The sequence below is a fragment of the Cyprinus carpio genome, chromosome A7 (assembly GCF_018340385.1).
Source record: "Cyprinus carpio isolate SPL01 chromosome A7, ASM1834038v1, whole genome shotgun sequence".
Taxonomy (NCBI): Eukaryota; Metazoa; Chordata; class Actinopteri; order Cypriniformes; family Cyprinidae; genus Cyprinus; species Cyprinus carpio.
The window spans coordinates 41,964,053-42,036,141 of record NC_056578.1 but is presented as its reverse complement, the minus strand read 5'-3'; the positions used below and the strand labels follow the sequence as shown (position 1 = coordinate 42,036,141).

Below are 72,089 nucleotides of genomic sequence, written 5' to 3'. Positions count from 1 at the left end.
AAATATGGTTAAAGTACTGCTGAACGTACTGACAAGCATTTATGCTAAACTAAAATATGCTTTAATGTAATTTCTGTTGAAATGTATGTCATGTATTTAAATATATTTGTAATGACTAATTTTAAAGATGAAGTTGTAATTTGATACATTTAAACTATAATAACTTGTAATATTGAGAAACACACTACCATTAAAATGATAATAAAGTACTTTACATGTGCTTTAGTATATTAGTCAACACCAAGTAAATGTACTTTTTATAAAGCACAATAAATGATTATTAAAACACAATGACTTAAAAAATGTACTTTATAATTAGATTTAAATTGTACATTATTACAAAGTGCACTTTTTTGAAAGGTAAGAAACAGTCATAAAAATGTCTCAAGTACCCTTAAGTGGCCTTTTGTTATTATAACACTTGCAAGTAAAGTTTTTTTTTTACATGTATACTTTTAAGATTTGAAGATTTACACTGCAAGTGCACATTCAATACAATCAAATGCACTTCTTTTTCACAAGGTGATGTTGGTCTTTGCAAGATCATTTGATTCACCATGTACTGTGATGTTCACAGGTTGACTCTTCTCTCCAGACTCAGACTGACACCAGTAAACTCCAGTATCATTTGTCTTAAGGGAGCTGATTCTACACGTAGATCCTGTTTCTGACCCCCAGTCTGAAGATAAAGAGTTTTCCAGCCTCTCACTGTATCTTCTCAGTCTCCATCTGGAGCTCTTTTGGTCCTCACAGCTCAGGGACAGAGAGTCAGAAAGAAAGTGTTGAGATCTGCTGGGATTGATAATCAGAGAAGTTCCAGGCCATCGAGCTGAAAACATCAAACAATTTTAGTCAAACATGCACAATGCAACTAAATACAGAAATGCTGCAAGTACTCACAACACAACCAAATATTGACCCCACGTCAAGTACTCACAACCAAATACAGAAACATGCTTCTAACGCTCACAACATTCCCTGATTCCCTGATCCCCCAACGGTACTGTTACAGTGCGGGATCTGTCACGAGTATGTTCTGTGTTTCTGTTCTCCCTGCCGTGTCCTAGTTTTCCTGAGTTGCCCTGATCAGTTAATTGTGTCATTTGTTCCAGGTGTCTCTATCAGTTATCCTCCTCACCTGTCACCCCCTCAATATCTGCCCTATTTAGTTCTAGTCCATCCTGTTCTCCCTTGTGTGCTGTTAAATGTCATCCCGATGTCCCATTGTTTGTTTTCTCATTGTTTCCTGAATAAAACTGTGCTGTAGTTAAAACAATGTTGTATTTGTTCGGTACACATGTACTGAACCCAAAGACCTGTACCAAAAAATATTCAGTACGAATACTTGTACCGTTACATCCCTACTCACAATGCAACCCAATACGGAAATGTGCTGCAAACACACACAATGAACCCAAATGCAGAAACGTGTAGCATCTGCTTAGGATCATATACGATCATTTGGATTTTATGTCTTAGAAATTCCTTTTAGCCTTTTGACATTTGCATATAAATTACAGAATCTGGCCCCATAGTATACAGCTATGGTCTCAACATTGAACTTCAAATGACTCTCTGGTCTCCCAATATAACTAAAAAATCAATTCTTTGGTCTCCCCATCGAACTTCAAACACATTGCAGGAGGAGCAAATGACCCCTGTGTCAGGCACCAATGGCCTGTCTAGCCCAGTGGTCTGTCTCCACAATTTCAAAACACATCACACACACACACACACACACACACACACACACACATATATATATATATATATATATAATCCAGTTACGATCAGAAGCTGGTGCTGGTTTTGTTCGACTTTACGCAGGTAATGTACATTAAAGCAAGCAGTAAATAGACAAAAACAGCTCTAAGCTGGTCCACGATGAAGAACTCCATGGAAACGAATACTCACGGGTGACCCAGAGCAGCTGAGTGTAGCTGTATTTAGTGTAATAAGCTCCTCTCTCTGCTCGGCATGCATAAACTCCTGTGTGCTTCACAGCAGCAGGACTGAGAGTGTAAGAGCCTCCAGCTCCTTTGCTGCTCTCTGATGAGAGCTCATGATCATCTCTGAACCAGCTGAACGTCCAGCCTCTGGAGGAGCTTCTCACTGCACATTCCAGAGTTACAGAGTCTCCTTCAGTCAGCCAGTTCTGAGAAATCTCCAAAACTGCCAGGGCTCTGTCTGTCAATTAAAAAAAAAAAAAAAAAAAAAACATGCATTTTTCCATAGTGAATAGTTTTGACAACACTGACAATGTTTTGTGACAAAATGGCAGCCTATCAGAGCAGGATTGTGGACCATCGTGATTTGATACCAAAGTTACCCAGCTCACTGCCACAGAAACAGAAACCAACCGGCTGAAAAAATATTGTCTCTCACTACTGGTTTGGATCATAGCTCACACGGTTAACGAATGGATAAGACATAAACATGTTTTCGTGATCTACTGTGCTGTTTTAGCATTATTGTTCTACATAAACATACTGTTGTAGCCATTAAAGAAAGCCTATTCAATTTCATGTTTGTGTTTATATTTTAGATTACTTGTTTAAACATTGGTTTAATTGAATCCACTTAATCATGCAAGTAAGCCATGTGAATAAGTTAGAGATGTCATAAGAGGCGAGGAATGAATGGACCGGCATTAGGTTGGGATATATGGAGTAGATTTTTAACACTTCATTAAGTTTACTGTAGAAAAAGCCTTCCTTTAAAGTGGATTTAATTTTGTATCAACTAATTGTTTGTATTCAATAAACAAGAAGCATTTCAAGAATGTTGAGTGTGGATTGAAGTGCGTACCAAGCAAACCCAAACCATGCTTTGTCGGGGTTTTGCCCTGACACTGTGTTTGTCTTGTTTGTTTCTTGTGTCTATGTTGTCTTGTGTCAGCACATGGCCTAGTTGATTGTTCTTCTCGGCCATGGGCTTCTCTAGCACCTCCTTGTTTCCTCTTTACCACACCCTCTTGTTAGCCTTGTTGGTCTAATTGTGCTCACCTGTTTCTTGTGTGTTTTCCTCCCTATTTATAGTGCCCCTGGCCCTATTGTCTTTGCTGGTTCGTGGTCATTCTCACCCCTTCTGTCACTGTCTTTGTTTCTGTCTGTGGATGTGGCTGAGTATGTGTCTCTGTCTCCCTTAGGACCAGGGGAGTTACATTTCTGATGAGTACTTGCAGCCAATCACAATGCACTGGGTCAGTTGGCCAATCAGAGCATACTGCGCTTGTCAGAAGGAGGGACTTTGTAGAAAACGACGCATTTGAGAGAGGCGGGGCATAGAGGACCTACAATAATGTACAGTATTTGAAAAATAATGTGTTTTTTGAACATTAAAGCATGTCAACATATTCTGTTACATCAAATACACAAAATAATGATCTTTAAAAAAGCATCATATGACCCCCTTTAAAGACATCTTTTAAACGTCTATTTGACATCTGATAGGAAACTTCCTATAGTCATATTGCAGATGAGCAAACACTCTAAAAAATACATCTTATTGAAAAAATAGACGTCTCCGTGATGTACATTTGCTATCAGGGAAGTATACGTCTTGCAGCTGTAAGGAAAAAAAAAAAAGTTTGAATTTCAAGTTTATATAACGCAATTCTGAGTAAAAAAAGTCAGAATTGTGAGATAAGAAGTCACAGTTACCTATATATATATATACACACATTTTATATATATATATATATAATATATATATATATATATATATATATATATACACACATTTTTTTTTTTTTTTTTATTCAGTGCCGAGGTGGACGCGGGCTTCCAAATGGATGTGATGTCTTGTCTTGTTGCATCTCACATGACACAACATTCATAAAATGTGTCACTCAAGAACATTATATATATATTAAGATTCAATGTACTCAAGTGTGCATTCAATATATTACAACAAAATAAAATTCAAAAACACTTTTAAGATACAAAGTACACTACAAGTGCACATTCTACACAATTAAGCACACTTCTTTTTTTCACTTAAAGCTGTAGTAATTTCTGTACCACTTGTGACACCAAATGAAACTGCAAAAACAATGGGTCTCATATGCTAATAACTGCATGGGTTATTCAATTAACTCTTTTCAACCTGGATTCTTAAATACACCTCCCATCTGCCATTAGATAAAAAAAAAAAAAAAAAAATAATAATAATAATAATTTTGTCATTGGTTGCAAGTTCTGTCAGGATGTAAAACCAGACAGTATTGAAATGCCACCTAGTGGTTACTACTGAATTAAAAATATGAATACTGTACATTCAGTGTTACAGACAGTAAAACACTCACCTTCCACTTTGACTGAAACATCTTCACTCTTCTGGGATTTCATTGGTCTGCTCTCTCTTTCTCCCCAACACCAATATATATCCTGATCGGACTCAGAAACACTATTAATAGTGAGAGTCTCTGTGCTCTTGTTTTTCTCGCCTGCAGCAAATATGCTGCTGTATTTAGAATCTCCAGTCACTGTAATGAGACTCTATGGCACATTTCAGAGTGATCGTCTCTCCCATGAACACAAACCTGTCTGGATCTGCTGTGACTGTAGCTCTGGGTAAATCTATGAACAAAAAAAAACATATGTGATTGTCTGACAGAAGAATAAATGTTTGTACTTGAACCCTAATGTTAGTTAAAAGGCATTTGAGGAGTTTAGATGAACCTGATACAGTCAGTGTAACAGCATCACTGATCTCTGATCTGCGCGAGTCTCGTTTCTTCTCTCCTCTACAGGTGTATTTACCAGCATCAGACTCGTCAGATATGAATTTGTACACTCTCTCAGTGCTGATGGGGACGGCAGAATCATCTTTATAGCAACTGTATGTCCAGTCAATGCCTTCTTCTAAGTCACATCTGAGAGAAAAAGCCTATCACTAGGAACAACAGACAACTAAGCACTACATCCACCTCAAAATTCAAACATTATAAAAATACAAATAATAATAATTAATATTATTATAATAATAATAATAATTATTATTATTATTATTTATTTTTTACATTTGTGATGTGCTAAAGCTCCTTTTCAAAATTTGATGTTCCCGGTTAGAAATGACCAGCATCATTTCTTGTAATGCTGTATTATCACTGAATCTTAGATTGTGTTTTTAGTCCACTTGTTTTCTTTCAGTGAGCACAGGTTTTGTGTTTCTTTTTGGAGTTTATTGATAGTAGGCCTCAATGATCTGAGCTCATGCACCTCATTTTTGAGTGAAAAAAGTATTATTTTTGGCAATGTTTACTCAAAAAAAATCAGTAAGGTCTACAATACAAAACCTGCGCTAAATGAAAGAAAACAACTTGATAAAAATATTTAATCTAATATTTGGTAAATATATTTGCATAATCAGAGATTCACAAGCAATTTCTGTGAGCTGGTCATTTTTTTAGGAAGTTGTTATACTTCTGTATAACTGTAGTTTTGATCCAGTGCAATAACATTAACTAACATTTTCAGGAGAAGAAAATACTATTCGGATCAAAATGAAGTTTTGAAATAAAACTATTCTAATCAAGCCTTGAGATGGGAAAATACTCTATGTAAACATTTAACTCAATGCAATTAGACAACATAATCATACACAAGAAAATGAGAGATGCTAATGATAGCATGTATTTAAAGATTTCTGCAGTTATCTGTGCAATGATATCTGGAGAACACTGTTAATATAATTATAGTACTAATAAAACCATGTGTGTAACATGAACACTGTGATTTAAATACAGTGTAAAAATTATATTATCAATAAGTCATGGCAACATGTTTTTTTTCATTCAACTCAAATAATTTTTTTAGAGTTAAACAAAATACAACTCAGTTTTGAAGATTTTAAATCAAAGTGGACTGAAAATTTTACAGTGCATTTTTGCTTTAGATAAACGCATCTGTTAAATAAATATAAATAATAAAAGTAAATAAAATGCTGCTTGAATCCAAACACCCATAATGGACATCAAATTTGCACTCAAAACTGTTATATGAGAAGAGGCAGTTTCTTATGGTTAAAGTGCATAGTAATATTCTGCAATTAATTATGTATGCCAATTAAGTGTACAAGGATATTTTAAAAACTAACTTGAATAATTACCTTGAGGGTATCCAGAGAGAGCGAATGACAGCAGCACTAAAAGAAGAGAAACCCACAGAGGCATTTCAATTCACTTATAGTTATGCATGGAGCTTTATGAACACTTAATGTTTTATTTTTATTTGTACAATTTTTTTAAAGCATTTGTCACTCCACATGATTGTAAACCATAAACTACCCATATGATCTTTAAAAAAAAAAAAAAAAAAGTTTCACCACCATTACTGACAAAATAAATGACTGTATTCCTTCATGTCATGACTGTTTTAATATCCTAAGAGTTCTGTGCGTAATTATACAGCAGGTTATTGATAAAACACACTGTTTGAAGCTGCCATGTTCAGCTGAAAAAGCTGCAAAGAAGCTAATTCCATGATCAGTGAGTTTCTGATAAATACTTTTAATACCTTTACAAAGTCTTGAAAGCATCGATTCTAATGGTTAGAGAGACAGAGTGGAATATATATATAACATATATATATAAACAAATTCTGTATGATTTATGAGCTTGTTTCCCCATAGGGACCTCAATTTGGGTCCCCACGGTGACACAAGCCCCCAAGAGTCAGTGTGCATTCAGGTTTAAGTCCCCACCAGGATAGAAAAACATGTGTACACACACACACACACACACACACACACACACACACACACACACACATACACGCACGCACGCACACACACCTTTAATGCTCTCAGTTTGCCCTCGGGAAAGTAGGACAAAGAAATACATCCTAGATCACGAGAAACTTTGTTTAGAACTGATTAGTATCAACCAGCAGGTGGCGCTCATCCTCTCTAATCGGTTTCATAGATAGCGATGAGGAAAAGATACTATATAACAAAAGCATATACGAAGCACAAAGAGAAGACACACATGTTCCTGACATTACGTTCATTCCTCATGAGTTCTGATGAAGCATCAGTGTTGGCCAGTAACTAGTTACATGAAACGCTCTTACATAATTAAATTACAACATAAATGCAACTGCAATATGTTCCAGTTACTGAGAAAAAAAAAGTGTAATTAAAATTTATGAAAATGTTGAAAATTACAAAGGGGGTTACATCTGAATAATTTTACAAACAAACAGATTTGATTGATTTCTTTCACAAATTACATTGACTGCTTTAAAATATGACACACCGATATTTCCGGAGCTTAGGACATGCTTATTTGATAACTGTTTTATTTCCTATTTGGGTTTGTCTATATGCTTCATTTTATAAAGATTAACAGTTTTTTTTCTCTCTCTCTCTCTCAAAGCATTGTTATATGTTAGTGTTTCCTGTCATAGCTATGCAAAGATTTGATTTCAAAAAGAGTGTCATAACTAATAAACTATATCTTATGATTTTAAATCTGTATTTAACCTCAGAACGATCTCAAAGTAAAACTAGGTACTAAAGTCTGATTTTGTGGTGGCTATGCTTTAAAATTAAATGATTATAATTTTAATTCAAGTGATGAAGGATTTTGAAAGTCTGACAGTATTCAGTGTTGAGCCCTATTGTTAGGTTAACCTGGCATGCTTTAAACGTTTCAAATTGATAAACATTTGAAAGCATTCATTAGAAATTTAGAAAAGCAATAAAAGTAATCAAATATAATCAGTCACATTAATAAAGTAATTGACATAGTTACAGTACTTATAAAAGTAAATTTAACATAGGGTAACTTGTAACCTATTACATTTCCAAAGCAACCTTCCCAACACTGTGTAGCATGACGTGTCATAGCAGCTCATGAGTTCACATGCTCTATTGCTATTTTACCCTTGAAAATCACAATAATTGTATTTTTTTTTTCCAGTGGTGAGTGCACAGAATAATACATTTTGCTATCAACAAAATCACTTACGTTGATGCTTTGGATAAAAGACTTATGCTAAGTTTCAAATGTTAAAATAATATTTATTTTAATAATACTTACAGAGCATTAAAAGAAGTTTACCAAGTTCCATGGTATCCTGTTGCGATTTAAGAATTACACATGTAACAGTTTGCAAAAACAAAGAATGCAGAAATAATCTTGCAGCCTGTTACTGTGCAAACTCACAGGTCTCAGCCTCTCAGACTTTATTTAGAGTGACAAAGAGCGAGAGAGACACAGGAAGTATGATATCACTGGTGTGAATGGCATCATGCGTTTGTTTTATTGAGACACCTATCTCCAGGGCTTGACACTTACTTGTTTGCTCACCAGGTTGGTTGTTGGGAAATTACAGTATGTTTCATATAACTAAAGTTACTGCATACTAAAATTTATTTTAATTAATTTCCAGGTAATTTTTTTGCCTATAAAAGGGCATTTTCCCTAACCATATTAAATGCATGCACCATTTTTCATATCAAATTCTTACATTTTATTGATAATTACACTTAATATAACAAGACACTATATGACTGTTACCAATCAAATGAAATCAGCATTAACAAAACCAACATTTCTACTGCAGAAGAAACAGAAGCAGCAGAAGAGGCATTTAGATGCATTTACACATCAGTTTAATGAAGCTGAAATGTAGCATGAATGCATTTACACTGCAAAATTAAAGTGAAAGTAAATGAGTGAGTCATTAAGGCGTTCATACAAACAATTTGCTCAGATGGAATCATTGACTCAATCAATCAATGATTAATTCACAAACATGAATCATTCAGTAAGGAAACACCGCTGTGTGTTGCTCAGAGATGGGCAACTGTACTGCTGTGATCTTTGTTTGGAACTACTTTCGTTAAACAAATTGAGCAAAAACAGTCAACACTGACAATATTGTACTAAAATGTAAGTCACTTAATAATAACTATTTGAACTCTTGCATGAAATCAGTGTTAAATTCACAGTCGCATGGTTTTCAGGGAGAGCTACATTCTCTTGGTCGTGTCATGTGCTTAGGTTTCTTCTGTTTGCAGTTGTGTTTATTTGTTTCTATTTGTCTCACACACAGGCTACTCTAAATCAAATCACTATTTTATATGAATTATTTAGGTTACTTTAGAGCTGTCGGGTCGGATTTCACAATTTCGGATTTTGAATCATTCCTCATGCCATGTTGCATGCTGGGGCGCTGCCGCCATTCTGGAAGGATCACCCTCTGCTACAAATGCTGAAATGAATATGGATACCTGTTTATCTTTTGTTTTTACCTTGAAGTTAAATATTCACATTCTTTATTGTATCGTTTGCAGGGAAGAGAAGCTATTTTATCGCTTTGCATGATAATTCGATTGCACTTAGGTTTTGTAGAAGTTTGTTTTGTATGCTTTATTAGTAAAATGTGCACAGAATGTGGTCTTTTAATATCACTGTCTCCGTGCATTAAGCGTTTTCTTTATATAAGAAGAAAACGCTTAACGTGCAAATGAATACGTTCCGTTCACATTTTGTGCTCATATGCATATTTGCAACAGTCTATGATTTGCATGCTTTACAATTTTGACTTTAAGCCACATTAAGCATTATTCATCTTGAGCATTGTATAATGTCCCTGTTCAAGTTCTGCTAACTCACAATCCGAGTGAGAGTCATACTTGCAAAGGTGATGTTAATTTTTAAACCAAACAAAATCAAAACTTTCAAAAACACCCAGCAATGTGATTCTTTTATTGAGTGATAGGCAGTGGGTTTAATCAATGATATTATTAATAGATTTTCTATCCAGCATCTTCTCGTCATCTCCACAACCTTCTTCCGTTGGTGTGTTTACACATAGAAAAGGCAAAAAAACATATTACATTTTCCAGTTTTCTCTCGGAACGATGATCTGAGTTGGCATGAATGACATACAATGGTGACATTTTTCACAATCACAACAGAAAGTCAAACTACTGCGCTAAACCCAATAGCAAAAAAGGCAGCGTGATCCTCCCAGTATGGCGGATAAACAAAGAAATAACCCATAACTAAATGACACAAGACTCAAACTCCACATCATCCATAATTCCTACCATTTTGACAATTCAAAAACCAAAAATACACAAAAAGAAAAAAATAAAATTAAATAAAAAAAAACCCTGAATCAACATAGAGTACTTTAAGATCACATCAGCTGTGCATTTGGATTAATTAAATTCAATTCAATTTTATTTCTAAAGCACATTTAAATTCAACCTTTGTTGGCCAAAGTGCTGTACAAAATAAAAAAATAAATAAATACAATAGGGTAAAAGCAAGTAAACACATACATATTATGGAGAATTAAAAGCATTAGAAAAAAGATGAGTTTTTTATTTGAATTTGGCTAACGTGGAGGCAGTTCTGACAAGTAGTGGCAGGCTATTCCACAGCTTAGGACCAGCTACTGTGAAGGCTCTGTCTCCCCTGCGTTGCAGGCGGGACCGTGGTATTTGCAGAAGATGGCCATCTTGGGATCTGAGTGACCTAGCCGGATTGTAAATGGTGAGTAAATCGAAGAGATACTTAGGGGCTAAGTTGTTAAGAGCTTTGTAGACAAATAGCAGAATTTTGAGATCAAGTCGATACCGGACTGGTAGCCAGTGCAATGTACATAAAATTGGTGTGATCTCATCTGAAGACGAGAGATGGAAGAGAGAGGAAACCCAACATACAAAGAGTTACAATAGTCAAGTCGTGTAGAAATAAAAGCGTGAATAGCGGTTTCGAAACCTTTCCTGGTTAGGAGAGGTTTGACTTTGGCTAACCGACGAAGATGATAAAAACTGGTACTAACTATTGTATTAATTTGTTTGTCTAATTTGAGGCTATTATCAAGGTGGAAACCAAGATCCTTGACATCTGAAGTAAAATGTGGAATAAGTGCCCCGAGGTCGAAGGAGTTCTTTTGGTGAATGTTCTTTTGTCCCAAATTGAATGATTCGGGTTTTATCGTCGTTAAGTAACATAAAATTATTAGTGAGCCACACTGTGATTTCTTGCAAACAGGCTTCCAGTCTTTTGAGTGCTGAGTTATCATCATGTTTTATGGGTATGTAAAGTTGTGTATCATCTGCATAGCAGTGGTACCAGGGACGTACTGGGACTGAAATTCAGCCCGGGACTTTAAGACGGAGAGGCCTTTTACGCGAGTGCCCTTGGTGCATGAGCAGGATTTTTTGCAGTTATTTTCATTCTAATAGTGTTTTTATGGTATAAAGACAATCAGATTACGCTGAAGACCTTCAAGAAACTTTAGGATAACACCTGCCTCCTCAGGTTGTATAAGCAAGTCCACTGCACTGAACACAACCAGGTCAGCAAAACCTAATCTCAAACACATAAGTCACACAGTATACTGCGAACCACCAGCATAATGTGTACAGTCAGTCGGAGTGATAAAATAGTTACAAATACTCACACCCACTCATACTCAAAAACTACAATGTCAAATAGAGATTGTGTTGTGTGTGTGTTGTGTGTGTTGTACTCAAACTCCACCCTGCCTCAGCTTCCCCTGTGCTGGACCCTGCCTCTGCTGGACCCTGCCTCTGCTTACTGATTGTACATCTAATAACATATGCATGAGAAGAAACATGAGTAATAAATATGACAAAGAATAATACATTTTCTAATTCAATCTGTGCTTCAGGTCAGGTTATTATCTAGTATGTGGAACTATTGGCATTTTATCCTTTATGTAAATATGTAACCTTGTGCTGTATTTTTCTATTTTGTGTGTGCGTGTTCTTAATAAAGATTGATTGATTGATTGATTGATTGATATGCCTAATATGATTGCCTACCAAGCCCTGCACACTGCCCCTCTACCTGTCTGTTTCCTGCTCTTCGATCCTCCTCCCTCTCTCCTGCTGCCTTCCTATTCCTCTCTTCTCCTCCTCTCTTGATATTTGAGAGTCTCTAGGTTTTGACATAAATGAAGATATAAATGTAATTTAAACAAATGTATCACCAGAGGCTATTTTTATTTTTAATTTGTTTACCAGAGTAATCTTATCATATTATGTCACCTAGCAGACAGCGCCGCGTCAGACACGTTTCTGGTGTGCAAAAGACCGGCAAAGGGACATGGGAAAACGCTACGCAAACACCACGCAGCTTACACTCAACAGAAACCCACGCTCACGGCCCAGCACAGTCCAGCCGCAGCCAGCGTGTCGCCGCCGCTCGCCGGCTAATCGTGCACCTGTCCTATCCATGCTGCTGGGTCCTTCCTGTCATCTGCATCTGTCAGCCTCCTGCCACAGCACCCTTTTCAAAAAAGGTCCGTTAATTTAGGAACATTTAGCTGCCTCTGTGTGTGCCAACATTTTTTTTTCTTTTTCATTCGATTAATTTTTTCGGCCCCACCCATTTCTTTCTCTTCTTTCCTTCGTTCGTTTCGCCATTTTTACCGTCTGTCTCTGTTGCATTCACACAAACTCAAACCCTAACCATTAAACATCCTTTGATCGGCGCCTTTGAGCCAATCGGATGTCAGCAAATACTTTATGAGGATCCAGTCCAAGTTGGGAGGGGCCGCTCGGGTATCCCCCCCTTAAGATTGGAAGTATATGGTTTGTGGCCCAGTCTAAAAACACACACACACAGACAGACACACAGCTGCGTTCCGCTGCAGCTGAGCAGGGCCGGTACGGTAGCGTATCAATAAAATAAATAATAATAATAAAAAATTTGACCACCGGCCGATTCGGCCTGAAATGGACCGGCCGTTCGGGATTGTTCCCGGTATTCCCGATTGCCAATCCGTCCCTGAGTGGTACGATACCCCAAATTTACTAATAATGGATCCCAAAGGTAGCATATACAGCCAAAATAGTAATAGTGCTAAAATTGATCCCTGGGGTACACCACAAGTAAGTTGAGCCATCGAGGATGAAAAAACACCTTGGGTAATGGAAAAACTTCTATTTGACAGGAAGGAATGAAACCATTTTAAAACTGTGCCAGATAAGCCGATCGAACATTCAAGTCGGGATAAAAGAATCCTGTGGTCCACAAAGTCAAAGGCTAAACTCAAGTCTAACAACACTAAAGTTAAGTTCAGAAACAGTGCTTAAGTTTGTAACAATGCCCATCCCTAAACCAGTCATTTTTATTAATTTGCCTATAAACAGCTTTGTCACGTTTCCACCATTATATAACTTAATAGTCATAGTTTGCACTTTGCAGCAAGTCAAAACAACAGTGGCATCATGTTCATTACATTTGTAGAATAAAGAAAAGAAAGAGTCCTGTTGGTGTTTCAACTTTACAGTACTTCACATCTTGACAGTTGCTTCACAACTTCACAGTTGCTTATTTTGTGGAAAAACTTAATTGACCACAGACAATCTGCCCTTATATTTGCCTTTATTTCTATTATTACATTGCATTTACAGTTTCTCTATATTTTGATTGTACTTGTAGCCTACATATGTACATTTGAACTAGTGAAATGGGACACTGAACACTGAATGATGGAGTAATTGTTGGCATGCCTTGTCTATAATCAGACATTATTCTTGTGAATCAGTACAAAAGTGCAGTTCTATGTAGAAATAAAGACAACGGTGGAGACAGAGACAGGGCCATTTACAAACGCTAAGAAATGAAGCCATAAAAAGGTGAACAGAATCAGAATTTTCACTCCAAACATTCAGCTTCAGCCTCTTTCAGAGTTAACAAACAATAATTGAACAGACACATATAAATGCAAAGTGCATATTAACAATGCCATGTTTGACACAAAACAAAATTAAAATTAATAATAATAATAATCCATACTCCTGCCAGAAAGCAGGAACAGGATAAAGCAGGGGCACTTGAGCAGTGTGTGCAGCCCTCTTATAAGACAAAATACACATACAAAAACAAAAAAAAAAATTCCAAATTATTACGAAAAGCAGATGTTAATGCAGAGATAATAACTATTATAGTGTATCAAGCAAGGATAGAAAACTACTACTGATAAGTAAAATTGAATTCCAATTTGAGGGGGAAAATGAATAAACAAATAATAATAATAATAATAAAAACATAAAAAGCTACATTGCTTATATCAGTTTTAATACCACCTGAATCATCATCAGTTTTTATATATATATAAAAAAAAAAAAACATTTAAATGTTTCGCTATTTCTTGATATAATAAATATCAGTTTTTGCTGAAGGAATAAAAAAGCATATTGGTTCTTCTACCCTAAAAAAAATAAAAAGTAAATAAATTTAGCACAGCAAAACAGATAGAGACACATTTCTAAGTTCAGTGCATGTGTTTGCCTGCTTACAAAGAGAAGAAACATCAACAGACGCTGGTTTACATGTGGAAAACATTATACAAAAATAATAACCCGATCTCATGAAAGTGCGTATAAATAGTATGCCAAATAAAAGCGACAACTCGTGCATATGCTATGCAATGGGTAGGTTTAGGGTTGTGGGGTAGATCATATGTACTCGAAACCTGCGTATCATATGCACAGCAACAAATTTCGTATCATATGCATGCAAAAACCGCATATTATATGCACGCCAAAGTCCATTTTTGCGTATCAATACCATGAGTTTTTGTTTTTATTTGGCGTACTATTTATATGCATTTTCATGAGACTGGGCTCTAAATAAAGTCCCACCACACACTAGAGGGCAGCATTTGCTTCAGGGTATCTGTCACGCCAACATTTATTCAAATAGCCTACAAATTAAATGTCTGCCTCCACAAATAAAATCGCTATTGTTTTATGCTAGTGTACAGTATATGTGAATCGTGAATATTCTAAATCAGTGAGTTCTCTATTAGTTAGTAAATTCACTACATGTGTGTCTGTACAGAATACAAAGATCGAGTCCTAAAGCACCATCAGAGTAACATGCTCGGGATACTCATAATAAATGCACGTTTTTACGTCTCTAGAGTAAGTTTAGACAGCGCTAGCACATGCACACTCGTTCGTTACCAAAGGACTACATGTAGGCAAATTATTATGCGCATATGTTTTGAATCAGTTAAGCAATGAGCACATCTTCAATTATTAGCCTACACGTTTTCATGCATGCATTGCCTCCTTAAAAATATGTCTTTTGTAGCGCGTCTCCGCTCTGGTTTCCAGTAAGTGGAGTGTGAACGCAGACTATTAGAGAAACCACTTTAGCAGCTGGGAGCGTGGTATATGTCTAATGTTCTCTAGGTTTTAACACTTAACTACAGACTATAAGCATCTACACATTTCCCTCGCATTTATAACATTATTCAATGCGATGTTTCTATAAATGGGTGAATAATAATGCTTGGGGAAGCAGCATGCAGTAATCGGGGTCTCCTCCGGTGTGAATGAGGCAGCAAGTAATCATTTTTACAATCAATACTGCAGCTCAAATACCTCTACACTGCTATTAAATGGACAAGATGTTCAAAAGCAGAGAGAATGACATAACAGATTAAACAATATGTTCAAATTCAATGCATCTGGCTACTTGGCCTCTTGACATACAGGCAAAATGTAAAGAAAATATACAAATATTTATAATATCTTATACATAGTCAGTGTTTTCTTTAAAAGAAGCATTCCAGTGTGGCATCCTGGATCCATAAAAACCCTTAAGATATCATTAGCCATATATATATTACACAGTTTCTACATGAACTGAAGCTAAACCAAACCAAAGAGCCGTATTGTTTCTGGAAGTGTTTAAAACAACATGCAACATCTAAAATACATCATCAACCAGCATTTGTCTTTGCCAGTTTTTAAAACTAGGGAAGTAACGGTTCACAGATTCTCAGTTTTAGGGCCAATTTAATTTTGTGTACCATTTGGATGAAAAAAAAAAAAAAAAGTATATTTGCTATATTATAAAGCTGTCTTGGTGTTTTATTGGTTATAATATGAGAAAAAATATTGTGTAAAAAATGTTAAACAAACAAACAAACAAACAAACAAACAAACAAACAAACAAATAAATAAATAAATAAATAAATAAATAAATAAATACCCATTAATACGGTGATTGCAGAATACTTCTATTTACTACCACCACAAGAAAATTAGTTTTCTTTTCATGTTCTTAACATGTGTTTTTAGCATACAGATGTAATAGAAAGAATAAAGGTCATGGAAAGTGAAAAATAAATAAATAAATAAATTGGACACCGTATCCATCATATCATGGAATAATTGCTCCAGACCAGCGATTATTCATCAGTGCAGCACATTCACAGCGTGAACAAACGGCCTACAGAGACTGAGAAATGAGCAAACGCTGCCTGCTGTAATCACAGAAATCCTCACGCTCCCTACAGAGTGATTAAAACAACCAAAAAATAATCAGAGATCATTCTGATCGCAGAGCTCCATCCGCTTCGCCCTTTGGCTTTGACCACTTGAGCAAACTGAACATGCACGCTGTTTGGAAATATATTTAAAAATCTGTAAAAAGGTTTTAACACTGTGTTGATGAATCCCATCCAGTTCAAATGATTCTTTACAATAGTTTGTACTCAGTTATCGACCGATTTCTGTTTGGTGCACTGTTACAGCCCTAGTTTAACATCATCTCCTCATATGATCAATTGCAGTTCAATGAGTGGAGCAATAATAATAATAATAATAATAATAATAATAATAATTAAAACTCTGTACCTTGTTTTCTAGCAAAACAAAAAATAAATAAATAAATAAATTCTTAGTATTTTTTTTTTTGTTTTTGAGCACAAATATCTAAACATCAAAATACAAAGAGAAAACAAGATCAAAGGGGGGGGGTTTTTCCTCCTTTTTCTTTTCTAGAAAAACAAGATTATTTAAATATCATTTATATTATATTTAAGCATTATTTAATATGATTATTTTTATAATTATATTATTTATATATTTAAACCTGGGTTATTATAGCTAACTAAAACTAAACCTGAAACGAAAACTAAAACTATGAAATATTTTCATTACTTGGCATAAAATAAACCAACTTTAACTTTATAAAACATAAAAGTTTTATTTGGGTTAGTTGGCAATGCAAAATTTCATATTTTAATATATATATATATATGTGTGTGTGTGGTGTGTGTGTGTGTGTGTGTGTGTGTGGTGGTGTGTGTGTGTTGTGTGTGTGTGTGTGTGTGTGTGTGTGTGTGTGTGGTGTGTGTGCAAAAGACAAAACCTCACAATAAAATTACTCTAACTTTAACAAAACTGAAAATGGAAAAAAAAAAAAAGAAAAACTCCACAAAAAAAAAACTAAGTATATATAAAAATATATATATATATATATATATATGTATATATATATATGTGTGTGGTCGTATATATATATATATATATAATATATATATATATATATATATATATTATATACTATATATAATAGATATATATATTATATATATATATAAAAAGGATTTCAAAATATAAATAAAAAGTATAATAGTATCTTAGCAATACTAAAATAACACTGGCACAAGCTCAATTTTAATTTTTTTATTTATCTGTCTAAGGATGTTCAGATATTTGCACTGGAAAACAAGACAAAATACCAAGTAAGAAAATCTTTTTTTTTTTTTTTTTTTTTTTTTTATAATTTTTTAAAATTATTATTATTTATTTATTTTTGGACTATATCTTGAATTAATTGCTGCCAGATAGGTTTCATTTTAAGAAAAATATAAGTTTTTGTCTAATGATGTTCATGTTTTAAACTATACAAAAAATAATAATAATAATGTATGTCAAGATATCTCTGAAACAAAAAAAAAAGAGTTTTGCTTCTCAAGTAGACAGTTTTCTTCTTTAAGGACATTTAGATATTTTATTGGAAAACAACTATTAATACAAATATTAATATTAAAACTTTTTTAAGTGTGTAAAACCCCATGAACACACACACAGGGCGATAGATGAAGTGTGAAGGAGGCTGGGAACTCTGTCATAAGAAAAGAAATGCCTACAGATGTGAGGTCAAGTCAGCAGGTACGCGGCTTTAGCTTCATGCCGGTGTCTGTAAATGAGACGTCAGATAGAGACGGGGCAGACGATGACCTTGTCCTCCAACAGGACGCTGACCACCAGGAAGACCATGTAGAGCAGGAACATGATGAAGCCCAGCAGTTTGCTCATCTTCCACTTACAGGCGGCGATGGAGATGATGACGAAGAGGAGCATGAGGAAGAGCAGCACGATGGCGCAGAACAGACCGTTGCTACTCACCTGAACCGGCCTCATACTGTTTATAATGGAGTACAGCAGCCATGGGAGCGGTAACCTGGGAAACAAAGAAACGCTTGTTTAGGGCTCTGAACATTATAAATGTACGAAACTAAAGCTCTGATACAAAACCGAGTGAACTGTGTGATGCTTGATGCATCATAATTAAACAGAAATAATATACTGTCAAAAAATATTCTTGGATGCAAAATGTCATGTTTTCAGAAAATTGTATGTTCTTTGTAATTAAATGAAAATGTATTAGATTTTAAATTGATACTAAATGCAGTTAGTTTAACCTTAGAGTGTCTTTGTATGATATTTCATAATTGCTTCTATTGCCTTTGAAATATGGTTAAAGTGCTGCTGAATGTACTGACAAGCATTTATGATCAACTAAAATATACTTGAATGTAATTTCTGTTGAACTTGAATGCCATTTATTTAAATATGTTTGTAATTAATGTTGGCAACAAATTTCTGATTTGTAATGATGCAATGATGTAAAGCTGCAACTTGGTAAGTCATAATATATTAAAATATATTAACTTTAAAATTTAGAATTGAATAACGCTACAGTTAAAATGATAATCAAGTACTTTATGTGTGCTTTACTATGCTAGTCAACACGTCAAAATAAGTGTACTTACAAAAGATGATTAAAACAATGATTTCAAATGTTTTTCAGTTTTAATGTGACATTACAAAATGTTTATCAAATCCATATTTTTTATATCAAAAATACAGTAAACACTAAAAATCTATTCAAAATTAAAAAATGCTGTTTTCTATGTGAATATACTTTAAAATATTTTATTTCTGTGATGCGCAGCTGTATTTTCAGCATCATTCCTCCAGTTTTCAGTGTCACATGATCTTCTGAAATCATTCTAATGTGCTGATTTGCTGCTCAAGAAACATTTCTGATTATTATCAATGTTGAAAACAATTGTGCTGCCCAATATTTTTGTGGAAACTGTGATAGATTTAATTTTTTCAGGATTCACAGATGAATATAAATTTCAAAAGAGCAGCATTTATTTAAAAGAGTAATCTTTTGCAACTTTGTAAACCTCTTTACTGGCACTTTTGATCAATTTAAAGCGTCCCTGCCAAATAAAAGTATTAATTTCTTTAAAAAAAAGCATACCCCACAGTGATGTCGAAAATGTTGGAGCCCACGGAGCTGGACACTGCCATGTCTCCCAGACCCCTTCGGGCCACAATGACACTGGTGATCAGATCAGGGATGGAGGTTCCCGCCGCTAGAATCGTCAGCCCCATGATCTCCTCAGTGATTCCTATAGTCTCTCCAACCTGCAGAGATATTGACACTAAACAATCAGACTGAAAAATATGACTGAGCTCAACATCAATAACACACTGCCAGTGGAAGATTATTTCACAGCTGTGTCGAGAATTGAAAAGACTTCATGACATCAAACAAATAAACAAACAAACTGAACTTTAGAGTGTTTTTGAACCACTTAAGTAGGACTTAAGTACATCTTTATATGCAATTTCATAATTACGTCTGTTGTCTTTGAAATATGATACTGCTGAATGTACTGACAGGCATTTATGATAAACTAAGATATAGTTTAATGTCATATCTACTGAAACTTGTTATGTATTAAAAATGCTATTAAATGCTATGAGACATTTGCAATCAGTTGCAAGAAGTTGCAAATTATTGCATTTAAAATATAGTAACTTTAAATCTAATACTGAATAACACTAGAGTTAAAAGGCTAATCAAGTACTTTACATGTGCCTTAGTATGTTAGTCAACACATCAAAATAAGTGTACTTCTTTAAAACATGACAAAAGATTATTAAAACATGATTAAACGTACTTTTAATTTGACATTATTACAACGGTCACTATTTAAAAGTGTGCTTAAGTGTGAAAGTGTGAAAGTGATGATAGTGTCTCTCTTTAAGTCACTTCAGCAGACTTTTATTTCAATAATAATATATTATCTGCTAGTAGCTTTTTTTTTTTAATATAAGCTATTTATTATTTATTTATTTATTTGTGCACATTCAATACCATTAAGCACACTTTTCACAAATGTTTGACAAAAAAAAAAAAAAAAAAAAAAAAAAAAATGACATTAACATATCTCCAACAAATGGATAGCCGAGTCCAGATGTTCTGAATAAAGATATAAAAGCCCTGATGTTGTCCTGTCTGGTCTTACCTGATGAGCCCACCACACCATCAGGTAGGAGAATCCTGCGATCCAGCAAATCGATCCCAGGAACGTAATGGGAAAAAACTTTTTGAAACTCTAAAGAAAAACGCACAAGAATCGTCTCAGGGTTACATGTGTTTCCCAGCTCACATCTGCATCAAACTCTCGTCATACAGAAACTCACGGCCTTCCGGACGTCCGGCAGCGTGATCCACAGAGGGAGGACTATGGGCAGGATGAAGAGATACGTGAAGCGCTTGCGTTTGGACTCGGGCCACGACAGGCTCAGAGGCTGATCTTCCTCATCATCCTCTTCACCCTGATCAGAGAGAATGTGTGAGATGTCAACATTCCCAATTATCTCCAACACACACAAACCGCTCCGACACATTTGAGTCCCTGTTTCTCCAATTAAAGCTTGTGTAAATCCTGCGGGATGGAGGAGCTTTTGTCAGAACATGCCATATTTAAATGCTACTGTAAACCAGAGAAAATTAAAAATAAATAAATAAAATGTTTTAGTAAAATTTTTGTTTTTTTACATATATGTAAATATTTCAAATTTTTTTAATTCATTTATATTTTAATTTAGTACTTCAAATTAAAATTAAAATTATAAATGTTTAGTATATAAACTGAAAATGTAATGTTGGCCTTTTTAATAATTTTTTTATTTCATAAAACGTTTTTTTTTTATTTAGTACGGGTCAAATTTAACTGAAAATGAGAAAACAATTCATGTTCAGTAAAACAACCCAGGTTTAAATATAAAAAAAAAAAAAAACCCAAAATAAAAAAAACAAAACAATAAAAATATAAAACAACAAAAACAACAAAAAATACAACTGAAATAAAAAAGGTTTAAATTATATAAAAGTTGCCCAAGCAATAAAATTTAAAAAATATTTAATGTATTAATAAAAACTGTATTAGTATATGATACTAAAATAACACCACTAAATAAAAACTGTATTAGTATATGATACTAAAATAACACCAATATAAACCCAAGTGCCGCTCAGAGGTCTTTCTCCAATGTCTTTCTCCATTGTGTGTTTTTTTTTTTTTTTTGTGTTACAGTGAATGGAGATCCTCAGAGATGTGCTGTCAGACGCCTCAGCATCACCGCTGTGATGCAGCCGCTCAGACGGAGCAAAAGCAAACGCCAAAGCTTACTGTGAAACTCCTTCTGTCTCCACTGTTCTCGTTCTCCCTCTCTCGCCATTTCTCTCTCAAAAACAGCTGCGCTGAGTGTGTGGAGAGTACAGTAAGTGTGGTTAACAATCAATGTAAGAGCAGGCAATCAGAATGGGGGTGTTTCCCTTTAAGAGCGGTGGAGTGGTTACTGTGGTGATGAGTGATGCATTTAGGAGTCGATTCCTAACGGAGGAGAGCTTGTGATGATGCATGATCAGTCTGAAATCAAATGCAATGCTAACAGCAATCATCAACTAACTGACGTCAAACAGAACCATACTAATATCTGTGATTTTGCTGAATAGGATGCAGTGCTGTTCCTTGAGCTCTGTTCATGTCAAACAAACCTCACTGTAACCTTAAAGGGGCAGTTCACCCAGAAATAAAAATTCTCACCCTCAAGTCATTACAAACTTGTGTAGCCGACTATAGTACAGTTACTAGATTGTTGTTTTTGTGTGTTGTTCCTCTAGGGGGCCAACCAGATTTTCTATGTTAAAGTATAAAATGGATGTAGGCAGTAGAGTAAGACATACCTGTTTGGTTAAGTGGAAGCATGCCTTACCTTACCGCAAATGGAGTTCAGTTTATTCTGTGCTGTGTAACTTTCCACTTATTTTGTAAATAGTTTATCTAGTGGTGAAAATATGGGTTGTTGTTTTATGCTAATACTAGTTTGATTGTTTGTTTTGTAGGAGAACTCTTTTTGTTTCTGCCTTTCCGTTTTCTTCCTTACTCTGAATGCCTCAGCAATGGACTAAGAAATAACTTCATAATAAAATAACTCTGTGCTCATCGTGGGACAAATCAACATCAAAGAATTGCAACGCACTCTATGTTTTGAGGAAACTGGGATTGCTGATTATTTATACTTCTCTTGCTATCGGACTATTGGATTTTGTCATCTTCTGTCATCATTGAGGACATCAGTATTTGGATTCAGTGCATGTCAGCTTAGAGACGAGTATTCATTCAAGCAGGTTTTTTTTGTTTGTTTTGTCCTTTATTTTGATAAATGATAAATGCGACAGGTTGTTTTTACAGTCAAAAATACTTCATTGACTGTTTTTCATGCACATGCTGTAATGATCTGTGGATTGCCTTTATTTTATTTAAACACTTTGTAATGCACTACTGTGTTTTGTGTCATTTTCAGTTGAGGGACCCTCCCTCAAACTATTTTGTGATTTTGCCCTTTTGAAAAAATTCACTGGGATGGTTACAATTGTATGAGATTTTTCTTCTGCTGAACACAAAAGAAGACATTTTGAAGAATGTTGGTATCCAAACAGTTGATGGTAGCCATCGACTTCCATGGTATTAAAAATAAATAAATAAATAAAAATAGCCTAATATGGAAGTCAGTGGCTACCATTACCTGTTTGTTTTTCAGCATTCTTCAGAATATCTTATTTTATATTCAGCAGAAGAAAGAAATCATGACACTTAGAAACTTATTAAATTTGGTATGGATTTATGTTCAAAAGGTTAATTTTCCCCCCTTTTAAGACCTTTTGACTGCTTAACTAGATTATTAATCACATTGGCATATGACTACACCACCAGAAGCAGGCCAATAACTGTTTACATTTGTGAAAAAAAAAAAGAAAAAACGAGGATCGCTTAATTGTACTGAATGTGCACTTATAGTTTACTCCAAAGTTTATTTTTAATAAAATGTACTTGCAGATAATTAGTGAAATTATTAGTGAAATAAAAGGCCACTTTAAGTGACATAAAGAGAGACACTTTCATGACTGTTTCTTAACTCACTTAAGTATACTTTTAAAAGGTGACCTTTGTTAAAAAGTTGAAATCATTGTTTTAATAGTCACCTTTGTCGAGTTGTACATTATTTTGATGCGTTGACTAACATACAAAAGCACATGAAAAGTACTTGATTATCACTTTAACTGTACTAAATTGCAAATTCATTGGAAACATACTTAAATACATAACATACATGTTTCAATAGAAATTACATTAAAGTATATTTTAGTTGATCATAAATGCTTGTCAGTACATTGAGCAGTTCATTTTAACCATATTTCAAAGACAATAGAACTGTGAAATTACATATAAATATGTATTTAAGTCCTACTTAAGTGTGTCAAAAACACCATAAGGCTCAGATAACTGCATTTAACATTAATTTAAACTATAGTATATTTTCATTTAATTGCGATTAACATAATTGTCTACAAACATTACATTCAGTTCACTCTTTTAAAGTCTATTATTTCTGTCATAAGTACTGGAAAGAAATATAATTAATAAATTTTAATTAATTAAAGTTTTCTGTAAAAGGTACAATTCTGTTTGTTTCTGGATGTAGAGACGAGGAAGAGTCTGAATAAAAAGTAATTCTGAAATGTTCTTGGTTATATTTCAGAGTTTCCTCTTCTGCTTTGACACCAATGTGTCCTTTCTTCAAGTAAAAATAGCTGCTTGTTCAGAATATTTAGAGATTTTTTTGTCACCTTCAACTGCAGTGTGTGTGTGTGTTTGGGGGGGGGGGGGTGTGGGTGTGAATGAGGGTGTTGTGAGGTGTGTGAGGGGTGTTGTGTGTGTGTGTGTGTGTGGTGTGAAACACTGGTGCTGTGTGTGTGTGTGTGTGAGTGTGTGTGGTGGGATGGCGTCCCGCAGGAGCAGTGTAATTATCAGGACGGCACACTGGTGAAACACTGGTGCGGGTGTGAACGAAGCGCTGCAGCCTCCTGACAGACACACACAGGAAAATGAACAACCAAAATAATTTCAACAGGGAGATGACAGAAGAGTCGAGGCGATCATCAGTGACACTGACAAACATAAAACACAGCAGATGATTGTAAAAAAAGCAGACGAAGGAAGGTTACTTTGGTTCCACTTTTAAACATACAACATGTGCTTTTGCATGATTCTTTAATGTGTGATGATATCATTGTAAGCACACGCACTTTTAACCTTTAACCTGCCAGGCAATACAGATGAAAATGAGCCTACACGGACTGAAGTGCTCATGTCAATTTATTAATGTTAATATATTTTATTTGTGAACTTATGTTCAGCTTTTCTTTTTAATAGTTAACTTTGAACTATTTTTGAATTTTTCAAACCATCAGTCATCAAATTTCACAAAGCTGATTACTCACTAAAAACTCCCACATATCACGTTTTCATGCCTTTTTAAGTCTTATTTTGACATAACAAAGTAGTTATATCTAAGTGTGAGTTGTTTACTTACTTTTTTAAATTTGAGTTTTTTTAATTGGAATTGAATTGAATTGGAAATGAGTCTTTCCAGGTAACGGCATCATATTGTTCATTCAGACTGATTCGCAAATGCGGATCTCGGCAGGATTTATCGCATGAACCAATCACATCAATAACCAGTCATATCCAATCATATCGCGATGGAGGCATTGCCTCCTCTCACGTGACTTTCCCCCATTTATTCTCAATTACCCCCCAGTAAAGTCACGGCACACTTTGGGGTCTCTGTTAACAGTCAGTGGGCTCAGGGGAGGCAAGCCTCCGCTGTAACTTTACCTGCGGGTGTCACTGTTGGAATGTATTTCTTTAGAAAACTATTGATTTATACACTGTTTAATGTTATACTTTGTAATATGGGCATTGATTTATTTTTGTACTACAATTTATTTGTATTTTTTCCTCATCCAATATTTTAAGGAAAAAAAAAAATTAAGATATTTTTTTTTTCTGACCTATGCACTGTTAAAAAAAGACCAATAAGCCAATAAAATACATATATACTAATATTTTTTGCAGTGTAAAGCAAAACTGATGTAAAAGTAGTTAATGCATTACCTTCCAAAATGTAACCTAATTAGTTAACCTTTAAAGGGGTCATATGATGCGATTTCAAATTTTGCTTTCTCTTTGGAGTGTTACAAGCTGTTGGTGAATAAAGAAGATCTGTGAAGTTGCAAAGACTAAAGTCTCAAATCCAACGAGATATTCTTTATAAAAGTTGAGACCCGTCCACGCCCCCCTGAAACGACTCGTTCTAACACGCCCCACATCTCTACGTCACTATATGGGAAGATTTACATAACGCCAACCAGATGTTCACGCAAAGAAAGAAGGCGTACCTTTTATTCTCTATGAAGTATTGATGTTGCTGCCGTGGCCATGTCGTATAGACGCTGTGTGTTTTACTGTGAAAGCGAAACTACTTTGTTTGGCCTTCCAAAAGAGGACGATATCATTCGATCCATGCTGGTCGCTGAGGAAATACATCAACTTTGCACTGTGGATCGCTGAATGGGCTTTCACCGTGGACGAAGCGGAGTCCAGCCCAGGGTCGTCACATGTGGATGCCGCAAGCACAAGGTACGCTCCTTTGTAGAATCTGCCTGCCGCACCGTTCTCAAGCCGCCCGCCTCCGCTCACTCAAGCCAGCCTCTGCTCACTCAAGACCGCGGCTCACTCTAGACAACACGCGTGTGACGCTGTTTCATTGAGAAAGCAAAACTACTTTGTTTTTGCCTTCCAAAAGAAGACACGACTAGAAATCATGTTTATATCACGTTTATAATGGGTTTTATGTTTTTGTCTCGTCGCTCCGGCCAGACAGGGCATCACAATATGTTAAGAGGCGTAACATTTCCGTCACACGCTTGAGACATTCGGCCAATCACAACATGCTGGATAGCTGGCCAATCACAGCACACCTCGCTTTTCAGACCGATAAGCCTTGTAAAAATCGATGCGTTTCAGAAGGCGGGGCATAGAGGAGAAACAATAATGTACAGTATGTGGAAAATAATGTTTTTTTAACCTTAAACCACATAAACACATTTCTTTACACTAAACACAGACAATAATGTTCTTTTTAGCAGCATCATATGATCCCTTTGAAAGGAGTAACAATAACATAACATCATATTTAAAACACACTGTTCAGTGCATCACCATCAGACCTCCAACTAGAGTCTATGAATGTGTAAATAAATACTGTGTGAATACATGCTTAACCATTGAGGACTTTTAACCTGGCCACATGTTAAACCTCTCCATCTGCTTATGGAAAGAAAAAGCAGTTTTGTTGATCTACAGCACATGTGAGCACAGTTCATGAGCAGGTTGTCACAGTGACATTGAGAGGGTCTCTCTAGGTCCGCATGCATGCTGGGACTGTCTGTTCTGCTGGCATGTTGCCGTGCCAACAGGGGGCAGAGGATGAGAGCGCTTCATCTTCTGAACGCTGGACAGTGTGTGTGTGTGTGTGTGTGTGTGTGTGTGTGTGAGGAGAGAGAGGAGCAGACGCAGATCAGCGGGAGGAAGACGGACAGTCAAACGTGTTTTCCACTGAGTCATCATAAGCGTGAGGTTTCTGCAGTTCTGCTGTGACTTAGCCTTCACTTCTGTTTCCAAAGTCAGCAGAACTTTCTGTCCAGTTTTAGTTTTGAAATCGCTGTACAGTAAAGTAGCAAGTGTGAATCTGTCTTATTTTATTATATTAATATATTACTATAGCTTTTGTTATTATTTTTAATTAGTTAGCATATATATGGTTTTGATTTTAGTTTTCATTTCAATTTTGGTAAAACGTTGGTAAAGTTTTTTTGTTTTATTTTATTATTATTTTAAGTTTATATATATATATATATATATATATATATATATATATATATATATATATATATATATATATATATATATATATTATTATATATATATATATATATATATATATATATATATAGTTTTAATTTTAATTCTGGTAAAACTTCCCTTTCAGTCGGTCTCTTCCTGAAGTTTAATCGAACCTCAGACGAGGAGGTGAGGTGCATTTGGTCGTGGCACTCTGGACGGCATTCAGTATAGGGACCCCTAGTTTTGGAACTCTGACACAATGTCGAAGTGTCCATCTGGGAACATCTCAGTTATGTATGGTAATGCTCGTCCCTGATGGAGGGAATGGAGACGTTATGTGCATTATGCCACAACTCTGTGGATTGAGACGTTTCTCGACTCCTCAGAACAAAATGAGTAGGCGAATGCTACGCTGGCCTATTAATACCCAGATGTCCGGGGCGTGGCCAGCTATGCAAATTTCACTCGCCTATTTCATTTCACAACACACCGTTACACAATGTCTCCGTTACCTCCATCAGGGAATGATGGTTATCATACGTAACTGAGACGTTTTAGTTATTTTAGCAAGTCAAGCTTAAATAAAAGAAAAGGCAACTATCTTAAAACAAGTTTAAGTTTTTGTTTGTAAGTTTAGGTTTTTAATGATTTTATTTCAGTTAACGTTTCTTTAAAAAAAAAAATATATATATATATATGGTTTTAGTTTTAGTTAAAGGAGTCTTATGATGCGATTTCAAGTTTTCCTTTCTTTTTGGAGTGTTACAAGCTGTTCATGCGATCATAAGATCCCTAAAGTTGCAAAGACTAAAGTCTCAACCCCCAAAATAGATATTCATTATAAAAGTTAAGACTCATCCACACCCTCCTAAAATGCCTCGTTTAAACCTGCCTCCACATGTCTTCGTCACTGTGTGGGAAGATTTGCATAACACTAAAAACTAAAGAAAGAAGGAGTAACTTTGATTCTCTCTGTAGTATTGTTGCTGCATGTCGTGGAGATGCTGTGTGTTTCACTATGAAAGCGAAACTAATTTGTTTTACTGGTTTATCTCATCGTGCCGGGAGACAGCATCACAATATATTAAGGGGCATAACATTTCCGTCACATGCTTGAGGCATTCGGCTAATCACAAAGCACTGGATAGCTGGCCAATAACACCACACCCAGAACTACAAAACTATTAAAAATCTAAAAATCTAAGAAATTCAGAAAATAGAGGAACAAAAAAGAAACAAAGAATTACAAAAATAATAAAATAATTTTAACTTTAAACACAAAACCACATCAACCCATTTCATTACACCAAATACACAAAATTATGTTCTTTTCAGCAATGTCATATGACCCCTTTAACAATAATACCACTGTCAATAAATATTGGTTTGTTTTAGCTTATTCCTTATTAAAACATGTTTTCAAACATCCTACAATGTTTACTTGTAAAAAAAAATCTCAGACTTTGTCAAATATGTTAGTTAAATAAAAATTAAAAAAACATATATATACGGTTGTATTCCATGTCAGAACTGTACATCATTTCCCTCTACACTTAAATGCAAATACCAAAAATATACACAAATAGTGTATTATATCAAATCTTGTATAACATGCAGTACTAAGAATGTCTCTCTAACATAGACAATGTAAAACTCTTACAAATATAAAACTCTTACACAGACTATGTCTCTTTTGGGTTTAAATGAGGATTTTGATATCTCATATTTGTTGTTAATTTTCCCCCTTTCTTGCTTGAGCCTAATATTTATAAACTGCATGTTTTGCCTGATGTGTTATTGTACTCATTATGATTGTTTGATTTAGATGAAATTGAACTGGAGTTTTTGAATAGACTGTTTTATTATAAACACCTGATAATACTCATTGGTTCGTATATAATTCTTGAGAAGCAGTTAAATGACTGGTTGGTAGCTGAAATGTTTATTATATTGTTTTATCACCTAATTCAATTCAATGATTATTATTTATTATTATTATTATTATTATTATTGGTTAACAATAATAACCTGGGTGAACGTTTTTTTTTATTTAAGTGACTCACTGTGTCTCCGTCCTGTCCAGCGGTGCCATTCATTGGTGGAGTCACGTCCACCTCGACATTCGAGCTGTTTGGCAGATTCTTTTCTATAACATAAACAGAAAAGAAGTATGTGAAATGTGTTTGTGTCGAGTAGAAGTAACTGAGAGGCCAGGAAGGAGTTAGGAAGGCTCAGTACAACAGGGTAATTTTCCAGTTGCTCGAATTTATTAGAGACATGCCGCCAATCAGTGATGATTTCAGAGTGATATTTCAAAAAGAAACAAAAAAAAAAAACAAAGAAAGTAACAAAAATACAACAAAACAAGCACTGACACTACAAAACACAAAGGAAAATGCTGTCAACAGCCAAACCTACAACTCAACCACTTGTAGGGGTACGTCTTTCAGTTCATACACATCTCACAGCAGACATGTACTTCAAATCAAACAGTTTCTGCCTTCTGCCCCCTCCCCTTACAACCACAAACAAACTGACTAAATAGGCTATTTTCCCGCCAGACGATAATGGCATGAACCAATCATAGGGAGCACATATCTCAATGTACACCTCACCGAACACATTGCCTCAAACCAAAAATACAAAAATAAAAATCACATTAATACAAAGAAAAAAATACCCCTTATATTCCGCATAATTACACTGAAACTGACTTATTCATATAACGGATATGTTACCACATCTCCTAGCACCCCTCCCATTTAGAAAATGGAATGATCTTAATTACAGGATGACTCCGGTTACGCGCGCTACCGGAGCACTCCATGTTCAAACTGGAACTTACAGGTAAGACTGGTCTACACATCTTCAACAACTATACTTATAAATATATTAATAAATTATACTATACAATAAAGTACTGTGAAACACGTGGTCTCATTATTATTGCCTCTACCACTTACAGGCAATACTTACAATATGCTAGCTACTAGGTGACGTTCACACAGCTCTTGATAATCATAGTCCATGGGACATCAACCCGACACATTTTATCAATGAACACTTTAAACACATTGCTTCCTTCCCCATAGCCACAACACAGTCAGATATTAAGTGGGCGCCCGATCGTCATCACAGTTTGTCTTTACTAAATCCCCCCTCCTCAAGATAGCCACTCTTCAAGAGTGGCGTGACAAAAAGTCCGCAATGACATTCTGTTTACCTGATCTATATTGCACTTTGAATTTAAAAGGTTGGAGGGAAAGATACCATCGTGTAATCCTTGCATTACTGTCCCTCATTTTGTTAAGCCATTGCAGAGCTCTATGATCAGTCTCCAACACAAAGTCTTTTCCAATAAGATAATATTTTAGAGTGTCCAAAGCCCACTTTATAGCTAGGGCCTCCTTCTCAATTGTAGAGTAGTTAGCCTTTCTGGGGAACAGTTTTCTGCTGATATACTGTACCGGGTGGCGATCTGGTCCTTCACCTTGCAACAGCACAGCACCTAGTCCAATCTCAGACGCATCAGTCTGCACTACGAAAGGGAGGTCAAAATCCGGGCTTTGCAAGACAGGAGATTTACACAAGCAGAACTTCAAGTCTTGAAAAGCTTGCTCACACTCTGGTGTCCACTTCACTCTTATGGGACTACTTTTCCGAGTTAGATCAGTTAGTACTGCAGCTCTGCTGGCAAAATTGGGAACAAATCTTCTGTACCAGCCGCTCAAGCTAAGAACGATCTCACACTTTTCTTTGTCGTTGGAGGTACACATGACAAGATAGCTTGTACTTATCTACTTGTGGTCTGATGGATCCCCCTCCCAACACATAGCCAAGGTAGGTCACTTCTGGCTTAGCAATCTGGCACTTTTTTGCATTGACGACTAGACCAGCCCGCTTGACTCGATCAAACACTTCAGCCAGGTGCCCCAAATGTTCCTCCCATGTAGCGCTGAAGATAACAATGTCGTCAATATAAGCTGCAGCAAAATTGTCCATCCCTCTGAGTACTTGATCTACCAGGCGTTGAAATGTAGCTGCTGCCCCGTGCAAGCCAAACGGCATAAACCAGAAATGATATAGCCCTGAAGGAACACGAAAAGCAGTCAATTCTTTAGCAGATTCCGTCAGTGGCACTTGCCAGTATCCTTTGCATAAGTCAAGCGTTGTTAAGTACTTTGCTTTGCCTAGGCGCTCAATCAGCTCGTCGACTCTTGGCATTGGATATGGATCAAAAGCAGAAACTGCATTAAGCTTTGAAAAATCCACACAAAATCTGAGTGTACCATCTTTCTTGGAACCAAAACAACCGGACTGCACCATTCGCTCCTGGATGGTTCAATGATCCCCAAGTCCACCATCACTTTCACTTCGTTTCTCAAGGCAGGTACCAGACGAGAGGGCACTCTACAATGTGTTTGTCTGATGGGCTCAGTTTTAAGAAGGCTAATGTTATGCTGCAGAAGCTTTGTTTTACCTGGCTTGTCGCTGAACAAACCCTCTGGTACCCGCTTTTGGAATTCTATCTGCTGCTTGGTTGTTAAATGATCAACTGCTGGGAAAGTAGGCACTTCTTTATCCACCGGAAAGTACTGCTCCTCTACTTCCTCCTCTTCGTCCACTTTTCTTGCCCACAACTGTTCAGACCATGAGCCTTTCTCTCATGCCAGGGTCGTAGGAGGTTAATATGAAATACCTGATATTTCTTTCGACGATCAGGTAGAAGGATTTCATAATTGGTAGAGCTCAATTTCCGTACCACTTCATATGGCCCTTGCCATTTGGCCAATAAGCTGCTGTCTGATGTGGGAAGCAGAAGCAAGACTTTTTGCCCTGGTGAAAGAGTTCTACTCCTGCTTGATTGGTCATACCACTGCTTTTGCTGTTGCTGGGCATTTGTCATATTACTCCTCACCATTTCCACATAGAATCCATCTTCTCCCGCATCTTAATGACATAAGATAAGATGTTTATGTGCTCGCTTCCATTATCTGCTTCCCAAGCCTCCTTTAAGACATCTAGCGGCCCACGAACCTGACGACCGTACAGTAACTCAAAGGGTGAATATCCCGTGGAAACCTGTGGGACTTCCCTGTAGGCAAACATCAGATAAGGCAGCCAGTGGTCCCAGTCAGCACCTGTTTCAGACACAAATTTGCGCAGCATTGATTTTAATGTCTGATTGAATCTTTCAACCATTCCGTCAGTCTGAGGATGGTAAGGTGTGGTCTGAATGGGATGTATGCGCAACATTGAATAGACTTGCTTGATTTGTTTGGACATAAAGTTTGTTCCCTGGTCTGTAATTATTTCCTTGGGTATACCAACCCGTGAAAAAAGTTGAATCAGGGCATTAACAATTTGTCTTGTCTTTATGTTTTTGAGAGGAAATGCCTCTGGGTATCTAGTTGCGTAATCTGCGACCACTAGAATATACCGATTCCCTGTACTAGATCTTTGCAATGGACCAACAATGTCCATAGCCATTCGAGAGAACGGGACATCAATGATAGGAAGACTGACTAGAGGTGCTCTATCACCCTTCTTAGCTGGGCTCACCAGTTGACACTCCGGACATGACCTACAAAAATCCATTACATCCATGTAGAGCCTAGGCCAATAAAATCTACTGGCAATTCTGGCTAGCGTTTTCTGCTGCCCCAGGTGTCCTGCCCACGGCACTGAATGCCCCAACTGCAACACCTTGAGTCTTATCGGTTCTGGAACCACTAATCTCTCTCCCTCAGCACCCCGAACATACAGCCTGTCATCCCGAATTACAAAATGATCTTTCTGTACCATTAATGAAGAGGTCATATTCTCTGCCTTTTCAAACAAAGATTTCAGTGTTTTGTCTTGTCTCTGCAGCTGAACTATATCATGTGAAATATGTTCAATTTCATCAGTACTAGGTTTAGGCAACTTTTCAACCATTTTTGTGCCCTCCACTTTTCTCTGCCGTCTATCACATCTAGACTTCCTTACTTTAGGGTGCACGTCAAAAGGTAAATTTTTCAATGACTGCTTACAGGTCCCATCATACTTAGCCTGAGCTCTCGTCACCACCCTAGCCTCTGCTAATACCCTATCAGTCTGCAAAAGATCTACAAGCACTGGAACATCTCTACCCAATATCACTGGATATGGTGCCTGCTCTACTACACCAACTGACAAATTGTAAGCCTGATTGTCTATTTCAATTACCAAGTCTGTCTTGGGGTATTCTCTCTCATCACCGTGAATACACCGAACCCTCAATTTGCTTTGACTTGATATATCCAATTCACTCAAACATTCAGTCCTTACTAGAGTTTGACTCGAACCCGAATCAACCAGAGCTTTGTAGAATTTATTCCCTATCTTCACCTCAATGACTGTGTCTTTGTTCAACTCTACCTCACTGAACTCTAACAATGGTCTTGGTACATAACAAAGGCGAGTATTGGAAACTTTCTGTACTGGGCAGTCTACTTTCTTATGTCCAGGCTGACCACATGTATGACACACAATTATAGCTTTACCCTTGTACCGATTAACTACTCCCTGATGTTTATTAGTGTCTGTACCCAAATTAACGTGAGGGACATAAGAACTTAGGTTAGAATTAGTCAGACCACTACTCAAACCATCCCCAGACTTACCAGTTGGGCTGATACTGTAGTTCCGCCATCGTCTGGGTTGATTCAAAGATCGTCTTGCTGCCATAAAGGCCTCTGCCATCTCTGCTGCCTGCCTAGATGAAGTAGGGTTGTTCTGCTTCACCCATGTTCTCGTATCTAGACTAAGTAACTTAAGGAACTGCTCTAACACAATCTGGTCACCGATCTCTTCTTTCGTTCGATGTTTAAGGAGTCATCCATTTCTCATACAAGTCTTTTAAACCTTACTTGCAGCTCTCTTGGAGTCTCATCCTCCTGGGCACTGTACGATCTGAAGCGTTGTCTGTACGTCTCATTGTTAATTTCAAATTGTCAAGAATAGCTTGTTTAACATTCATCATAGTTTATAGCATCATCAGAATCCATGGCCACATAGGCTGCTCTCGCCTTACCAGTTAACAGCGGAAGAAGATGCAATGCCCAATGCTTGCTTTGGCCATCTGCATGCTTGAGCAATGCGTTCAAATGTTGTTAAATAATGTTCTATGTCTTCATCATTAGTCCATGGCAGCATTCTTGGGGACTGAAAACATGGCTGAGTGAATCCCGTTGCTTGCGTTGCTACCTCATGTGCTGGCGCTGATGTCAGATCATCAACCTGGTTTATATGTGGGGGCTGTCGGCTGACACAGGCAGATGAAGGGGAAGCCATAGCTGCTGGTAAAGAGGTGGCGACCGTCACCCTTCCATAGACAGTCGATCCTGCTCTTGTTGACGCAATTCGGCTTGCAGCTGAATAAACTGATGCTGGAGAGTCCGCCATTTATGCTCCTGGCGCTGCACCTCTTTCTCCATTCGATCTTCTCTTTGCTGCTGCCTTTGCAGGAACGTTTGCAGCATCCCAGCAACTGAATCAGACATCCCCTCTAAAGACACTTCTTCAGCCTCAGACTGATCCGGTGGTTCACCCTCCTCCACAGCTCTTGCCTTATCCTGCTTCTTAGGTGGCATTCTCTTTTAACAACAGTCTCTGCAGCCATACAACTTAAACAGTCTTAATGCAGAAAACACAGCTGTTGCCTCCAAGTTTGATGCACCCCTGTGTACTGGCCTCCCAATGGCTTGGAAACACCGCTGCCACCATATGTCGAGTAGAAGTAACTGAGAGGCCAGGAAGGAGTTAGGAAGGCTCAGTACAACAGGGTAATTTTCCAGTTGCTCGAATTTATTAGAGACATGCCGCCAATCAGTGATGATTTCAGAGTGATATTTCAAAAAGAAAAAAAAAAAAAAAAAGAAAGTAACAAAAATACAACAAAACAAGCACTGAAACTACTACAAAACACAAAGGAAAATGCTGTCAACAGCCAAACCTACAACTCAACCACTTGTAGGGGTACGTCTTTCAGTTCATACACATCTCACAGCAGACATGTACTTCAAATCAAACAGTTTCTGCCTTCTGCCCCCTCCCCTTACAACCACAAACAAACTGACTAAATAGGCTATTTTCCCGCCAGACGATAATGGCATGAACCAATCATAGGGGAGCACATATCTCAATGTACACCTCACCGAACACATTGCCTCAAACCAAAAATACAAAAAGAAAAATCACATTAATACAAATAAAAAAATACCTCATATATACCGCATAACTACACTGAAACTGACTTATTCATATAACGGATATGTTACCCACATCTCCTAGCACCCCTCCCATTTAGAAAACGGAATGATCTTAATTACAGGATGGCTCCGGTTACGCGCACTACCGGACACACTCCATGTTCAAACTGGAACTTACAGGTAAGACTGATCTACACATCTTCAAAAACTATACTTATAAATATATTAATAAATTATACTATACAATAAAGTACTGTGAAACACGTGGTCTCATTATTATTGCCTCTACCACTTACAGGCAATACTTACAATATGCTAGCTACTAGGTGACGTTCACACAGCTCTTGATAATCATAGTCCCATGGGACACCCCAACCCGACACATTTTATCAATGAACACTTTAAACACATTGCCTCCTTCCCCTAGCCACAACACAGTCAGATATTAAGTGGGCGCTTTGGTGATGACGTCCTCCCGATCGTCATCACAGTTTGTCTTTACTAAATGGCCAAATTAATCAAATTAACCACCTATATCCAAAAGTCCCCACATAAATCACTCTAAGGCTGGTCTAGTGTAGTCTTTAGCAACTGGTTTTTCAGCGCCTCGCACTATGAGCGCCACGTTTGTAAAAAGAAGAAAGTTAATTTACCAGGCCTGGAAATTACAATTTTGAACTTCCCAGATATGTCCATGTTTTTTTTTGTCCTATGCTTTACATAGTACTGTATTTACATACTTTTCTCTAAAACATGTCTAAAAAACATGCTATTATCATGGTAGGGTTGTTAGTGAAGAAATATTGGCAAAAAAATGATGAAAGTGCAGTAGATGGATTTGAAAGGGTTAAAGATGTTCTTTGGTCACATCAAAGAAGCTGCTCTCAACCGCCCTGCTTTTGATGATAATATGCTAATATGGAACTGATAACAAAATCCCAACTTAAAATAAAACCAAATGTGTATACAACAAAAAAAACAATAACATGATATTTATACACCCCCATATTTCTATAAAAAGCACAAGAGTTTTAAAAATAAAAAAGCATCTTTTTGTACATTTATCAGATTTTAAAAAGCTGGTTTTGTTCACTACAGTGCTGGATTTAACACACAATGGTAAGTTTAACAGAGCTAGACACAAATTCAGTATATAGGTTACTGTGTGAAGTTACATTGTATAACTATTTTATACCACCACTTACCAGCAACTCCATTTGAGTCCTCCACCTGGCATTTCTTTTTGGCAATTTTGTGAAGGATGGACGCCTTCTCGCGGAATTTTCCTATAAAATATATAAAAAATAGTTCAGTAAGAAAGTGAGTGATTTTGAGTAACCAATTTTCCCAGCTACTGTAAGTAAGCATGTTTCATTTTACTTAAAAAAAAGAAAGAAACCTGTAAATCATTTCTAAGAAATATTCAAAAAAGTGAAGCACCTGTTAACCTACTCTTGACACAAATACAGTAAGTGTGCTTAATTTTACTTGAAGTGTACTGAAAATCTAAAAAAAAAAAAAAACAAGAACAATAACAACAACAAAAAAGGCCACTTAAGGGACTTAAAGAGAGGCACATTCTTGACAATGTTTCTTAACACAAAAATTATTTTTTTTTTATTCATTTTTTTTTTTCTTTAAAGAAGTACACTTATTTGGATGTGTTAACTAACATATTAAGCACATTTAAAGCACTTATAATTTTTAAAATCAATATCATTTATATATTTTAAATGTACTAGATTACTAAATCACTACAAATGTGCAATTACAAATATATTTAAGTGTATGAGTTTAATAGTGTAATAAAAAAGTACAAGTTTAATAGAAATTACATTATACTTTAATTACATTTGGCAGTACTTTAATCATATTTCAAAGACAACAGAAGTAATTATGAAATTACATATAAAGACGTACTTAAGTCGTACTTAAGTGCATAAAAAATTACTCTAAAGTTCAGCTAAATTGCATTTGATATAGATTTAAAGTACAGTAAATTTTTATTTAATTGCAAATAACATGCAGTTAAGCTTCTAAAAACATTGCATTTAGTTCACACTTAAGTAATTTCATATTATGTATTAAAGCATATATTCTTTTCTTAAAAAATACTCTTTTTTGCTACAGTGTACTTCTTTTTCACAAGGGTTATCACTATGCAGCATCCACAGATACCAGTTAGTTTAGATGTATATTGCTAGTTTAACCTTAGTTTGTAAGTAATAACACAATGAATTTATTTAATAAATACAGATATTTTTAATGAAAACTTGCATTTTTGATATATATATATATATACAGGTCCTTCTCAAAAAATTAGCATATTGTGATAAAAGTTCATTATTTTCCATAATGTAATGATAAAAATAAACTTTCATATATTTTAGATTCATTGCACCACCAACTGAAATATTTCAGGTCTTTTATTGTTTTAATACTGATGATTTTGGCATACAGCTCATGAAAACCCAAATTCCTATCTCAAAAAATTAGCATATCATGTAAAAGGTTCTCTAAACAAGCTATTAACCTAATCATCTGAATCAACTAATTAACTCTAAACACCTGCAAAAGATTCCTGAGGCTTTTAAAAAACTCCCAGCCTGGTTCATTACTCAAAACCGCAATCATGGGTAAGACTGCCGGACCTGACTGCTGTCCAGAAGGCCATCATTGACACCCTCAAGCCGAGAGGGAGTAAGACACAGAAAGAAATTTTCTGAACGAATAGGCTGTTCCCAGAGTGCTGTATTAAGGGCACCTCAGTGTGAAGTCTGTGGGAAGGAAAAAGTGTGGCAAAAAACGCTGCACAACGAGAAGAGGTGGACCGGAACCCTGAGGAAGATTGTGGAGAAGGACCGATTCCAGACCTTGGGGAGGGGACCTGGGAAGCAGTGGACTGAGTCTGGAGTAGAAACATCCAGAGCCAACCGTGCACAGGCGTGTGCTTTTGAACCAGAAACAGCGGCAGAAGCGCCTGACCTGGGCTACAGAGAAGCAGCACTGGACTGTTGCTCCGTGGTCCAAAGTACTTTTTTTTTTTCGGATGAAAGCAAATTGTTGCATGTCATTCGGAAATCAAGGTGCCAGAGTCTGGAGGAAAGACTGGGGAGAAGGAAATGCCACACAAATGCCTGAAGTCCCAGTCAAGTACCCCACAGTCAAGTGATGTTCTGGGGTGCCATGTCAGCTGCTGGTGTTGGTCCACTGTGTTTTAATCAAGGGGCAGGAGGGTCAATGCAGCTAGCTATCAGGAGATTTTGGAGCACTTCATGCTTGCCATCTGCTGAAAAGCTTTATGGAGATGAAGATGTTCGTTTTTTTTTCAATTTTTCACTTTTTTTTTTTTTTTTTTTTTTTTTTTTTCCAAGCACGACTGGCACCTGCTCACAGGGTGCCCAAACCACTGGTAAATGGTTTACTGACCATGGTATTACTGTGCTCAATTGGGCCTGCCAACTCTCCTGGACCTGAACCCATATGAGAAAATCTTTGGGATATTGTGAAGAAAAAGTTGAGAGACGCCAAGACCCAACACTCTGAACTGAGTTTAAAGAGGCCGCTATCGAGCATCCTGGGCCTCCAACACACCTCAGCAGTGCCACAGGGCTGATTGCCCCTCCATGCCACGCCGCATTGAAGCAGTCATTTCTGCAAAAGGATTTCCCGACCAAGTATTTATAGGTGCAATGTAACTGAAACATAATTATTATTGAAAGGTTGGACTTTTTTTTGTATTAAAAACACTTTTCTTTTATTGGTCGGATGAAATATGCAAATTTTTTGAGATAGGAATTTTGGGTTTTCATGAGGCTGTATGCCAAAATCATCAGTATTAAAACAATAAAAGACCTGAAATATTTCAGTTGGTGTGTCAATGAATCTAAAATATATGAAAGTTTAATTTTTTATCATTACATTATGGAAAACATAATGAAACTTTTTATCACAATATGCTAAGTTTTTGAGAAGGTCCTGTTATATATATAATATAAATATTATATATTATATATATATATATATATATATATATAGGCTGCAGACTTGCACTCAGTATAATATATTATATATCGTATATAGTCACTCCAGCAAGTGTCTTAGCCAGTAACTAGAGGGTCTGGCTGCAGACTTGCACTCTCAGACACTTGCACTTCCGCTAGCGACGTCACTTGCCGTCTTTATTTTTATTTTTTTATCTTGTTCTATTTATTGATAACTTTTTGTTTGAATCTCTCAAAATTTTATAACAGTAGCCAGGTGGCGAAGACAAGAAAAAAAAACTAAATTACAATGTCACTTGCACTCGCCACTTTAAGCACTCTCCTTGCACTACCTGTGACGTCACTTGCAGTCGACACAAATGCGTTGCGTGTTGCCAACTGGAGACAACGCCACTACGCTGTGGTGGCTTAATGTATTAAAACGATTAAAACTAATTCACTACTATAACGTACAGGGTCAGAACAGCAGAATATGAACGCAATGCACAAAGTCTTTCGTTAAGCGTTTTCCTCCTGTAGAAAAACATAAACACTAAACATGGCTTAATGTATTAAGATGCTATTAAAATATCTAATTAAATATACAGTTTATTAATATAATGAATATGTATATAATATTTTCCTCACATACCGCAAAATGTGGCATAATGGACCAAGATGATAAAGGCCAAACTCAATATGCTTCTCTACATTATTAAAATACATAACTAATATGTACAGGCAAGCAGTTGAGCCCAGAATAAACGCAACACGCAAAGTTTCGCATTAAACATTTTTCCATATAGAATAAACTGTCTACAACTCGTTTATATCACTCTTTGTCCATTAAGCTACATTATGTGTTTTATTTATAATGATTTTCTATAGAAAGAAAACGTTTAATGTACAATTTAACGCACTGCGTTCTGAACTCGTCTGGCTTGCCTGTACGGAGTTGATGCCTTTTAAAATCAAATTAATGCATTTCATAATCATAATGCACGTTCATATTTGCTGGTCTGTATATACGTTGAGTCAACAACAAGATATAAAGGCTAGGCCTACTGAATTGTCTTTATCATCTTAGTCTGTTATTAGGCCACATTAAATGTTTTACTGTATGGGAGGACAAAGTTTGCGCATTGTTTTCATAGCTATCTGCTTGCCTTGTAGTACATTAAATAATAACTATATATCGAATTTGGTCTTTTAATTGAACTTAATGTATCTTAATACATTAAGCCATGTTTAGTGTTTATGTTTTTCTACAGGAGGAAAACGCTTAACAAAAGACTTTGTGCATTGCGTTCATATTCTGCTGTTCTGTGGCCACGGATTTTGCCGGTCCTTGTGTCTTTTTCTTTCTTGCAGGACCCTGTACGTTATAGTAGTGAATTAGTTTTAATCGTTTAATCACCACAGCGTCTTGTCTCCATTGGCAACATGCACGATTTGTGTTGATTGCAAGTGACGTCACAGGTAGCGGAGAGTGCAAAGGGGCGATTGCAAGTGACATTGTAATTTAGTTTTTTTTTCTTGTCTTCGCCACCTGTCTACTGTTATAAAATATTGAGATATTCAAACAAAAATTTATCAATAAATAGAACAAAAAAAAAAATAATAATAAAGACTGCAAGTGATGTCGTTAGAGGAAGTGCAAGTGTCTGAGAGTGCAAGTCTGAGAATGCAAGTGCAAGTCTGCAGCCAGACCCTTCTCGCCAGTAACTCCCTTAAACTGTGTGTCTATATTCACTATTAAGCACAGCCTTTTGTCACTTAGTGCTTGAAAAATGTCAAACTACCATTTGACCTTAAATGCAACCTTCAAACCAAAAGCACAATAAACAGAGTTGCTTGCTGCTGGTTTAAGAGATTAGAGACAAAGTCTATAAAACTCAGCATGATGAGAGCAGACCCACGGAGCAAACATCAATACAGTTGCACAACCTTTCAGGATCCATCAATGTGGAAGTAAAATTTCAGGCGATCACACACAGACAGCATTAGAGTGTTCCTGTCTCGTTCTGTGTGTGTGTGTTTGAATTAAACCGCATGTGCAAAAGCTTGCATTATAGCAATGATCATAATGGTGGGTTGGTCTCACTTCACTAATGGAAAGCATCATGATCAGTGAATGTCTTTGACCTTCCTGAGGAATCATTGACTCTGGCTGATAGACAGACTGTCCTGTCTGGCTCGATCAGTGCTTTGACCCCAATCAACATGCACATGTATGTTGTGTGACCTACATATCATTGAAACGCCTGGAACAGTTTGGGATATAAAGTGGCTTTGGAGTTTGAACTAAGTAGGTTTGTGTGTTGTTCTGGGATGTGGTGTAATTAAACTATTTTGTAGTCAGGATTGTCTTTAGTTTCTCTAAATAGGGGAGGTTAGTTGGGTTTCTCAAAATCACATCAAATATTCCCTTTTGAAAAGAAGTACACATAAAAGGCTACTTAATACAGAAATAAAATACTTTAAAAGAATATACTGCAAAATTATACTGTGCAAAATTAATGGTATGTTTTTAGGAAATTGAATGTTGAATGCAATTAAATTAAAATGTATTATAGTTTAAGTCTATATCAAATGCAATTTGCTGAACTTTGGAGAGTTTTTTGATCCACTTACACATTTTTATATGTATTTTCATAATTACTTCTAATATATTTGAAGTATGGTTAAAGTACTAGAGAATGTACTGACAAGCATTTATGATCAACTAAAATATACTTAAATGTCATTTCTGTTGAAACCTGTTTCTCCTGTATTTAAAGTAATTACATATTAAAGTTTTCAATATTCCACAATTTTCCATTTTTTAATTTATTATATAATAAAAAAAAAAAAAAATAAAAAACACAAAAAACAAAAAACATTACACAACATCCAAAAAATAAATAATAATATAAAATATAAATTATAAATAAACTAAATTAAATGATTTCGGACACTTTTTTGTATTAAATTAAATTAAACAAAATGTATTACAACAAAAATTAATAAATAAATAAAAATATATATAAATGCATAACTTACAAAAATTAAATAAACAAAAGTTAAATAAATTTTTGAATATTTAAAATTAAAAAATATTTGCATTAAACATTTACAATGATGAAAATTTTAAAATATTATTCATTTAAAATATATTAACTTGAAAGGCAATACTGAATAACACACTGCAATTAAAAGTATAATCAAGTGCGTTGCATGTGCTTTAGTGTGTTAGTCAACACATAAAAATAAATGTACTTCTTTAAAACATGACAAAAGATTATTAAAACAATGATTTAAAATGTATTTTAAAGTAAAACTTTTTACATTATTACAAAGGTCACATTTTAAAAGTGTACTTAAGTCAGTCATGAAAGTTCCCTTTCAGTCGGTCACTCTCGATGTCACGTCGGTGACCAACTAATTGGGATATCGCTTCGATAGACCAATCTACTTTGAGTGTATACTAAACGAGCCAATGCCAATGCAATTATTGCATCCAGCTGCTGCTGATCACAGCATGAGTATAATAAGGCAGCAGGTGCAATGCATACCAGCTTTTCGCTTCGGAGCCGATCATTAGTATTGTTCTGCTCAAACTGTTTCTAGCTGTTAACTACGAGTCCAACCCACGGAACGCACTGGGCCCTCTTCAAAGAGCGTACCAGTGATATCCGGTGGGCCTCCCCCCGACCAGATGTCAATCTCAGCATCGGAGGGAGAGCTGTCCAATGAACATTCGGCTGTGCTGCCACCCTCCGGGACGGTGGCAAAGCCTGAATCGGATCTGGAGATGACAGCTATGCTTTCCTCCACGTCCTGAGCCCCCGATGATTGGTTTCTCAAGGTGGCTTGTGCTGGTTCTCAGCATCCCGCCCTGGTACCTTTCTTCATGCAATTGTGTCCTAAGTCTGCCTCCTGAAGCCGGGGAGACCCGGTACTTCCTTTCCTTTCTGGGACTGTAGGCATTCATCTGGTCTAACCGACAGTGCCTATACGAATTGCGGGGGAAGATGCTTCCGCCTTACATGCTATGGCATTACTGCAGGTGCACCAGGCCAAGGCAGCGGAAGGACCTGCACAAGAGTGGTCATCCTCACGGTACATCCTCACGGTACAACTTTGTATTAGCCATTTGGCAATTTTCTCTCATAAATCTCACCATTTACTCGCACGCTATGAACTGAACTGCTTCCGCATCAATGACACAATAGCTCACTTACTCTGCTATTTCCTTTGAATAGGAACATGACGTAATGTTGGTCTAGAATCGAAGTACTACATGTCTGCCATCTAGTGGTAGGGAATACAAATGAGATATTACACCATATTAGGAACTACAGTCTATTTTATTAAGTATGACGTCTTGTAGCAATTTTGCGACTTTGGCGCATAGAGGGTTAACGAAAGTCACGTAGGCGGTGCTTGTTCCCCTCAGAGAACATGGTGTTTGCACCCTCAACTATCTAGATGATTGGCATATACTAGCACAGCATCACTTATGCAAGCACAGGGACCTGGTAGTCTGGCACCTCAGCCTGTTGGGCCTTCGGGTCAACTGGGAAAAGCGCAAACTCTCCCCGATGCAGAGGATCTCTTTTCGCTTATGAGGCAAGCACGTGCTGGTCCAAATGGACAACACAGCGACCGTTGCGTACATCAAACGACAAGGTGGTCTGCGCTCCAGTCGCATGTCGCAACTCGCCCACCACCCCCTCCTTTGGAGTCGGAAGTTTTTGAGGTCACTTCGTGCTGTTCAATGCTCCCGGGAGAATGGTGACTCCATCCCCAGACGGTCCAGCTGATTTGGAGATGTTTCGGAGCTGCTCAGGTAGACCTGTTTGCTTCTCCAGAGACTGCCAGCTCACTGCAATTCATCAACTCCCTGACCGAGGGAACACTCGGCAAGAACATTGACACACAGGCCTACACAAATATGCGTTTTCCCCAGAATGAGCCTTCTCGCATAGATACTGTGCAAAGTCCGGAAGTACGAGGAGCGAGTCTTGCTAGTGGCACCGTATTGGCCCACTCGGACCTTGTTCCCCGAACTAGTGCTCCTCGCAACAGCCCCTCCATGGTTGATTCCTCTGAGGAAGGATCTACTGACTCAGAGACAGGGTACCACTTTGCAAACACCCATGACACCTCCCTAGAACCAACACAGATCCCCTAAATGAACTACATAATTACTATATCAAATACCTCAGGAGGTAGCAAACACCATCACTTTGGCGAGAGCACCGTCTAGGAGACAAGCGGAACCTGTTCGTCAAATGGTGTTCTTCTCACCGAGAAAACCCCCGAAGATGCCCAGTTGCTGTCGTGCTTTCCTTTCTGCAGCAAGGGCTGGAGCAAAGGCTGTCTCCCTCCACCTTCAAAGTCCAGGTTGCTGTTATTGCTGCATACCATGACCCCGTGAATGGGAACTCTTTAGGTAAGCATGATCTCGTCATCAGGTTCCAGGAGGTTAAATCCTCCCGGCCCCCCTCTATACCCTCTTGGGACCTGACTCTATTGCTAAAATCACTACAGCAGGGCCCATTCAAGCCTTTGCATTCAGTTGAGCTAAAGTTTCTTTCATTGAAAACTCTGCCCCTGTTTGCACTGGCCTCCATCAAGAGGGTGGGGGACCTGCTCGTCCCTAGAGTTTGGGCCAGCTGACTCCCATGTAATCCTGAGGCCCCGGCCAGCCTATGTGCCCAAGGTTCCCACTACACCCTTCAGAGACCAAGTGGTGAACCTGTAAGTGCTGTCCCTGGAGGAGGCAGACCCAGCCCTGGCTTTGCTCTGTCCCGTCCGAGCATTGAGATGCTACATAGACCGGACACAAAGCTTCAAGACCTCAGACCAGAAGGGGAATGCCGTCTCTAAACAGAGGATGGCCCACTGGATTGTGGATGCCATCACCCTGGCTTATCAGGAAAAGGATGTGCCCTGCCCGTTCAGGTTGTGAGCTCACTCAACTAGAAGTGTTGCATCCTCTTGGGCACTGGCTCGTGGTGCCTCGCTGACAGATATTTGTAGAGCTGCACGCTGAGCAACCCCTAACACATTCGCTAGATTCTATAGCCTCCGTGTAGAACCAGTATCCTCCTGTGATCTCACCTTAAATGGGTAGAGGCCCCTGGTTAGTGTCAGCTTGCTAAAACTGCTCCAGAGTGTGCATAATACACACCCTATATACACCATCAACCACACCAACCAGACGCGACGGAACACGGAACATCCGGCGCCAAACCTTCACGATGAATCCGTGAGAACAGTGGAAGGCTAGGTTCCATATTGAGACCTAAGTGGTATTCATATGTGTATAGTCCATGGTATAGCCTTAGAGTCTGTGTTTCCCCGGCAGACTTCTGCCTTCCCAAGAGGGTTACAATCACCTCCAATTTCTCCATATACACCCAAACGGATACTATATGTGTATTTGCTCCTGAAAACTCCTTTGGGAAGGATGGGGCTTCCACAGCATCCCTGTTCCAGGTGGAATGGTTACGTTTTCCCAGTGTTATCCAATCTCACCCAGTGAGGTAGTGCTTTGAGAGTAGTGAGTGGAACTACTTGTTCCAAGCCCCAGCCTACACCAAATAGGTGTGCAGGCGGCTCGCACAGGACACTGGAAGGGGCAGCACCCATGGCACTTTGGTAGGAATCCCTATTCGTCAGTCACCGTCGTGACGTTGAGAGTGACCAACTGAAAGTGAATGTCTCGGTTACGTATGGTAACCCTCGTTCCCTGAAGGAGGGAATGGAGACATCACGTCCCATCGCCACGGTTGCTGTACCACCGCTGAGTGGCTGGGTCACCGGCTCGGCAAGAACCTGGTATGCATTGCACCTGCTGCCTTATTATACTCACGCTGTGATTAGCGGCAGCTGAATGCAATAATTGCATGCCAATGTGTCACTAGTGTTTACTATAGGCAGGTATTGTGAAGGTTATCGTTGGGTTACTCTGAATACAAGCAGAGTGTCTCTAAATAGAGTCAGATAAAATATTTACTTGTGTACCTTCCCATGCTGCATGTTACAACATCAAAGTCTGTTTAGTATGGAGGAGGGAACTAAAATAAGAAGCCTGTCACTCAGTGTAACACACACACAGAGACACACACACATGCTGTTTTCTTAGACGTTATGGATCCTCAAAGAGACTTAAGCAATTCAGCCATAACAGATGTCTAAGAAGTGACATTATTGCATTAGTGAGACATGAGAGAGCTAGAGGGGCTGTTATTATTGCATTATCCCTTGCATAACTCTAGTAATGGAATGACTCACTCTAGGTCTCAGCACTGAGATGTACGTTTCTTACCATCTATTTCTGTACAACCGCCAGTTTAATCTGACTCTCATGGTTTGCTGAGCGGTTGCAGACAGTAAAGAGTAAAACAGCTTTGTTATCGGAAAACTCAGCCGCATTTGTGTACATTCGACCCACCATTCTGGCTTATGCATTTTAAAGACTATTAAAAGCACCCAGTTTTCTTTACGCATGGATGTATTTATTGAAACAGGATGTCTGGGAAGGATATTTACCAAAAGTCATTAATCATGACTTGCTACTTATATATATATCAAACAAATCAATAATCAACTTACAAAGAACAACCAAAACAGAAGAAAAAAAATGGACAGGGTGAAAGAGAAACCACCAAGAAAATTCAAAATGACACTCGATTAAGGATGAAAACTATGATTTGCACTTATGTGAGTGAAATCCCGGTAAGAGGGTCATGAAACTAAAAATGGAGAAGAAACCTCTCTCTCACACACACATGAACAAACAGCATTGTGGGTAGAGAGGTGAAGCAGAACGAGAGAAAAATTAGGGTTGACAGAAAGAGTCTTACCTTCCTCGGTCATTGAGTGATAATATTTTAGCTTGCCATAAGTCCCCAGCTCTACAATATCACACAAAAAAAAAACAATAATAAAAAAACACACGCTGGCGCATGTACAAACACACACACAAATATATAAGTGTCAGTGAGAAAGAGGAGGTGATGTGGCCAAAAAAAAAAACCCCCCACAACAACCACACAAAAAAAATAACAAAAAGAACAAAAAAAAAAAAAAAAAAAAGGATTACAAAAATACATTGAGATGAGTACTGTGAGTGAAGCTTGATGCACCTAACAGTTTATTTGATCAAAAACACAAATATTATTCCAATTTAAAACAGTATACTGTATATATATAATATATAAATAATTATAAAATATATTTTTAACATGGAAATGAATAGCGTGACATTTTTGTTTGTATATTTCCATATTTAGAAAATTAGGAATGTAAAATTTAATTTATTATCATTTTAAATAACGTTTTAGGATAAAACAGCAATTTCAAAATGCTATTACTTAATTATAATATATATAATATATATATATATTTATATATATATATATATATTATTATATATATATATATATATATATATATATATATTATATCTATATATATATATATATTGTGTATAAATAAATACATACATAAATACATACAATTTTGGTTTTACCCTAAAATGTTCTATTTATATCCGAGTTTAAATTAGATTTTAAATCTCAGATTTTCTACATGCTTTCAGACTTTTGGACCCCGTTGTTTATTAGTAAGATCTTATCTGCTGTAAACCTGTTGTTGTCAAGCAGTGACCTTGCAGAAGGACCTCTGCAGCTGCTGACCGCTCATCCCAGCGGCGCAAAGCTTTTAACATCGATTCAGCTGTTACGTAATAAAGGTCGCATGAAAGACCCGATCAGACGGTTATTGGCATGTGTGAACATCTGCGCCTGCGTATGCAATCAGCTGGAAGAGCCTATGATGGATCACAGCGTCTTTATGAATGTGTGTGTGTGTGTGTGGGGGGGGGGGGGGGTTAGACAGAGCACACCAAAAATAGAGGAACTGTTGGTCCGGTGCGGGGGTCGAGCTCAATAATTAATACAAACTGCTGTGCAAGAGGTCACACACACACACACAGACTAAAGCACTGCGCGATACGTTTGTCGTGTCTGAGAAGCGTGAAAGCTCGCTCAGTGTGTGTCTGTGTGTGATGAGAAGCGATGAATTACATGTGCATGTGGAAAACCAGCCACTGCTTATTTATTGTGTTTAGTGTCAATTAATGAACTTATGCAATTCATCGATTCATCTGGGGAGGGTGTTTTACTCCAGAACTCCACTAAAACAAATATATTCTGGACACAATCACAATGTGCCGTTGCTTTTATGTAACAGGTGCAGTTTCCCCGCGTTTGATGCTTGACGCTGTGATGCACTAAGAAACAGTAACATGCACTTTCTGTAACTAATATGTAAGAAAAAAAAACAAAGAAAATAAATAAATAGATACGGATTATATATATATATATATATATATATATATATATATATCTATAGTATATATATACAATTATATACTGTGTATGTATTATATATATAGATATATATATATATCTATTTATATATATAATATATATACATTAATATCATGACTTTCTGTAAAGTTGCTTTGGGACAATGTGTATTGTGAAAAACTCTATACAAACAAACAAATAACAATAAAAAGAGATTTAACTATCTATCTCTCTCTCTCTCTCTCTCTCTCTCTCTCTCTCTCTCTCTATATATATATATATATATATATATGTGTGTGTGTGTGTATGTGTGTGTGTGTGTGTGTGTGTGTGTGTGTATCTCTGCCTGTGAAAATTTAAAATGTATCTACAAAACTGCATTTATCAGTAACGGTTGTTGTGAACAATTAACTGTAAAGTCATAATTTACACACACGTGAACAAGGAACACAGGGTTATTGGTTACATGAGATGGAGCTTTAGCAAGGAAAAACACAATAGAAAGTGGCAAACACACATGGAAACTTGAAAATAACACACCCACAGTATCCATTGTATCTGAATACTGTGAATAAACAGAGACAGTACAGACAGCAGGATGAGCGGCTTCAGCTGGGACTGTGATGACAGCGAGATTTAGAGAATAACTCACCAGAGTCAGCGAATTCTGAGGAAACAGCAGACAGAGAGAAACAGAGAGAGACAGACAGAGAGAGAGAAAGAGATGAAAAAAAAAAACACAATTTAGCTCTACTGCAAAGCCATGTAGTGAATAAAAAGATGAGATGAGCTACTGTTCAAATACCCATCAAATGTGCAGGTAACATCAAAATTTTAATTTGGTCATTTTCAAGTTCCTTTTAGAGCTGAGAGCTTTTAAAAACCCTATGAAAACAAAAGTGTCTTTTAGATTTGAGATGAACACACAGATTCAATAAAACATAAAACAAATAAAAATAATAATAAATACCAAAATAAAATTATTTTGTTGTGGTTGTTTTCCACAGTAGAAATGCATGCATAGATGCTGATAGAATTGTCATCTTTGGTTGAACGATCCCTTTAGCTGGTCACAACAAATTTGGATTTAAACAAACAAAAAAAAAAGTAAACCGAGCTGCAAAAACGACTGGCTTAATACTTTGTGAATCGACTTTGTGAATGCATCAGAGCATGATGGGATATTTAAGTTAACTAACGCTAAAAAAATAAATTTAAATTGAAATGAAACTGAATGAAATGAAATAAAATAAAATAAACATGCTACTTTCGCTAGTTCTCATTTTCATTTGCTTGATAAATTCAATAAATAACTAAAAATAAAATAAATAATTAAAATTAATAAAAAAATATTAGAGCCATTAAAAAACAATTATTACAACTTTAACTTAAATTAAAAAGATAATAGTAAAATTAAAAAAAAAACAAATTCCTAATTTCATAAAAAGTGTAGAAGTATCTTAATTATGCAATAATAACACTAGCCACGACTTACTCTACAGCAACACATCAATTCTTCAGATGTGGTCACATTTACTGTTACTAAGCAAATGTTTGCAGGTGAAATTCAGTCATTTCAACAGGAATCTGTGTGATTGGGAATTTTATGCAAAGCCTAAATAATTCCTCATGCAGATTTGGCTCATGTTTAAGTTGGTTAAGTGTATTCACCGCACTGACCAGCAGAAAGCTGTTTGGTTTGAAAGTTATTTCTGTGTGAGCTGTGCTTTATCACTGCACTATTGACAACAAACAATGGTCATTTTTTGCCAAATTTCACCAAGGTGAGCCCACCTTTACACAACTACATCATAAAACATCTCTACAACATGAAAGTTCTAAAGACCACAGTCTTTAATGAAAGCCAGGAAACACAGTCGGTCACACTAACACTGCTGCACTTCACCAAACCACGACAGCCGTCTACTGAAACATCCCCAGCTCCAGCAGCTGAGAAACATGTGGAGGAATATGTTTAATTCATCTAATTATTACAAAAATGGTGATAAGAGCTTGTGTATCAGATGACAAGAGAAGTAGGGTGAAAAGAAAGTGTATTCCTAATAAATATCAGAATGAAAGAAAATTCTGATAACTAAGATAACTAAGATAACTAAGTCAGTTCTCCCTTTTCTCATTACATAAAGTGAAAATCTAATTTGCACACTGATATCTCTACGTGATGTTGTTATTATTATCATTATTATTATTATTATTATTATTATTATTATTATTATTAATATTAATATTAATATTATATATCCCAGGCATTTCTTTAATGCACCGTTTAAAATAATTCTGTCAAATAATTCTGCATTTCAAAGAATTATTCAGTTCTTAGTGTGGATGGAGTGTGTGTGTGTGTGTGTGTGTGTGTGTGTGTGTGTGTGTGTGTGTGTGTTACATTCACTGAGAGGGTCGAGTTTGTGGATCATCAGATGAAAGATGCTGTTCCTCATTAGGCTGTTGTGTAAAGAGGCGGAGCTTCCTCCTCTCTGCAGCCGGGGTTTGGCCTGTGATAGGAGGAGAAACGCATCAATCAAAGCCTTCTAGACAGTGACATCAGATTAAAGGGTGCACAGTGACAGCACGGTTGTCATAGAGACGGTATAGTGGCTCATCTTAAAGAAGCAGCGTGTTTGAATAGTTCTAAACTGCGGCTAGATGTCAGAGGTCAGGGAGGGGGCGGTCAGGGTGACCGGGGTCAAAGGTTAAGGGTGGGCTTAATCTGCCTTCAGAGCAGCTGATGCTATGGCAAAATGTGAGTGCGATTAGAAGAGTCAGCTGCTGATTAACACAATCATACAGGTGTCAGGAGTGTGTGTGTGTGTGTGTGTGTGTGTGTGTGTGTGTGTGTGTGTGTGTGAGAGAGAGAGAGATAGAGAGAGAGAGTATGTGTGTGTGCTCTGAGAAAACACTCAGTAAATTACTCTAAGGATCAGGGATCAGTGCTGGCAGATGTCAAGGTGCTGCCGCTTTGATGGGATTAGACAGGAAATAGATATTTTATCCATTTATTAATTCTGATCTTATCTGATCTAATGAAAAAAATTATAAAATAAAATAAAATAAAATAAAATAAAATAAAATTATAGGCTTTCATTAAGTAATCGTCAGGCTTTTCAACACAGCACAGACACGAGTAAAGACCAATCCACAGACATGCACACATGGACAACACTTACCGACAGCTTGCTGTCATCCTCCACTCCACTAGGGCTCAACTTCACAGTCAAGAGACGAACACAACAGAGAGAGAGAGAAGAGACAACAGCACAGAGATGTGAGACAGGACCAGCGGACAGAACACAGACATCAGACTCCACAGAGACACACACATCAACAACACATCAGCTGACGGAGTGTGTCTGACCTCTAACCTCATAGTGAGAGTGTGTCTGACCTCTGACCTCACAGAGTGTGTGTCTGACCTCTGACCTCACAGAGTGTGTGTTTGACCTCTAACCTCATAGTGAGAGTGTGTCTGACCTCTGACCTCACAGAGTGTGTGTTTGACCTCTAACCTCACAGAGTGTGTGTTTGACCTCTAACCTCATAGTGAGAGTGTGTCTGACCTCTGACCTCACAGAGTGTGTGTCTGACCTCTGACCTCACAGAGTGTGTGTTTGACCTCTAACCTCATAGTGAGACAGTGTGAGAGACCTCTGACCTCACAGAGTGTGTGTTTGACCTCTAACCTCATAGTGAGGAGTGTTTGTCCTCACAGAGTGTGTGTTTGACCTCTAACCTCACAGAGTGTGTGTTTGACCTCTAACCTCATAGTGAGAGTGTGTCTGACCTCTGACCTCACAGAGTGTGTGTTTGACCTCTAACCTCATAGTGAGAGTGTGTCTGACCTCTGACCTCACAGAGTGTGTCTGACCTCTGACCTCACAGAGTGTGTGTTTGACGGCGGACCTCGATAGTGTTTTGACCTCTGACCTCAAAGAAAGTGTTTTGTCATCTGAAATCAATTATGTGCTGTTACTTCTGACCTCACAGAGTGTGTGCTTGACAGTACCAAACTTGTGCTTTGACCTTTGACCTCACGAAGTTCCTATTTTGACCTCTGACCTCACCAAATGCATGATGTGACCTCAACTAAGTCTGCTGTGACCTGACTGAGTGTGTATTTTGAAGTTGCCAAGTTTGTGCTGTGACCTCAGACCTCACAGAGTATATTCTGTGACATCTGAACCTACTGAATGTGTTTTGACCTTTGACATGACCAAGTGTCTATTTTGACCTCTGACATCACCAAGTGTGTACTGTGACCTCTGACCTCACAGAATGTGCTCCCTGACTTTTGACTTCTGACCTCAACAAATCTGTGTTATGGAATATCCCCTCACTGATTTTTTTTTCCAAGTATGTGCTGTGAAAACAGATTTAGACCACTGATCTTGCCAGTTTAACCTCTAAACATCCAATGACACTTAAAACAACACTTCCCAATAAACCAGTCAGTCCAGCCCAGCCTGGAGCAACAGGGTTCAATCTATTCTAATCCAGTTCAGTCAAAAATGGTTTTACAGTCAGATGGTGTCTTGAAGTGTGTTGTTCTTGTCAGAATAAGCCATAAACTTTATCTGTTCCAATGCTCCCCATCCAACAAACTGCAACAAAGCACCATCAAGCTCAAAGGCCATTAGTTCAGCAGGTAAAGCAGAACCATTGGAGGCTCTATTATGATGGAGAAGACTCTAAAATTAGCTCTTAGGGCTAAATTAGGTACAAGACAGAGCCCTGGAAGGCCATTTTAAAAGGAGAAAATCAATTTGTACGTCAAGTCTCTGCACACACACCAGCCTGAACAAAGCTGCAATGCGAGTATTAAAAATCAGCATTTCCATATTTTTATTTGACTATAACTTAAATCTATTTGGGTCTACAGTGTTAAGAGCACTAAAGTTTATTTTGTGTATCTTTAAATAAATAAATACACAAATAAACAGACAGATAAATGGATAAATAAAAGCATAAATTAATAAATGTGTAAATATTTGGATACATTTGTAAATGCATTAATACATGTATAAATGCACAAATGAAAAACTGAAACAAATGAAATATGTTTATAAACAAATGGATAAATCTATAAAAAAACATAAAAGCATAAACATGTCAATAAATACATAAATTCATAAATAATTACATTAATACAAATAAAAGCATGAATGGACACATTTAAAAATTGATAAATGCAAAAAAAAATGCATTTCTAAATTCATAACTACATGATTACATTAATTAATAAATGCATAAAAATGCATAATACAATGGATAAATGCATAAACACACAAATTAATGCAGAAATCCTTGAATGCATAAATAATGCATAAATAAATAAATAATTCTGAAACCTCCCCCACTTGCTAATTACTGACTCAATTTTCTGCAAGCAGAACTAATTACAAAAGCAGCCCCTCTCATCACCTATAGGGGTTTTCAGGACAAATCACAAAGGAGCCAAATCATCAATCTACAACATTGTATTGACAAAAAGAAGTGCCTCCTCATTTAAGTGAAGGATCCCAAAATAAGCCACTATAAGAGAAAAAAAAATATATGCATGTCTCTGTAATCAACAAAACATCAAAGCACTGCTACATTACTGCAGCTTCAACACCTTGCAAGTTTATGTTGGTAAATGGAATATGTGTAAACATATAAGCCCATTAACTAGAGAAACAGTGCAGCTGTGCTCAGGGATTTCAACTAAATGGGCAAATTAGTTTCATTTTCACAAAGCGGCTCAGAGCAAGATTTGAAGATGTGAAGATGTCAAATGTGAAGCTGATAATAAGAAGAGCTGAGATGACTAATTCAATACATTACAGATAAAAAACTAAAACATAAAATAAAATATAAAAAAAAAAAAAAAGAAAACAAAACGATTAAGACTTTGGGAGTAATTAATTAGGGTCAATTTCATGATGACTAATAAGGTCATGATGAGGGACGACTGTGTGTGTGTGTGTGTGTGTGTGTGTGTGTGTGTGTGTGTGTGTGTATGTCAGGGTCACCTTGAAGATGATATGAGTGCCAACAAAACAGAATTGGTGAAGGCTGCTGAATGAACATTTATAGAGTAAATTCAGTCATTATGATAATTAGCCTTTCACAAGCCTCATCATAGAGACTGATTGCAATCAGACCTGCTTTAATCTGCAAAGTACCACCGACTCCAACACTGTGACCACAGCATTTACACACACACACACACACACACACACACACACACACACACACACACACACACACTTTCATATATATAATATATATATATAGATTATATATATATATATATATATATATATATATATATATATACATATATATAAACTCTATTATAATCTAATCTAAAAGTTGAGAATCACACAAATCTCATTTTGTTTATGAGTTGGAATTTGAATCTGCGGGATGTTAAACTGGTATTTGAAAAAAAAAAAAAAACAAGGGAGAGATTTACATAATTGGTATTCTAAGAAAATGTAATAAATTCTGATGATTTAACAAAATAAGAATTTACTAACTTTTTTTAATATTTAAATTCTTTAAAATTGTTTTAATAGGTTAAATGTTTAAATTTCCATCCAAAAAAACTATTAAGCCCTTTTATATTACATCTATTAAGATGTAATATAACTCTCAGGTGTCCCCAGAATGTGTCTGTGAAGTTTCAACTCAAAACAGATGATTTTTTGTGTCATTTTGAAAAATGCCTGTTTTGAGTGGAAGCAGAAAGACATGCCTGTGCCTGTATCTTTAAATAAAATGCAAATGAGCTGCTACTCCCCACCCCCATTCCCAGAATAGGGCGGAGCCTTTACAGCTACTCTACTCTACTCTGCCAAAAAACATGTTTGGTTTTAATTATCATGTCTATCGTGCTGAAATCATGCATTTTAAAGCCACATCAGTTTAAACTTCTGATATAGTGTTTTCTGAGCGCACAGAAAGCGGCTGCCACATGGCATGTGAGAACTAAACTAAGTTATATTTCATGTCTTGTTGCGCTTAAACTGTCAAATACACATAAGGTTATGTTAAAAGCACACATAAGTTACAAAAACACAGTTGGTTATGTCTGTGAAGGTAAACAGGTGGGAAAGGACCACATGTTTATATTAGATCTGTGTATTAATTGACAGCAGTGTAATAAACAGTACCTGCTGCTGTGTACGCTGTTAATATGAGCCAAACAATAAAATAAAAACAGAAAATCACTCACTGCTCTTGACTGAATAACTTCTTTAGCTTTAATAAGAAAACCATTCTTGAATGCTGCTTTTAAGTGCTCTAGCGTGACGGAAAAGATAAACATGGCAGATTGTGTGTGGCTCACTTAGGGCGGGTCTTTGCTAATACAGCAGTGTCCGTCAACAGTCGTGGGTGGAGCCTGTACAATGTGACTTCTCATTTTACAGATTATACAAACATCTACACACTACAAACACACAATTATTAACAAACAATTAAAAAAAATGGAGCGGGTGGTTGTGTTCACACACTGCCAACAGACATTTATGTTCAAACAACATGTAAAAGTAAAATTTGCACAATAGGTGTGTCACACTCCTGGATTGGTTTTGCTGTGTTTTCCCTCCCCATGTGTTCGGTGTCCCCGTAAATTAGTCATTCCATGCACTTGTGATCCCCACTCCGCCATGGAGCTCAGAGCTGCCAGATCCACCGCCCTGGAGGCCTTCCATCTAGTAACCCTGCTCTTAAAGTGACATGACATACAGCCAAGTATGCAATGGCTGCCGGCCCGAGACTCGAACCCACAGGTGCCTCGCTCAAGGGCATCTCAGTCGTGGTATTGCCGGCCCGAGACTCGAACCCACAACCTTTAGGAGTTAGGAGTTAAACTTTCTAACCATTAGGCCACGACTTCCACTAGAGGCCTCCAGAGCGCCCACCCCCTTCCCATTGGATGTTGTACGGCACAGGACGCACCTTCCGGGAGGGGGCAGTTATGTTAGACTCTTGTCCATGTTTTGTGTTTGTTGTGCTCCTCTTATGACTACATTGCCCTTATATTCCTGTTCCTGTCCTTGTTGTGTGAATTGTTTCCAGCCATGTTTATTAATTCATTCCCAGGTGTTTCCCATGGGTGTCCGTGTATTTATAGTGTGTTCTGTCTCCAGTTCTTCGTCTGATGTTATACGTCATTATGTTCTCCTGATGTCTCCAGTCAGTCCTGTGATCCCCAGCGTGCCGTTAATAAAACCCTTTTGATTTATTTACTCCTCGTCTCCTCGCTCCTTTGTTTCTTCATTCCCGTGTTCCTAGTGTGTGTCGTGACAAGGTGCCCTTTAATATATATTTCTTCATTGCAAATATTATAAGCATGACTATCTGAGTGAATTTTATAATTTAATGTTATAATTTTTCAATATAAACCATATTATGAGCATAACTATCTGAGTAAATTTAATAATTTAATACATGTAATATATGTTATTACTAATGTCATGAGCATAATTATCTGAGTGAATTTAATGAATACATTTAATAAATGTATTTATTAAATAATACTAATACAAAAGTGCCTTTAAACCATCATGATGTTGCTTATTTTATAATGTCAGAATTTTTTATTTATTTATTATTATTATTATTATTATTATATATATATAAATACATATATATATATTGCAAAAAATTCACCCAGCAACAGCAAGCATTTCTCCAGCTTCAGTCCCGCAGCAGCAGCATCATATGCTGCTTCAGTAAGGAAAGTTCTTTATATCTGCTCTGGCTTCAACATCGGCTAATTCCCTAATCTTTTAAAATAGCTCAGATCGATTGAGCCTCAGGTTTCTGCCTGCATCTCTCTGGCAGCTCCTAACCTTCAGTCCTCATCATGACTGACCTTGCCACTCAGGATTAAACACAGACTGACAGGATCTCCTTACATACACACACACGTAATTATACTCGTTCTCATAGTGGCTGACAGTGGGACAGGAACACCTCACCCTTTATATTATAAGACGAGTGGAAAAGATGTGTTTAATTGATCTAGATTGTGTTTACTCATTATGTTTTCTATGAAATGCATTACAGTGGAAATGTATCTCGCAAAAAAACCACCAACAAAAAATACACAACAAATAACTCTTTACTTAAAAGCATTACAGGCATAAATGAAGACAATTAGATTTGTTAGAAAATACTCAGAAGACTCTTGGCCTTCTTGACTGTAATCAGCATCGTGTCCCACATTTTGCATGCAACCCTATTAAGAGATGCTGTCCTGATATGACACAGAAACTGTGACTGACTTCTGTATTGTGGTGTACTGAGTATGTTCAAGTGAAACTGCTTCTCAAACAAGAAAAAAGCAGGGCAGGACTTGTTATTATCCATCGGTTATTGATTAGATAATGAAATATGAGCATTGCTCACCAGAATAGAAGCAGATCTTTATGCAACATCACAAGAAAGAAGTGAGTGATATCATAGGAAGAATATGTTTTGACATTTTGTTTACAATAAATGTGTTTTAAAAGTGTGATTTCATGCCAACTTTGAAAAATATACATACATGACATAATTAACATTTACTGAAGGTTAAGCACTTCTTTTCACTGACCAATTTCCTATTTTGTACCCTATCTCTCTATTTTTTTTTCTTCTTTCATGGATGCATGATTGCAGTAATCTATGTTTATTTAAGAGAGAGATTGATATGCATCTCTATTTCAAATTTACATTTACTATTCAGACACTCTTCTAATGCTGATGAGCGCTGATATCAGCACAATGATCTGGAGGCGTGGTAATTAAGTCCAGAGACAAAAGTGAATACACACACACACACACACACACACACACACTCAAACAGCAGATGCAATGGTGAATTGAGGGTCTTTGTGTGGTTACAGGGTCAAGCTTTCACTGGTCTCATATGGACAGGAAGTGTTATTTTTAACATTCAAGGGGTGATAGCATCAAGACCACTTAGTCCCTGATGTACAGTAAACTGTAACTGAAGCATAAATGGCCTAAAACTTAAAACCAATCCTGCTCCTATTCTTAACTCAGACAACCTGATATTCCATCTGTAAACTCAAATTATTAGAAACCACAGCATTATAAACCATATGTTCAGTGTACAGTATAACAACAGTTTCTGTCAGCTGTGTATCCAATAAATTCTAATCTGATGTGGTGTTCCCCAAGGCTTCATGTTTAGACCGCTCTAAATCTTCAATAAATAATATAAAATACTAAAATACATACATTACTCTTCTGCCCAATAAGAGAAAAGGAACATTTGCTTTTTTTATTTTCTTTTTTTTTTTTTTTTTTTTTTTTTTGGAGAAGTCACATAAAACTGTTTTGTTTAATTTCTACAGTGTGGTGCATTTTGCTTTTTCATACAGCTTACAGGTTTTATGAAAGTATTAGTATCAAAATATATATATTATATATACAAAAAGCTTGGATGAATCATTCACAGTAAGACCAGTAACATGCATTAAGAAAATAACTACACCCCCCCCCAAAAAAGTCTTTAATTTCATGCCGATATATGTATGTTTGTATGTATGTCATAATTAACATTTTCTGAAGATTATACAATTTCTTTCACTGACCATTTGGTGAAGAAAAAAAAATATATATATATATATTTTTTTTGGCTAAATTGCAGTTTTTAGATTTCATATCAGTCCCAAATTAATGTAACCAGTTTATCTCTAATAGCAATGGATGAAGTGTTACTGAACCTGACCAAACAAAAACCACAGAATCGTGAAAGAAATCTCAAAATTACACAATATGTACAAATAGTCACACTCATAGATGGATTGATGGGCTTTAAAACTTTTTAATTTATTTTCAGCAGAAAGCATTTAAAATTAATGAGTATACAGTACAAGTATGTTTGCCAAAAACCATTAAATTATGGTATAAAAGCCTGAATTTTTCTGTTTGAAATAATGGTTGCAATAATGTGGTACTAAAACACTAAATAATAAAATGTGTTGTTAAATAGAGTCTAAGGATCAATCGTGACCTATTTGCCCACCCACATGGACCCAGGTGTCGCAAGCTCACTTGCAAATATGAGAAGAGATAGATCAAAGCTAGTTAATAAGGAGATTAGAGAGATTAAAACATGATCACAAAATCCCCAGCAAACGCATCACGCCTTCGCTTGCAGCCGAGCCGGAAGAGCTTTACATTTCAGACTGTCACAGTTTTCACTGTATTAATGTTGTTGCAGCTGGAAGAGTGCAACAAAAACAACATCAAGGTCACATAATGGGAAATGCAAACACATAATAATTAAATGCATACATTGAATGCAACATAAATAACTCTGGATAAAAGTGTCTGTCAAATGCATATGTACTGTTCATGTCTATGCATCACCAAACGATGAGCATTTGATGTTTGGATATTTTACTCAGCCTTGTGTTGTTCCGGGTCTCGTGTCACTTTCCCTATCCCATTAAAAAATGAATGAATAAATACATAATAAATAAATAAATAAATAAATAAATAAAGATGTTAAGCAGAATACACAAACTGCTCTTTTTGATATAATGAAAGTGAATGATTTAGGCTGGCAAGCTATTAAAAGCAGCCTAAAATAAAAGCAGTCCATATGACTTCTTTCAAGTCTTCTAAAGCAATCAACACTTCTGTGTGAAGAACAGCTAAAATGCGTGTGCATTTACAAGAGGGAAGTGCAAAAATCAAAGGGCATATATGTGAGGATTACTGGATAGAGATGAATTCTCCGCTGTTTGAACATCAGGAAGGGGAAATGAAAAAAAAAAAAAAAAACGTATTCACCATCTCTGCAGCTACATGAAAATTAATACAAGTTTATATAACAAGCATTCAGAAAAGTGTGAGACACACAAGCGCTCTTCCAAAATCCTCTTCTAAAGCTATGTTAAAGATCACAAGCCTTGCTCAAACAGCAAGCAGCAAATTATGTTCACTATATACTGTTGACTATGTATATAATATATAATTTTATATAATGTTCTTATATTTCATTATATTTCATAACTGAAAATTCAACTAAACAGTCTGATCAAAACTTGATTATTTACCCAGTATCTTTATGTGCTTTTTAATATTTTGGGGGGAATTTGGGCAAGACAAGTACATCAAACTCTGCTGGAATCATTTGTAAAGCAGATCTCTTGTGTTTTAGCACTATATAAAGCCAGGCACACTGTAGTTTGCTGCCTGAAGGCATCTCAAGGAAATACAGGCTTATTTTTAAGACAATGTCAAGATAAAAATAGCACAACTTCTGACATGCACTGAAGCGGATCAATGACAGTTTTAAACTAATGGACTGGTTAGATGATTCTGGCATCGGGACAAGGATATTTACAAAAATATACACATTTACATTTGCAAAGAAGGAGAGGATAATATAAAACAGATCCAATAGTGTCTGAACAACTCTTACTAAAGTGACACTAAGAGTGGATAAAGTTTCAGATAAAATGTATTTCTTTCCATGAGCTGAAACAATTCATGTTGCTTAAGCAGTTTGCAGGTAATTTAAGTGGATTTAAAATAATCTCATCCAATCAGATGTTTGTACAGCTGCAGATGTTCATCTTCGGTAAGAAAAAAAATAAAAATGTTCAATTCTGATTATATGCTGACTGAAGGCAAATAAATTAAGGGATGCTTGTGACTATAATTACACCATAAACTTCATTGACACCTTGTGTTCACCAAGGATTTATTAAGTAATGGTCCAAAAACGACAATTAATAATAATAACAATAATATATCCAAACAACAGATAGTAAAAACAAACAAAAGTTAACTATTATTAAGTTTAGTATTAATTTGTAGTTAAAGGAAAATACTTTAAAGGGATACTCCACCCCAAAATGAAAATTTTGTCATTAATCACTTACCCTCATGTCGTTCCAAACCCGTAAAAGCTCTGTTCCTCTTCGGAACATAATTTAAGATATTTTGTATGTAAACCAGGAGGCCTGTGACTGTCCCAAAGACTGCCAAGTAAATAACAGTGTCAAGATCCATGAAAGGTATGAAAGTCATCGTCAGAATACTCCATCTGCCATCAGACGTGCAATCTGGGTTAAATGAAGTGACGGGAACACTTAAAAAACAAAAATAACTTTATTCAACAATTCCTTTGTCAACAGTCTCTTCTGTGTCTCTCCATATCACCGTATGCTGCGTATGCTCTTCTGTATCATCCACACCACAAGGATGTGCTGTTTTTACATGTATTTAGCTTTGATTTGAAAGATTTGTGGTGCGGATGATACAGAAGAGCATACACAGCATACGGTGATATGGAGAGACACAGCGGAGACTGTTGACAAAGGAATTGTTGAATAAAGTCATTATTTTTGTTTTCTTCGCTTACAAAAAGTGTTCCCGTCGCTTCATATAACCCAGATTGTCTGATGGCAGATGGAGTATTCTGATGACAACTTTCATACCTTTAATGTGATTTTATTTTAACAAACAGTATTTTAACATGAACATATTCAAAACATAACAAACATATTAAAATATTGGGAGTTTCTTGATTGTGTAAGCAAAATATTTTTTTTTTATGATTTTACATAGCTATATGACTTTTCTTTATCATTTCAGAAATCCACTACTTGCTACTGACATGGAAGTGCATGAATGATCGGGAACCATCTTAGCATTCTCCACTCCTATACAATATTTTATTTATGCACTCGAGATAAATCCAGATTTATCAGGTTTTTTGAGCTCATACCTCCAAAACTAATTTCCATCTCTTGTCACAAGGTAAGACTAAATCCTTGGGGATAATCGGAGCATCAGTAACAAATCTTGCAGAAAGGTCCTTTACCTGAACCAGTATAGAACAGAAGACTCTCCAAATACCCTGCATACGATCGCATTTCACCGCAGAACACCCACACGAAACACACAGCCTCAATCTCGCTTTCTCAGCCCTTGAGTTCTGAAGATGAAACATGCTGCCAAAAAGGACACATTTGTCTCACTGTAAAAATGCATTAGGAAATGGCACATTCCAAGCCTGAAATATATCTCAACATTCTTAAAACAATGTTACGGGTAGAAATATACAGCATCTTGTATTCCACTGGAAAACTGTATTATAAGCATCTAGTAAGGTTTATGCTTAAACCTACCCATACCGCCAAACCAGTCCCTAAGGCTGCATTTACACTGCAGGTCTTGATGCCCAAATCCGATTTTCTGACTATATCCGATTTTTTTGACGACCGGCTTACATCATATTTTAAAAGTGACCCGTATCCGATTTTTGCATTTACACTATACACTGCTGAAACTACCAAACGTAGACGTTCTGACTCGGAAAAGGAAGTAAAACAGCACGAAATACAATGGATGCAGATTCAAATAAAAATTATACAGTGTTTTGCTTTCCATAATATATTGAAAAGTCAACAAAAAAAAAAAATCAGCAAAACAATGGTCTCATACGGCGGAGAAAAAAGCGCTTAAACCGTGCCTCCCCATATCTCGTGAAATGTCTTCAAACTTATTTATTTCTGTAACAACCCTGCATTTTTGCCTGCACTGTCTCTCGCCCCAAAGACTTAAAAGACATGAAACCTCCGCATTGCTCCACTGTGTGTATCCTTCATCCTCTATCACGCCTATAATAAGTCATGTGATCTCAGTTGGTGGTGTCCACCTGAGTTGACGTCACTTTTTTAATGACGTACGACTCGCATTTACTGGGGAATATCCGATTTGTCTGCTTACATGACACACGCAATGTATACGTATCCGATTCATATCCGATTTATTACGACATATGAATGAGGCCTGAATCCGATCTGAGAAAATCGGAATCCATGCGGTTTTTTTTCCTGCTTACACGTTCACTGGTCATATCCGATCTGTGCCACATGAGAGGAAAAAATCGGAATTGGGTCACTTGAACCATGCAGTGTAAATGGGGCCTAAGTAACCGTATCACACCTCAGTAGCAGCAAAAGTGTTGTGCATTAACACAAGCTTTTATTCATTTTATAACATTTATAGATTTTCAATAAGTGCTTGTTCATATGGAATTGAAAGTTTAATGACATTTGTAAGCATTTTAACTTACATGAAATAATGATTTGTTTTAAAGTTTAATATATTGACTAATGAAACAATAAGCATTATATAATGTTTGCTAATGATTTATTAATAAAAGTTATTATAAAGTGTTACCTTCAAAAGAAGGTCATTTCTATTTTCATGTCCCCATTCTATGTCTTAAAATAATAATAATATAATTGTTGCTTAAACTGTCTGTGTTACAACTCAGTCTCCCCTATATGGCAGTTTTGTTAATTATGCTATACTTTACTTGTGTTACGGAGAAATGAATGAATTAATGCAGTTTAAATTGTTTTCGATTACTCATGAAATCCAGAGTGCTAGCAATATGAGCAATAATGGTAGGTAAAATAAAATTTAACATAAACAGATTTCTGTAACTGAAAGAGAACGGGAGCGTGGCAGTGCAAACATCAGTAAGTATTAGCCATGGATTTTAGCAATTAAATATTTGGTTTGTGGTACACAATTATAAAATAATCCTTCCTGTTTGCTAAGATTACAGAAATTGGTAGCAATATCAGCATTTTAAAATATGGTTAAAAAAAAAAAATACCATCACGCATAACACCTTAATGCAAAATAACTCTCACTAAACAATGGCTTTCATTACAATCAATAAGAGTTCCTGAAGCTTAACCAGAGCATTTTAATACTTAGAAATATTACAGAAATACTTCAATGAATTGCAGCAACAGTATATTAATTTTCAAAAGTCACCGAGCTGTGAGGCAGCATTTATGTTTCTGGGACTACAATCACATGGCTCATGGCACAAATGCTGCTTTTGAGTCATGTTACACCCCTATTGGTATGAATATCTTCCTGTAGCATCAGTGTGTTTTTCCTTCCCTTTTTCTCAGGCTGTTTTTTTCACGAATGCTTCACCTCACTTCATATCACCATAGAGACCTGTCTGGTGTCAAAGCAATTAGCGCTGAAGGAAGACAGTGGTTTAGGCACATCAGCCTAAACTAATGGCGCTGAGAGATACATCTGTTCTAATGCACTTATTACATCTATAATATGTTTTTTTTTTAATTATTATTTATTTTATACCAACATACAGAAATTCACTACCCCAGATGAACATTTCTAACCCTGTATGACTCCTGCCCACTTAAGTTGCCATACCTGAAACACAACAGTAGATCCGAGCAGAGGGCAGAGGAGCCTTTGCTATTTCCAAAGACTGTTTCCTTCTTTCGACAGGACACAATTTGTTCAGCTTAACCCAGCAGGGCTTTACCAACACTTGACATTGTTTAATCTCTTGTGAACAGAATGAGGCAATGAACATGACTCCACCATCCAACAATTGCAATACAGTCTCCTTTGAGATCCCGCACCACAAGACTCCTCCTGGCCACCTTAATCCATTACAATGGCGAAGTTGTTTCTTTTCAGGCACAAAATATCATAGAAAATGGCTGAGGGATAAAAGAATTTCCTATCTGCTAAATTTGTTGTTGGTGATTTTTGAATGTAACATTGTTACCCCCCTAATCATTCACAGTATGATGCACATGATTCTGCATTCAAGTTGTGGAAAGGGGGAACGGCGCCAAGAACAGACAGACATAGTTTTGAAAACCATTCCTTGCATGTATATAAAAGGGACATGCATAATACAACTCTTGAGATTTTGAGCTACTAACACAAATGTTACAGGTTTTAAGATTTCAAATAGTTGACCAAACACTACAGTCCTGTGGGAGTTTGTGAACTGCTGTGGAGGCCATGTGATGTACCAGCAGTATCTGCAAGGATGTGATTGCAAAAACAGCAGCATTGATCCCGAAACCAGTTTGCTGAATCTGTGGTTGTTCTGAGTTAATTGTGCAAATTGCAAAAATTTGTGCAGACTGTTCAAATGTAACTAATTAGGCACGTCCTAATCACTGTGTAAGCAAAAACTTGTTCTTATACCTGCTAATTCTTTTCTGGAAACAGTCTCATTTTAGATTAACAAATGATACTTCCTGGATTGCTTGCAAGTAGCACAATTCTTCTGTAGGTTTGCAAGAATATTGATTGAACCCCTAAACACTTTTGGGATTAATGAAGCAACCTGCAAAGCAGACAATTTTCAGGGAACTTCCTTTGGAAATTGTGAATCTTCTTGAGCCGTGTTTGAGGATGCTTTGAAAGCTGAATGGGTTAGGGATTACGCTCAAGGTTGAACTGCGGTATTAGATCATGATTATTGTTAGTCGAGGCCTGGTTGCATTAGCGGAGAGAAATGGATTATGGTACATAAAGCCTGCAGGATTATTTCAGCTGCATCCATGACTACTGCATCACAAATGAAGAGCTTATGTCTTCATGAACACCAAAATAAAGAGAACTGCAAGAAAACTATATTCACAGACATGCATGAACGTGCATATGTGTCTACGTGTATCCCATAAAGACAACATGTACCTGTTGCCTGGCAACATTTGAGGGCTGATTCAGGTCCAGTATTGTGTGTTAAGAATAGAAGAATGTGCTTACTCTTCATCTTCCTCATGAACTCATATTGAGGATCTCTCCTTTCAATCATGACCTGTCCTCCTCCAAATCCCACTGTCCAGCAAAATTACCTTTCCATCCCTGTCCCCTTTGGTTATTACCTTTTGTTATGAAATAAAGACTGATTTCTTGTTTTCTGTAAAAAAGTGTTACTGGTGATTGTTTAAATAGTGATAGTCATATAGTAGCAAAAACAAACAAATGCAGGACAGAATATTATAGCTCTATTTCTGGTGGTGTTCTTTGTGGCATGTTTTTTTTTAACAAATGTTAAATACCAACTAAAACTAATACTACTATGTACTAATCTTATACTATTGTCCTCTCCCAAATGGTGCACTTGATGTGCACTCGCGGTGTCTTCATGCCATGCATGAGCAAAGACCATATGTCCACATCAAGTGCACAATTTTGGACAAGCCCTTAGTATAAAATTATTATTACAGGACAGGGTGCTCCTAGAGATTCAACTACCTGCAAAGTTAAAACCCTAATCAAATATACCTGAACCAGTGTTTCCCAAACCTGTTCCCGGAGACACCCAACATTACACATTTTAAACACTGTATCCCTTATCTGACCCATCTATTTCTGGTCTTATAGAGTGTCTACTAACAAGTTGATGAGTTGAACCAGGTGTGTTTGATTAGTAAGAGTTCAAAGATGTGTATGTTGGTGTCTACAGGAACAGGGTTGGGAAACATAGGAACCCTGTTCCTGTAGAAACACCAGAAACAGGTGTGTGTTGGGGGACCTTAGGATTGGGAAAAACTGGTGTATAGTATTATTTTTCTGTACTGTACTGTAGGCCTCTTTACCTTCAGTCCTGGAAGGCCAGCTGTACTGTAGGCCTCTTTACCTTCAGTCCTGGAAGGCCAGTGTCCTGCTGAGTGTTCAGAATTATTTGCAGTTTACAGAAAATTGGGTTAAATTGGTATTGGTACTAAAGTCAGCAGGACATAGGCCCTCCAGGACTGGAATTGAAGAGTCCCGGGTTAGGGTGTCCAATCTGACATCTCATGAGTTAGCACTGATTCTGAATTCACAGTGGATTATTAACTGACAGCCTACAACAGGGTCCTTCAATTCCACCGCTGGAGGGCTGGTGTCCTGCAGACTTCATTTCCAACCCTAATGAAACACAAATTCCTCAAAATTCCAACCAACCATAAACACAGTTAAAGACCCTGTCCCACTCTGTGCCATGCAAGCATCATACAGCCAAATCCTGCATCATACAGCCAAGTATGATGACCCATACTCAGAATTCGTGCCCTTGCATTTAACCCATCCAAAGTGCACACACACACTGTGAACACACACACACACCGTGAACACACACCCGGAGCAGTGGGCAGCCATTTATGCTGTGGCGCCCGGGGAGCAGTTGGGGGTTCGATGCCTTGCTCAAGGGCACCTCAGTCGTGGTATTGCCGGCCCAAGACTTGAACCACAACCACAACCAAGCTCCTCAGCCAGTCCACAATTCAAATGGGGGTCCATTGAAACTATGGTGGTTGGACAGTGAGGTGAAGGTAGAGATGTCATCAACTCACCTTTGGCTGGGCCTCCACTTCCACCACCTGGTTTCTGTTTATGATGCCTTTGACGAGAGTCTCTACATTCCCATTAAACTTCATGAAGAGCACGTAGGCGGCGTAGGCAAGCAGCAGACTGATACTCTCCCAGTACATGATGTAGTTATCCAGGAAGAAAATTATGAGCATGATGAGGCCAACGATGTAGAAGAAGACGTCCCTGAACAGAGGCCACCACGTCAGGTTCAGGATCTCTTTCGAGAACACGGCACACATTCCGATGACGAACAAGATGTTGAACACAGCAGAGCCGACGATGGTTCCGATGCCCACGTTACTATGGGAAATGAATACGCCGATGACAGAGGTGAAGAGCTCAGGAGCCGAGCCCCCTGCTGCCATAAAGGTGGCACCTGCCACGTCATCAGAGATCTTGAGTTTCTCTGTGATGACCGTGAGCGCAGGGACAAAAAACTCATCGCAAACAATAGCGAGAGCAATGAACATGTAGATCATGCCGAACATGTGTAATACGACAGCACCGTGCCGACGGTCCTCCAGGCTGAACAGGTCAGTCGGATAGCCCCCCTGACTCTCGTTAGACTCTGCGGATGAGCGCATGGCTATGGGTGTGTCCTCCGAGAGGTTACTGTGGTAACCCAGGTGTGTGGAGAGCAGTGTCCTGTGTGGGGTGTGGCTGTGTAGCTCCTCCCTCTGAGCAGTAGGGCGCCACGAGAAGGCCACTGCACTTATTGCTAAAAGACTAATGAGGAAGCCGAGCACCCGTGCAGGCCTGAGTTTCTTCCACAAGCGCTGAGAGCGCAGGCGGGCACAGATGATCTGATGGTGCTGCACGTCGGAGGCCATGGCCGTTCTGTCTGCTTCAATGCTCATGTACTCTCTCGTTACGCTACGGTTGGGCTTAGTGCATGCTGAGAATGCTACTTGTACAGTAAATCTGCAGAATCCAGATGTCCTTCAGCACACCAGAGGCTTCCTCATATTAGCCTGAGAAAAATAATCACACAGAGAGGGCAGGATCGAGGTTAATCACACACCACTCAAAGCCAACAAGAACTTTGCTGTCAGGTCAGGTATGTCTGTGTGTCTAAGTAATCGGTAAGCATGCAAGTGTGAATCTGTGAGCATCTGCGATTGCTGACTTGTTCTTATTCTTAGCTGCGTCTGCATTTTCAAGGTCGCAGTGAAACGGCACAATGTCAAAATAATGTATACATCCCTCTCATGCCCGACTCAGCACATTTCACAGCATGAACCTTATATGACCACAAATAAGAGCTAAAAATCATTCACGTTGTTACTACTGACAAATCCGACTGCCACAAAACAAATCTCTTTTCATTTTAAGGCGTTATTGTCTATAAAATAAGAAAGAAAAATGAATGAAGAATGGAACTTTCATAGTCTACTTTAAGGTCCTCTCATGCTTATGTTATAACACTTATAAAAGTAATATTTTCCTCACTAGATCAACAGTATTGCTTGCTTGATGATCATGCTATTAGAATAAATGAATGAAAGTTGTGTAGTCTATTTTCTTAGTGATTTGCCACATTTACTGTATTGAGGCATTTACACTTAATGCTAGAAAGGATCAAATTAAGTACAAAAACAACTTCAGTACAGAAACTAGATGTGTTGGGTCATTTGGTACGATTAGTTCTAACTGTTGTTCTCTTGGTATTTATCTCTATTTATTTGTTATTTATTTGTTGTTTCTTGTAATGACAATGATACATATAGTGGAAAACAGGAGTTGGTTGAATTTGTTATTTGGGGAATTTCTGATATTTGGACATACAGTATCTCTCTCCCAGTGATTTGTCATTTCACGTTGTGAACATCCTCAGTAAATTTCTCCATGCATGGCAATGTCACTTCTAATCATGCTGCCATTTATCATGCTTCTATTAAAGTGGGGTATGGATGTCATACCTGAATAATCACCGTCTGTCTGACATGCAACAGACCTCTCTTTCTCATGACCTCTGAGCTCTGGAACCAAATATTAATGGATGTAAATCTCCATATATATAAAACCACTAAATGATGAATAGTCTTGTTATCTGAAGGTGAGTTCTGATCTAACGCACCGTTATCTGTTTATACTCATATGATCTCTAATGAGGCATCATGTGTAGTGTACCAATTCCGATAACAATAAAATAAAAAGAGCAAATAAACACATTGATAACCTCATTTATGGAACAAATGAATAAATGTGACTTACATTCATAAGAGATGAATAAAAAACCAGCAGCATGACAACACTCCTCCTTCCTCTCCCCTCCCCTGCCCACCAATTACTCCCCTACTACTCATAACGATATTACAATGATGATGATGATGTTATTCAGGGGCGGAGCTCCGAGAGCGCATCTCTGTTTCCAGTTTCATGCTTTTATTCCCAGACATCACCTATGGCGAGGAGCAACGATCAGACTGACCACAGCCCCGCTCTCTCTCTCTCTCTCTCTCTCTCTCTCTCTCACACACTCTCTCTCTCTCTCTCTTTCTGCGTGTGTGTGTGCGCGCGCGCACAGGTGTCGCCGTGTGGCTCAGTGACGTCACGATGGCCAAGTGGATGCGTTGCCGTGGTTACAGCAGCGGCGTTCTCCGACTCTAGAATCATCACGAGTTTCAAACGCCAAAAAAGAAAAAGAAATGTATATAAAATATAAATTTAAAAATTATTTCTATTTTAAAAAAACAGTCAACTTTAAACAAACTTCATCTGGAAACTGCGAATTTGCAGGGGTTAGTCGTTTTCGCTTTGAGTTAAAATAAATAATTAATTACATTTTAAATAAATTATAATAATTATTCAATTATTTAAATTATTAAATAAATATTTTTTTTCATCCCATTAGTTTAAATAGTGACTGTTTTCTGTGATGCATAAAGTACAGATAGTAATACTTTCATATATATATATATATATATATATATATATATCTATATATACACACACACACACACACACACTGTGTGTGTGTGTGTGTGTGTGTGTGTGTGTGTGTGTGTGTGTGTGTGTGTGTGTGTGTGTTTCTTCCACTTACTGGTAATGAGAATGTCTAAATAAGAATACTTGCCATAATTCATTGCAGTAATGAGATTTGGAAATAAATGTGCTTAATTTTCATAAACGCAATCCCTTTATTGGCTTAATTTTTTCATGCATTTATTTATTTATTTATTGAGTCATAATTTAATTTTGAGACATTTTCGTTGCTGTCTTTCAGGAGATTCACCCACATTAACAGGCTTGATTTTATTTGATAAACTAATAAAATTCTCTCTCTCTCTCTGTCTCTCTCTCTCTCTGTCTCAAAAAAAAAGTTTCAGATTTTGTTAGTGGGACAGTATACCTTTTCTAAAGGGTGCATATTAGTATTGTAAAGGCACATAATATAAATGGTCCATAATAATACCTTTTGAAAGGATCCCGGCCCAGTGACAGCTTTTCTACTTTTTTTTTCTTTTTTTTTCTAAGAGTGTACAATGTATGGATGCTCTAAATCTGTCATTTTTGTGTTAAACTGAGACTCAGTTTTTTCTTTGTGTTTCCAGACGCTCTCAGGAGTCAGGAGTGTGAAGTGCTGCTTGTTGCTCAGGCTGTAGTGTTGGTTGGGAACGTTTCATCGGATAAATGCTTTTCTGTTCTGTGCAGATCTATGCAGGGCATTTTTGCTGAATCTATCGCAACTGCCCACGCAGAATCCAGAACACTCTCGCCCTCATTAACACACACATTCCTGCCGTCTCATTAAAAGTCACTGATTGATGGACACAATTTAGAGTGAGTCATGATTTACAGTCCGCTTGTGTTAACTCACCTCTCTCTCCATTTATAATGATGCCAGAGTGCTCGCTCATCTTGACTTTATCAGGAAAATAGCATATAGCTTATAGACAAGAAGAAATTGAAATCATTGTAAACCAAATGAATGCTATTTTATAAATTATTTGTCATTACACACAGAAAGCGCTGAAAGCATGTAGGAAAAGATTTGAAAATCACTGAATTTTTGCCTGGCAGCTAATGTTGTTAATAATGTGAGTATCTATGTAGCACATCTTGCTCTTATGGCATTTGATAATAATAATAATAATAATAATAACA

At 37.0% G+C, this 72,089-nt stretch overlaps 2 protein-coding genes across 2 annotated transcripts in view; both read right to left on the bottom strand.

The window, feature by feature from the left end:
- LOC109064461 (high affinity immunoglobulin epsilon receptor subunit alpha-like) overlaps positions 1-4,349 on the bottom strand; it is a 5,318-nt gene extending 969 nt beyond the window's left edge. Inside the window, exons 1-3 of the mRNA XM_042761402.1 lie at positions 4,307-4,349; positions 1,915-2,187; positions 557-829 (exon numbers count right to left, since the gene is read on the bottom strand). Of these exons, the coding sequence (XP_042617336.1) occupies positions 557-829; positions 1,915-2,187; positions 4,307-4,349 (589 nt within the window). The remainder of the gene's footprint in view (positions 1-556; positions 830-1,914; positions 2,188-4,306) is intronic.
- Positions 4,350-17,600: 13,251 nt separating this feature from the next.
- Positions 17,601-69,978, bottom strand: LOC109064462 (sodium/potassium/calcium exchanger 2-like). Its single transcript, XM_042761216.1, is given in 12 exon segments — positions 17,601-18,265; positions 19,358-19,524; positions 20,412-20,501; positions 20,590-20,724; positions 29,267-29,349; positions 36,640-36,720; positions 47,274-47,324; positions 49,435-49,449; positions 51,187-51,295; positions 51,968-52,006; positions 67,964-68,953; positions 69,902-69,978. Coding segments are annotated over 11 exon segments (1,896 nt in total). The 5' UTR covers positions 68,840-68,953; positions 69,902-69,978; the 3' UTR covers positions 17,601-18,015.
- Positions 69,979-72,089: the final 2,111 nt, after the last annotated feature.